Consider the following 72,089-nt stretch of genomic DNA (forward strand, 5'->3'; position numbering starts at 1 on the left):
ATATAATTTATGGCATCATCTCACCAGTAGGGTATAGAAATGCTGTTCTATCCATTAAACTTTGCAATTTGATGCCACAACTGGTTTTGGGAGCCCAAGTTTTGAAAATATCTTTTTTTTCTTTCTTTCTCTGTGAACACAGGGAATTCAGAGAGTCTACTGTTCATTAAAATCTTTGCTATCCTAGGACAGCGTATTCACATTTTTTGCAGATCTTATCTTTACCATTCATGTGACTGATTTGAGATATTTATGTGCTCCTTACTTTTGGCAGAGTGGGAAAGCTAAATTTCAGGATGGAGGAAATAGCATTGCTACTACAGAAGGTCACCAAATATAATCAGCTCTCAATTACCAGTAGGGGATTATCTGGGTTGTGGATTAACTGTGCCACCCTGAAAGGGAACCTGTTATATGATACATTCACTAAGTCTAGTATAGAGCTGAGCCTTCGTCCCTGTCATGTGGTCTCATACTTCTGACCCAGCAGTAAATTCAGCACAGAATATTTTCCCCCAACTTAATTTTCATATTTTCTTCTGTTAGTTGCACTTTTGTATTACTGAGTTATTCCACCCTCCACTGTCCTGGGCAATCAAAAACTGAGCGGCTATAGTACAAATTTTGGAGCAATCTGAATAACATCCTGACAAGAAAATGTGCCTAGGCAGAATCGCGAGTCACCATAAGCCTTCTACAGAATATTAGGAGGACTTTGCAAGGTTTTAGAAAAAACGTGGTTATAACCCTCTAGTAGGACACAAACACAGTTATCTATGTCAAATTAATTCTGTATTCAAAAGAACAGAATTGCTGTTAGGATCACAGTGAGTGCTAATATGGTTATAACCGTCTGTATGCCCCAAAGGTAAATAACGTTTGCATGTGGTGCACTGACACTTTCTTGAGGCATGTTCTTCCTTCTCTGTGCATAATTCTCACCACTTCAATTTTTCTTTGTAGCTTGCATCTGATTAAAAGATTTCATTTTGCCTAACAATGTGTGAGCAGATCCATAGGTATGACAAATCAGCATATTGACAGTGAAGGAACTCTTGCAATGTACAGCCAAAAAATGAGTTCTGAGGTTTTTTTTCCAAGAAAGAAGACTAAGCCATGTTACACTGAAAGTGAGATTTTTCTTAATATTTATTATTCTTTTTTCCTTAAGCATATAATTACAAAATGTATCTTCTGAATTTCAGATATCTAACTGTTAATATGAATTTCAGTCAGATTTCTCCTTAATCTACCAGAATAGATAGAAAGTGGAAATAATTAAGTCAAAATAGTGTGTTACATGTCGTCAGAACAATAAGAAACAAAAATGGGAGTAGTCTCTATCAGAAATGTATACCACCAGTACCTAATGCTTATCACTTTTTCAGCGCAAAAACTGGTTAAAGGAAAGAACCATACCTTTTAATGTTTTTTCTAAAACGTAGTCCGGATTCACCCATGAAACTGATATTTCACATATAAAGTTAAAAGGCAGATTTACGAAATCGTGTGAGTTACAGTTTTTAGTTTGACACTAATTGCATTAATGCTTAAAGCAAAATAAAATACCCCTAAAACTGGAAACACTACTACATAGAGACCACTTCTGCTTTAGTAGGGTTTTTTTTTTATGTTGTAAAGATTATATCAGACAGAAACATACTGATCTAATATCTAGTTTGAAGTGCCATAAAATGTTCTTGCAAGTGTGGACAAGGAAAAGTTTATACTGCGAACAATACTGAAAGTTCCTGAATAATCTATGGCTTAGATATGAGTGTTTAGACATTACAAGATGGCTAAAAAAAGAAAATAAATCAATAAAAGCTGTGTTCTCTGGCTCATGGTGATAAGATTTATTTACAGCCAAAGGAGGGACGATTCTTTACAAGAGAAGAGGGGACTCTTGTTTTTACTCACACTCTTCAGTTCAATCCAAGCAACTGAATATCACATAGTCATAAATTAATAAAAACTTTAAAGCGCATATCATTAATTTTTTCAGTTTAACAAGGAGTTTTAAGAACAACAGCCATTGGCAGTTTTATAGTTTTTCTCTTACTAAAAAGCAGGTTGCTTTAGGCTAGACGTAAGCTCTGACGCAAGACTGTTCTCAAGTATTATTAAGAAGAGGGATTTTTAAAAATTGTTATTTCTGGGCAGAAATATCGTTGTACATATATAGATATGTATGATATATATTTATAAACATATTCATCACATAACATAGAAAATATACCTCTAAAAATATGAGACAGTTCACATGTACATGTGCTTCATGTCCAGTCTTGCAATACTGAAGTCAAAGGAAAAATTTGATGGTTAGCGCATGAGATCTGTGGCTGCATATAGAAAAACAAAATCGCAGGAATTATGTCTACAGTATTTTGCCTGACAGCCACACTGTCACTAAGTGTACTTCAGAAAGATATTTAAATAAATGCTGTCTTCTACTTTGGAGCATATGTCAGGAGCTGAGAAGTGGTTTCCATCCAACCAGCAATATTCTGAACCTTGCCATATATGTACTCAGCAAGTGCCTCGCTGAATCAGGGGGTAGGCCAATAACAAAAGATTTATTAGGCAAGATCCTACTGATAACCACACTGGAACAGCAGATTTGTACCACTGTAAGAGTGCAAAATATGTCTAATTTTAAAATAATAACTTTAAATATAAGTAGAATTGTAATTTATGTTTACATTTTCTACGTTTGTATTTTATGGTATGCTTTTAAATTACAAGAGAGAATATGCTTTCTCATAACAAATAAAAATATGTTTTGTCTTGTTCCAACACCTCAATAATTAAAAGATAAACAAGTAAATTACAGTATACAAAAAGTTTTATTCTTACTTTTTGTTTAGTCAAGATTTATTGTTATAAAGTGCCATAGACCTCTGTCATATTATAACTACAAGAAAAGAAAGAAAGCTTTTTTTCAAAAGGCAAAGGTAGAAGCTAATCATATTTTTCCTTGGGTGCCTGGTGATCACTTTTTGTTGATATTGGTTAGCAGGAGGAAAACAGCAGAGAAAAAGGCTTTAATTTCATGCCAGCAGTGTTTATTTTGCAGTGGGGCTATAAGTTTTGTGAAGACTGAAAGTATAAAATGGAGTGGACTCAATGAACTGAAGAATGCAGTAGGAGGGGAGGTAAGACGAGCTGTAAAACTAATTGGTGTCCAACATGTTTTGGACTGCATTTAATTTTCTGGAGGGGAAGAGAGGTCAAGAATGGAATGAAGTCAATGAGAATAGGAATAAGAAAGTGGAAAGCAAAATGGCCAGCATTAAAAGGTCAGCGAATATCCCAGGGACAGGAAATGAACTTTAAACAAAAGTATAAGGTAGTATTTCTATCCACGTTTGGGAGTTGTTAAAATTAGTATTAAAAGAAGGAAGCTTAAATAACCAGATGTTTCTTGTATGAAAGCTTGTTTTAGTCTGCTTTCAATTTATTGGAGGCCTTAGCAAGACCAAGATTTTGTGTGCGACGCAATTAGGAAATGAGTATTTCAGCACAGTGCTAATGTTATTTAAATATTTTAAAAGACTTCGTATTTTACACTGACTTGCTTCCTGTTACACTTTTATAGTCTTTCTCTTGGAAGAAATCGCCATCCTGAATTGGGAAACTAAACTTCTCACAAGCTTTAATAGAGAATTTAGCCATGGCAGCCAACCTGCCAGCATCTAGCTAACACACAGACACTTTGCAGTCTACCTTAAGAGATCTAGGCTGTATGCCTAAATTCATACATGACCTGTACAGTTATCAGTTCAGTGTATTTTAAATTACCCTGTTTAGAGCATCAAATTTTTCAACAAAGAAACAGTGTTTCATTCAAAATCTTTTCTGCCACTAAAGTTTTGGCCAAAATTGAATCCAGGGGGGTTTATACCTCTTCCTGGTTCATTTGTGTGCACATCAGAAAGCAAGACTTTTTTCCCGATGTCTTTAGGTTTTCATCCAAAGCCCACTAGTTTTAGCAAGAATCTTTGCTTTGACTTAAATGGGCTTTGAATCAAGATCTTTGTGCTCTGACCTGGCTGGACAGCAAATATTCTTCTGCTCCAGAATATGTCTAATTCAAAATATCCACTATTTTTATCATTTGTGCAGCTCCACTTTTCTCTTTCCACCCCAGTGCAGCAAGTAATTAATAGATGCTGAAATCATATGAAGTAACTCCATTGAAGGCACTTTACTGGTAGCAGCAAAAATGGCAGTGAATGGGCCGCCGAGAAGCCCAGAAGAATGAGTAGGGGTCCTAGGGCATGAGGGACACACTACAGCTGGCATCTGAGAAGAAGTAGCACACCCAGGGAGAATATTTGTTTAATGAACAAATCTCCCTCTGCCATGCCTGTAAAATACAGGATGCTGCCAAAGCAGCCTCAGCTGTTGGAATTATAAATTTACTAAGAATACTTTATAGTACAACCACCCAATGTAGAAAACAGTAGTCTTTTAAAATCACTTCTAGACCATGTCTGCTTTTAGTCAGGCAAAATTTGAGAACATGATGTTAGTTATAAATACATCCCCATTTTCAAGTGAAATTTTGATTTATTTTCCTTTCAGTGAATATAAATCTCAAACCAATGGGTCTGAAACCATACAACAGTTTTGAAAACAAAATATCATGCTTCCTATAAAAATGTAAACTACATTAGCCCTAAAAACTGGGTGTCAGGCTTCTAAATTCTATTTCCTATGTAGTATGAGCTCATGGAGTGACCTCATAGGGTGAGCAGAGTAATTTGTTATCTTTTCTGTTTGAGACATTTCTGATAATACTTCAAAAAGGTGAAGATAACAACAAGTACCATATCCAAGGACTGTGTGGATTTATGTTTACATTCACATGACATCTTCTTTTGGAGATTTTCCTGGAATTTTACAAAAGGGTTTTTTGTGGAAATCTGGGGAAGCTTACCATGTAAGAATCAGTACCTTTTATTTACCATTGATGCCTTAGTAATTTTTTTTTTAATTGTGAAGGAATTATGAAGCATTTGAATGTGAATAGGCCTGCACCAGATTATCTCCTGTGTTTTGCAAGATAAAATTAAGGGAGGCTTACCCTTTAGTCAGATCTGAAGTAAATACTTTATAAAAGGGCAGAAGAGTAAGATATACAGTAAGAAACTGCCAAGGGATTTTGCTAAAAAGCATAAAATGATTACAGTTAGCTAAAAAAAAAGAAAGAAAACTTTGGAAAAATATTCCCTGCATAGACCTGAAGAACAAAATGGTATGTGTATTTATGGTTCTGAGTTAGTGGAATGTCATTTGATTCTCTTCCCTCTTCCCTCTTCCCTCTTCCCTCTTCCCTCTTCCCTCTTCCCTCTTCCCTCTTCCCTCTTCCTTTCTTTTTTTCCCTTTTTTTTTTTCCTCTTCTTTTGACCAAGTTAAAGGCTTGCAAAACTTCACACAAGTTGCCAAAATGCAAGTTGTCTTTTCCCTGCAACTGCTATAGCTCATGTCTTCCCTCAAATGTCCCCTGAAGTCTCTTCTCCAATGTAACTGTCTCATGTAAGTGTTTGGACCATTCCTACTGGTATCAAACACCCATATGGCACTGAAAATGAAAGCTGGACAGATCATTCTTCCTAAAGCCATAGTGGGAGGGAAAATGTCTAGATTTTATTTAATTTGTGTTGCGCTTAAGAACATCACAGATTTTTATTACTCTACTATATATTCAAATTTAAGCAAGAAGAAAAGTTAAGAGCAATTATTTTAAAAAACTAAATAGATACCTTGTTACCTAGCATATGCATCTCACTCAGTGAAGACTAAGAAACCTCAAGGACTAATCTCTCATTAATACACGAGATGTTCACAGAACGCCTGCCAGAACTGGGAAGTCAAGTTTAGATGGAAACTTGGCATGGAGTTACTGGCTTGTCCCTTTGAGGGTTGGGAAGGAAAGGAAAAGAAAAAACAGTGAATAAAACTGTGTTTGCATGCTTGCATGCATGTACATACGAGAAGACTTCTTAACTTCATTTTCTCATTAAAGTAGAGAACAGTGAAACTGTAAAGATTCCATGTGTGTTCTTATAAACTGTGCCTTTCACACATCTTTTGTTAGACACATGGAATGTTAACTGAAAGGGCTTATCTTAAAAATCAGCAGGGTAGCTGGAATGCAATTTTACAAAACCTGGCCATCTTTCAACAAGAGTGGGTGGATTTTCAATGCAGCAAATGTTTGTGTATTAAAAAGTATTTGCCATGGTGACAAAGCTTGGAGAAACATCCCATTAGCCACAGACGGGAAGCCGTTGCAGATTGTTCTGATTATCCATGCCCAAAACTTAGTCTGGCTCTGTTTATACGGCATTTCCCGATAAAAAAAAAAAATTCAACATACCCCTAAAACCTGAGCAAACTGTTTGCACTTACTTACACATGCCTTGTGCTGTATTTTCTGGCTCAGATTCAACACATGATTAGATTCTTACTTTCCTGGAACTTAAAACATGTGCTTACAGCTAAGCATATGCTTAAATGTTCTAATGCACTGGGACCTAAGAGGATGTTCCTATATTCCTGGTACAGCCAGGACTCCTTGTGAAACAAATAGGAATTTCAGAATAAAAAGGCCTCTAATCTACAGCTCAATAGAGAGATGAGTAAAACAAGTTGATAAGGGTTTGTGGTGAGGGATTGTATGAGGGAGCATGGGAGAGCATGTGGGCATACTTTATGTGTGTGTACAAACATCTGTATAAGTCTGGGACAGCTGCATTAATCAGGGTCCCAAGATGCTGTCAGTAAGAGTTCTTGTATTATATCATTGTGATTTTGGTATAGAAACCTCGAGCAAAGTAAGACAAGTAGCTGCTAGGGCACTGCCATTGTCTCACTATTCTTACAACATAGCTCTTCTGTGCATGCAACACTACACTTTTAAGATCAACAGTTTGGGATGTTATTCTTAAGAGTACTGCAACTCACTGGAAAGTCAGGAGTCTCCCTCACTAGAAACATGAAGTTCTCATTTCTGCTCCTCTTGAATAGCAAGATATGGAGCTTGCAGAAGTTAGAACTAACTGTCACCTGCCATGGTGAAAGGAAAGAAAAATCACCATGTCAAATGGTACCCACTGGAAAATGCTCAATTCTAGCTGTAATTAATATGTGCAAGCAGAGTGGTCAGGGCAGCACTATAAAGTGCATGTGAGATCATTAGAGATGAGAGGGAAAAAAATCACTAGGTCAAAACCAATCTGGAATACATATAAGTGCCCAAGCCAGAAGTGAACTCCACAGGTTTGATACCTCTGGCTCATATGTAATAATCAGAGATGGATTAAAACATTCCAAAAGAAGTGTGAAAACTTAGCAGTAAAATGGCTTTAAACACAATAGAAACTGCTTGAAGCCCAGTCTCTTGAAATACAACACAATGGACATTTTTTATATCATATATACAGAGGTTCTTCTGCTAATATTCCTGCAGGAATTAAATTAAATAATGGACTTAAATACTTGAAAGAGTGTGTGCCACCTCTTTTATTCCTTTTGGAACATTGACCCAGAGGCATAACATGGGAAGCTTAAAATGGACCCATTTTACTCCTATTTTCAGGAACAATGTTTATAGGCAAATGATCTTTTATGTGCTGGAATGAATGACTATGCTATAAAACTAAGTATCCTACAGAACACTGCTTTGAAGTTATACTTGGCTGCCCAAGGTAGATGACAGACAGTGTCAGGAAAAGGGATAAAAAAGCTTAAAGGTCATAGTAAGGTCAAAACAAATAGGTCACAGCAAATTAATCCTTATCATCTGACCAGCGTGGAGCAAGAAAAGGGCAGTGTTCAAGCTCAGATCTGCTAAAATTTAGTGGAAAGGTATAAAACAATTAGTCGCAACACTGACTTCTTTCTTCTCTTCAGTTGCTGGAAATACAAGTTCCCCTTGTGGATAAAAACAAATATAATTTTAAAATATTCTACTTAATGATTCATGTATCCAGAAAGTGTTTTTTCATCACAGATAAGCTCAGTTGGTCATTTGTTACTCCAGTGCAAGTTTGGTCTGAATAAGAAACACAAGACAATTTAAAATATTTTATTTTTTCAGTGCTAATTTTCATAGAAATTATTACTTATTTTCAAAATTTGGGTCAAAACTGTGCCATGCTAAGAATCAACTCGATATGATCACAGTTAACATTGGCTTTTGATAAGAAAAAATTTAAGAGATTATTAAACTTTTCAGAACTCCTTACAGCTTAAACCAATACTGATAAAATGTTACCATCGTTCAGAGTAAGGCTATCATTTTTAATCGAAAGGCACAGTAAATTCTTCATGTAGTTTTGAATAAATCTAATAGAATGTTTTATCAGAATATTAGAATACCTAGACACTATTTTGTAACCTTGCATGTCCATCTCTACTTGCTGTTATCAATGTACTTAGATGTACAAAGCTAACATGCATTCCCTAGGTTATATGTGATGCTCTTTAGAAACAGCATAAAGGAAATATTATTCCTAAAAATACTTGTACCTAACCTCAAACTACCCAAAACGGAAACTGCAAGTTGACAGGGCTGTTAAGCTTTCTGGAATTGGAGGGAATTGTCATCAGAGTCCTCCTTTCTGACCATACCATCCTCTAGTGCTCTCCCTGACTCTCTTTTCTGATAATGCCCACCAGCTGTGGAGGAAAGAGAAATTAATTTTTCCCACAACTTCCATCTCTCCTAGGTCTGTGGGAGACAGGCGGGACTCAGTCTAAGTAAGCTGGGGTGGAGCAACAGCTCTGGGTAAAGCTACTCATAGCTGAGAGCCCTACTATGTCAGAGCTTACTCTGCTCTGCTGCACATTCCCCCCTCCCCTGCTCTTAGCCTCAGAAGCACTGTGCACACAACCTCCTTCAAACTGTCCATGCTTCTCCTCTCATTTTTCCTTTGCTCCCTTTCAAGCAGCCCACTCAGTTTGTGGACAACTGTTCTCAACCATTTTCTTATCTGAGGTATATCTATGTCTGAGGAATACTTCAATGGCACGCCTACATCTCTTTATGCATCTTATAATGCCCACTTAACAGAATGTAATACCCAAAATCCCTCCTGTGCTGAACAAGTACAAAATGAAGTTCTTATTAGCCATTAAATTATTCATTATTACTAAAACCTTCATTAAGATTAACCAGAAGTGATTACCCGATGATCTCTTAAGACATGCCAAAGTCTGGAGGAACCAGTCTGGGTGCCCTGACATCTAGAAGATTTTGAATGCTTTCAAGATGGCTTCTACTATGCCTACTGCTACTCACTGCAGTTCTGAGTAAGACAGGAGTCCAGTTGAGACCAGTGAAAAGACAGTATAAGTTCCCAGGTTGTTTAGCTGAAATGGGCCAGCTAGAGGGAGAGTAAATAGAACAGCAGGCATATGTAGTTCATATTCTGAAGAAAAAAAGACAAATGTAAGCATGGGATAAGGATGCACAACTGAGAAAAGACATTAAAAAAAAAAAAGGCATTCATGTAGTAAACATGCCAATCGCCAATCTGATCATTTACTTATATGCTATAACTCTTCCTCCCCAACACTGAATTCCAGAATAGCATAACTATGCTTTTTGTTTAATGTATCTCCTAAAGCTTGTAGATATCCCATGAAAGAAGAGAGTTTACACTATTTGTATTACACATTCCTGTAATACAAATTATCAGCTGAAATCTACAGAAAAGCTCCCACTGGCTGAAGAGGGAGCAGACTAGGTCAAACTTTAAGTAAATGTGAAGGCAGATTACCTTTGGAAAAAAAACAACCACCCCCCAAAAAACGGCAATTCAATAAAATCAGAAATACTGCTTTAAGATTATAGCATTCCAAAGTGATATTAGAACTTAATTTGTTTTCTGAGAAGGCCTTTACATTTATCATGTCTCTGTGATATTTTATATCTGCCAAAATAAAACTGAGCATAAGAGGCTGCATACCGGGAAGTGATAACTTGTGGTGTCACATTTCAGTATATAGCGTCTTAAATATTTATGTGCAAAAGTCATTTAGCTATAAGCCTGTTTCCTGTTTTAAACCAGATGCTGTTGCATAAGCTAAAAATATTTAAGAAAAGGTCTAGAATGATGAAGGATTTCATTTGTAAATGTGCTCTGTACATGGTGTCAAAGGACAATCCTGTGGACTTTTGAAAAAGGAATTAGCTAGTCTTGTGTGTGCCTCAGCCCTGATGCATAGATGTATAACTAATTTCTGTGCATTTGCACAGTGGCATAAGAGCTTTAAATACGAAGAATTATTTGCATTTACTATAGATGGATTTCCCTGAAAAACAAGTATTCATACTTTCCCCTTGGAAAGTTTTGGGGCTTTTTTTTTTTGAAACTGTAATCAAAAAGGAAAGAAGAATGAGAAGCAGCAACACATTTAATCACAGATTAGAACATTCCTTGCAGCTCTCAACTCCTGGCAGGTGCTGCAGTAAAGAACAAAAAAAGAGATAATCATGACCATAAAATGGGCATGTTTTTAGAAGGCTGGAGTTTGCTATATATTAAATTGGAGCAGATTAAAGCTCATCCTAGAAAATATAGGTCTAATTTCAAATGCACAGAATTTAGTCTTAATAGTCAATTAAAACAATGCAAAATCTGTCACTAAACAAAATTAAAACCAGCTTTTTCAGCCTTCTGTATTTCAGTATGTCCCTTGAATTGGGACAAATAAATCTTAAAATCAAAACAACTATGAGGTAGGGCACAGAAGACATTTCACAACTCAAGTAAACTATCTACAATAAATAAAAGCCATCACATTTGATATTGCTGTATATACACTCTGATGATACTTCTATTTTCAACTACAATTAACTGCAATGGGTGTAAAGAGAGGCAACAAGCTGCACCTAGGGAACATGTAACATGGTAGTACGACACTATGATATTAAGGCACTGCCTGTATCAACACTTCCATTTATCTTATGAGCTACTTTTTTTTTTTTCCCCAAACACAAGTATTTGACCCTTACAGCTTCCTATTCTCTACATTCTGCAGCCAGTTCAGGAACTATGCATTTTTGACACGAGCAGGAAACTCCAGATACACTCCTTTCACCTGCCATCTATACAATCACAGGCAGTAAGACACTCTGCATACTGTGCTACTGGGGGAAAACAAAGTACTTGCTTGCCCTTGTTGGTACCATGAGATTTCCTCAGCCTGCTGCTGCTGCTGTCCACCTTACCAGTATGTCTCAAACCCATATTCATACACCTGCAATCCTGGGTGACCTACGAATGTTTCCTTCATAGGTGTCATACAGGCCACCCACCTGAAGGAGGGAAGTATGAGCGCAGTTTAATTTCATCCTACTGTATTTGTAAATCTTTCCTGAAATTAGATGTTATTTCTAGTACATTTTTAGAGGTACAGTATGCACTGGCCAGCTGTCAGTTCACAAACCATTACTACCACTGCCATACCCTGCCATGACTTGCTGAAACCAAACTGGTTTGCAATGCACCAACAGTGTCTGAAGCAGCCAGAGATGTGAGTGCAATCTCACCCCTTTGATACTGGTATTGGTTCCTGTGAAAGTTTGCTCTGAAATGGAAGATAGAATACGTTTCTCACATAGTTTCATGTAGAAACTCTGCAGCCAGTTCTGGTCATCCTGTATTTCTATGCAGTCCTAGAATGGCATGTTTGTTATCAACACAACTGTTCAGGCCTCCGGAAGTCAAGTGACCTTTGTGTCCTCCCATCTTCTGCAACAATTAATATCTCCGTACCATAAGTATCTCTAAACAACTCACTGAATGTCTATTCTTCTGTATAAACAATTTCTTTGAAAGCAGGAGCAATTAATTCAAAGGATCTGTGGCTTTCTCCTTCATTAGAATGAAGCAAGAAGGTACAGTGTAAGATCCGCTTCAAAAAAGTGTGTTGACAAGCTAAGCCACTTCTGCACATGCTTGTTTAGGCTGACAAGCTCTCCTCTAAATAAATTTTTAAGGCTGCTCCACTTGGCAAAGTGCTAAGAAAATCCCAGAAATCCTAAAGCCAAATATGCCTGGGTTCAGTACCACTGGACTTATGGGAAGAGGGAGGGGAGGGTTGCAATTTTTTTGCCTTTGTTTTTTTCATTGTATTTGGGGCATGCAATATGTGACACTCAGCAACCTGAAATCTTGGAAGCAAATTGAATAACATGTGCCTGCCAAGACACAGTACAGTGTAGTGTTTGTACATGTCATACAAATCTGATTTATATAATTAAACCAATAGAAGCTTCTGTACAAGGGCAAGCCTTAATAAGTTTTCTCTCCAGACATTTGGCCTTCCAAACGAACATTACAGTAAGGAGAGCTCCTATGTTTAGCACTTACAGAATATAGTACATAGAGCTTACTAGTGTTCAACGGAAGCGCAGAAAAACTTTAGTATTTTTATTCAACTACTTTACTATTTCACTGTCTACAAACACTGAAACAGCAGAAGGTCCAATACACTCAAAACCCAAAGGTAGCAATTCATATAAAATTTAATTTTAAAGCATTTTGAGACAGTATTCTTACTTTTGAAAATATTTTCATTATACACAGTGTGTGGAAGCCTCAAGAGATATTATTTCCTCATATTTCGCAATGAACAAATTCTCAATCAAAATAAGCAACAATACTTTTCTCCTAAAAAGAAACATTGTTATTCCCTTTTACAAATAGGAGACCAAAGCATGGAGGGATTCAGTCAGCTGCCCAAAATCACTGAGGAAATCTGAAGATACCTGAACCCTGATTTTGAGTCTGAGGAAAATGTTTTAACAACAACGACATCTCATTTTGAAGTTGTTGTGTCTTTTCAAACTAAGCACTCCATAACAATCAAGAAAAGGCCTGGTTAGTAGCAGATGTGGGAGAAAGGAAAAGGGGATTATGGAGAGCAGCAGCACAAACATTTGCTTTACTCAGAGCAGATGGGTAGAAGTTTAGAAAGATTTTTCAATTCTAAGGCCATAATGAAGGTCATAAAACAGTAAAACAGTACAGCTTTTCTTGAAATTTCCAAATTAGAATGCATTTGCCTTCCTTGGTCTATATTGTAGACTGTAATCTTGTAAGCAATAAGTCATTCCTGGTAAGCAAACTGCCCATTGCAAAAATAGACTGCATAGAACTTTTCTAAGAAGTTGTTAAAAATAATGCAAATAATCATATCCAGAGGGAAGAAAATAATGTGAAAAGCTCATACACCAGATTTGTTTTTGTTGATAGAGTATTTCTAAATTAAGAAATTCTTAGTGAAAATAAATCATATCTTTATCTAAGAGGTGGTGCTTCAGTACATACTGCTCCATGCCTCTTCACGTATAAGCAGAATTTAACAAGTTCACCATGATATGACTCTGTCTTGCACTTCAGTGAATTTCTGAGCATTGAGCCTGCTTCTAGAGAACTGCTGTTGAACCACGCAAATATTTAATCAGCCACTAAAGACTGTTAGAAAGTAATATTTAGAGGCAGTATTTTCATTTTGTTTCATAGCACTAAAGAATCAGGGAGGAACATGTTTCTGCAGCATCCTTCAGATTGATGCAATTTAAATTCTCAGTACTTATTCTTGCAAGTGAGGAAAGATTTAAGGACTAGACTCCAAGATTTTACAAGTTGTAATAAAAAGGATTTTATTTTTCTGTCTTTTATTCAGGCAAGGTCTATCAAAGGCAGTGGTGAGTATACTTTTTTCTGAATAACGATAGCAATAGCCATTTCAACTGTCTATACTTTGCTTTTATGCACATATGCATTTAAAACAGTAAAAAGAACTAATACAAAATAGAATAGCATATCATGAAGAGATTGAATGTTTTGAAAAAGGATCATGCATTTTAGTCATTATGTCAACAGTTCTCAATATACGCATTTGAACATCAGAACATCTTCATCATAGAACAGTAGATTGATTTTAATTTAAATTATACTCTTCTTAGTACATCTTAGATTTAAAACTGGACCTGTGTCAACTCAGATCTCAGTAAACTGTGAGCATTGTTTTAGTTTGTGAAGATCTGGGGAGAATGAAAAAAATAAAAAGATACACTAACTACACTCACATGAAGCTATTTTTAAGTATATTGTAAATAACTAAAGTGAACCTAACTGTTTATACTTGAATCAAGAACAAAAGGAAAATAGGAAGACTGCAGTGTAAAGAAATTTTGAATGTATGTCAGAACATTGCTTGAAAACCCTGAAAGATCCAAAAGATTTGATCTGTGAAAGGAAAAGAAAGAGGAAAAGTCAAAAGCCATTATCGACAGTTAAGATTCAAAAAATTAAAACAGAAGAAAAACACCAGGAGAAAAAATGAGTATGACTGATTAAAATAAACGGTGATTTTATATTAGCTTTTAATTGCTTCCAGACAAATGCCTTACAGTATATCCTTTAACGTAATCACAACTGTTGGAAAACATCTTTATACCAATTGATCTTTATATCACATAGCGAGAATTCCACCAACATTAGGGTTGCTACAGAATGAGAAAAATACCAGTAAAGCATACCAAATATTGTACAGTTAACCCTAAAAATAAGATGTTTTTCCAAAGATAATTATGATCACACAGAGTACAAAAAGATTCTGTCAACACAGAGGTTAAACTACAATAGTCCCAACATACCACTAATTTTGTCTGATTTGTAGCACTCGGAACAGCAGTATAAGGGCTGTGCTTACATCCACGATTCTCCTTTCTAGGTGGAGAACTGGGAGCACTCTATGCCCAGCAATGCTGGATAGACTTGCAGTAAGAAATAAGCATATGTCGTTATCCTGGTTTTGGCTGGGATAGAGTTAATTTTCTTCCTAGTAGCTGGTATAGTGCTGTGTTTTGGATATAGCATGAGAATAATGTTATAACACACTGATGTTTTAGTTGTTGCTAAGCAGTGTTTATATTAAGTCAAGCACTTTTCAGCTTCCCATGCTCTGCCAGCGAGGAGGTGCACAAGAAGCTGAGAGGGAGCACAGCCAGGACAGCCAAACTGGCCAAAGGGCTATTCCATACCATATGACGTCATGCTCAGTATAGAAACTTGGGGGAGTTGGCCGGGGAGCGGCGATCGCTGCTGGGAGGCAGGCTGGTTGTTTGTCAGTGGGTGGTGAGTGGTTGCATCACTTGTTTTTCTTGGGTTTTGTTCCTCTCTCTCTCTCTGTGTCATTGTTTTCCTTTTCATTACAATTTATTATCATTGTTATTGTTGTTGTTGTTTTATTTCAATTATTAAACTGTTCTTCTCTCAACCCACAAGTTTTCTTACTTTTGCTCTTCAGATTCTCTCCCCCATCCCACCGTGGGGGGAGGGTGAGCGATCAGCTGTATGGTGCTTGGTTGCCAACTGGGGTTAAACTACAACAGTCGTGCAAGAGGAAAACCCTAGGAGAATGTTTTAAAGAAGTATTCCTAAGGTATAATAGCTTTTTCTTGAAATTATATGCTTACATACCATGACATTCTTCAAGGGAGTTGTGACAAATTTACCACTGAAGAAAAAGTTTCCTGTGCTTAGCAAACATGACTGCAGGTTTGGTACCTAATGTCAATGTGAAAGTCCTTAATTTGTAGCAAGAGTGACTTACACAGGTGAAGTTCACACAAGAATGCATGCAGGATTTGGGGATTTAATATCTAGGGTTGGTGTGTCCTTTTAGATATGCTATTGAATGGTTCTGAAGGAGATAGGAAAAGAAGGTGCTTCAAGACCCTTTTGTAGACATGGTTTGTGCAAGGGAGAGAAATACTACCTGCTTGACTTCAACAAATATACAAAGCAAACAGCTATGTTGGATGAGAATTTCAGTCTTGTTCCCTTTCCACTTCTGCTGCCATTTGCTCTGGAAAGTTTCTTCTGGATTTATATAAAAGTGATGGAATTTGGTTTTTTTATGAACATGAGTTAAAATTCTAGAGCTGTTACAGGTGCTGACATGGACCTGTTTTAAGAACACTGACTCTATTAATTTTTTTTTTTACTGAAATATCTTCATTTTCCTTTGGCTTACTCATTCTTTCTAAAAAGAATGATTTCATTTTTGATTCGACGAGTGAGACTCTTAGGTACCACAGACATAGGGCTCAGAAGCTTTTTGGTCACTACGCTTATGAATAGGGACCTGAAATTCTTAATGGTAAGATAATCATTAGAAAAATAGATAATTGGAAGAGGTCAGGCCTGAGTACTACATTTTGAAAAGTCAAGGTCTTAACATTCTCCAGGCATTTTCTGAGAATAATAGTGTTTCGATGAAACTTGGCTATTTATAGTAAATTAAACTGTGGTACCATGTAGTGTTAGTGCTGTGTGCCATGAAAATACGGTCTCGTGTCAAGGCAGAGAATGCTACAAGGAACTCACTCAGAAGCTTTAGCTTTCTCAAACCATCTCAAAATGCAGGTTTCTGTGCAGTCTCAAGTTCCATACAACCTGCCCGCTGGTCAGATATAAAAGGCAATCAGTCAACATCACTCAATCAGAACTTGTATTTTGCAGAGATAATCCTTATGTAGACTGTTCTGTGGCATCATTAGTTCAGCAGATCTAAGTTGCTTTAGTTCTCCAAGTTCACCAGCTTAGCTTGTATAATTTTGGGGCTCAAAGTAGAAGCGTGTGAGACCAAACAGTCCAACACTAACAAGTTAGACTGAGTGTTTTAAAATATTTTTAAAGTGATGCTTTTAAGAAGCGCCTGGATTCCAAGGGTCAGGTAGATATGAAAACCTTCTGTTGAGAAGAAAAAGCAGCACTTTTCTCTCCATTAAAATCTTTCTTGAAATCAAACAGTGTTTGGACACTTTTAAAAACACAATATAGTCAATTATGTCTATTTAGTGCCCACTGAGTTCAGTAAATAGATTACCACTATCTTCAGCAGAATGTTTTTCTGGCTTTTTGTAACCGTTACTCACAGATTTTGAGAGAAAACTGGTCAAACTTTTTGAACTTTGCAGGACAACTAATGTGTATGTTTTAATTCAAGAACAAATCTAGAAATGGATTATAGAAGATTGTTAAATAGCTGGTCTATTAAAGCAACTTTGTGAGAACCTGTGTACTTCCTTTAACTACTTTAGTGTAAGCTGAGTTTTCATCCACTTAAGCTTACATGGTCTGTCCTTCAGAAAGTTACTCTATTTGCTTTTCTTAGATGTAATCAGAACTGTTCTGTGTTTTCCTAATTACAAACACATTTCTTTCTCCATGCAATATCCCTAAGTATGCAGCAACCATCCTCTTGCCAAAGCTTTCTGGCATTTTTATTCCAGTTAGAATCCAAATCTACATTTTTCTGTGAGAAAAGCTGTAGGAAAGACTGTAAACAGGATAATTATGTAGCAATACGGTTTTAAATGCAAGGTTTACTTGCACATTATTTTGAATGTATGGTTTTTTACTTCCTAATGAGTTGTGGAGATGCAATGCTATTGTTCCTGAAGCACATATGTGTTTTCATTAATGTAAATTGCAAGAATTCTGTAAGAGATTTTAAACAGAAGGTATGAGAAAGATAAAAAGACGTGCAGAATGTCACAAAAGTTACTCACAATCATTGTAATGGTCTAAAATCTCTAATCTGTGTCAATTTTGTGTGGCCTCCTTTATCTCACCCTGTAGAATAGCTCTGGAAAGGAACCAACGAACCAAAAACCCCATAAGGAATGTAGAGTTTTCTGTGTTCTTTACAGATGCCAGAAGCACCTCATGTTAGAAGATTATTTTCAGAGTTTTGGAAAATATTCATAAGCATATTTTCCAGAGGTGAGTTAAGTCAGAACTCGATCAAGAACTGTCACCAATTTCTGATATTTCAAATTAAAGCCTCCAGTGACATGCTAGAACAGGGGAAAATTTTTGCCACAAATTTCCTGGGAGAGTTTTGTAGTCCTCAAGAAAGCTCAAATGTAAGTTAGTGGAAAAGTAGTTGGAGGCTTCCATGTTCTCCTCTTTTGGAAGTTATTAAAATATTGATTCATAGGAAGAGAAGAAATCTTGATTGTTACAACATCCATTGCTCATAGAATAAAACTTACTCAGTGTTTTCATCCATGTATCATTTTAAACAACACTCATTTACCTATTAATTAGTGAGATTGAATTGAGTGAACTTCTCATTATCTGTTCCATTTGAAAGGAGAAAAATACAATAAAGCACACTTGAATGTGCATTGTTCAAAGGTGTAAACCAGCTGCTTAAAAGTGTTAGCTCAAATTTTGAAATAATACTCTTTCAAAACATTTAGACTGTTGACTAAACTTGATATATGAAATAAGAACACTCACTTTCAATGGCAAAACTTAAGAGAGGATTGTTCCCTTTCCTGGTTCTCAATGAAGAACACCTGCAAAATAATTTTAGGTGAAAAATTGTGAACAAAGTAGTTCCTCCTGTCCTGGTTTCGGCTGGCATAGAGTTAATTTTCTTCCTAGTAGCTGGTATAGTGCTGTGTTTTGGATATAGCATGAGAATAATGTTATAACACACTGATGTTTTAGTTGTTGCTAAGCAGTGTTTATATTAAGTCAAAGACTTTTCAGCTTCCCATGCTCTGCCAGGCGCACACGAAGCTGGGAGGGGGCACAGCCAGGACAGCTGACCCCAACTGCCCAAAGGGCTATTCCATACCATATGGCCTCATGCTCAGTGTATAAACTGGGGGCGTTGGCCGGGGGGGCAGCAATCGCTGCTCGGGGACTGGCTGGGTGTTGGTTGGCTGGTGGTGAGTGGTTGTATTATTTATTTTTTTTCCCTGGGTTTTTGTTCCTCTCTTGCTCCCTTGTTGTTTTCCTTCTCATTACAATTTTTGTTGTTGTTGTTGTTGCAATTATTTAACTGTTCTTATCTCAGCCCACAAGTTTTCTTACTTTTGCTCTTCCGATTCTCTCTCCCATCCCACCGTGGGGGAAGGGTGAGTGAGTGGCTGTGTGGTACCTAATTGCCGACTGAGGCTAAACCACAACACTCCTTACAGCTCACAGAACGAAAGCATAGGTGATTTTGAGCAAAATTTGTCATGTTCTCAGCTGTTCTAATGTCTGGCTGAGTCTCCTTGGATCTGTGCTGCTACCCACTAATAAACATCCTCCTTTTGTTCAAGTGGGTAAATGGCCTTTGCTTTTGAAGTGAAACGATCTGAATTACATTCCCACCCCAGGCATTAAGTGTCTGGAAGCTCTGGTGTATAACCTAATGATAAATACCATGTTACTGGATAGCCCTTGTGTTAACTAATAACTGAATGACTCTTGAAGGATCAAATTAATACTCTCATGTTTCCATTAAAGCATTTCCCAAGGGTAATGATCAGTTAGTTTACTTTTCCCTAAACAAGCCATGATTATAGCCAAAGTTATCTGTTTCTTCTTCTGGTAAATTCAGTTTTGCATACAGATTAACTACTATTTGTATTTTGTCAGAGAAGCACTCACAGGGCTATCTCTCATGCTGCCCAGATTAACTGCTTATGCACACATTTACAGCTTTAAAATTAATTTAGGTATTTATGTATTCTTATTAAATTATGCAGTCATTGCCCATCAGTGAAATGGATTGTTCATATCAGCATTAGCAGAAAGTAGTATCATATCAGCAAGTAGCAGAAAACTTATTAGTAAGTGACTGCATTCATATACAATTTTAAACAGCATTCATTCACCTTTCTGTTAATTATAGATGTTGACTAGGAGATCTTATATTTCTTTTTCTCTTCCACTTGAAGGAAGATAAATAGAATATTCTAACCTCCAAGAGAAAAAATTTAAAAATATTTATCTTGGTTTATCTTGATCCAAGACAGTAAATGCTGAAATACTGCAGGGAGAGATGTAGTTTTGTGTACAAAACTATGCAGGAACAGGTCTGGAGCCACTAGCATCTCTCCAACAATACATGTATAAATGTCGCAAGGATATTTTTCAAATGTTATTCAAATGTATTCTGTTCCTATACCTCAGAGAGGCAGACATGGGAATGAGGATTTGGCTCTATAGGCACAGCTGCTGGCCAGAGGTAGCCATGAGAGCAGAATTTTAAAGATGAACCTAGAACACAACTATATCCTGATTCTGTCACACTAGATAAACTTCTCCTCACCACTTTTCTATAAATGTAAATTCCTGTCTCACAGATAATTGGCAGGCAATTAGAGGGAAAGAATCAAGTGGAAACATAATCTGAATACAAAAGAAACCATCAAACAAATCCCTACCCAGGTGAAATATAAAAATATCACCTATATTCAGTTCAATGGATTTACATGGCACTTCCACAACAGAAACAGAAGCAGCTCTTTAAATGCCACAAAGTATATAAAACACAATAAAATGTTTCACAACACTTAGTATAGGTATTTTGCATTTAAAATGCTGTAGCTAACATGCAAGACTTACAAAGCAGTTAACAGACCCTTTCCAAATCTCATGTCATCAACTAGGTATCTACAAAACTGTTCTCTTAAATTGCAGGCGGCTAAACAGTAATTTGCAGAGAAGCCACTTACGTAAGCTGAAGAATGGAAAAGAGAACTCAAGAGATCCTAATTTCCAGTTCTTTCATCTGCCTGCCAGTATCACAATAAGAAATGTTAAAGGCAATCAGAAAAAAAGTATTCTAAGCATTACAAGAACTTATAGCTTAAGCTCAATGGTGAAAACAGCTATAGAGTATAATAAGTTTCAGTGGTTAAGTTGAATGTATGGAATGTCATATCAAAACAGATGGAGTTTTGTAGATGTAGTCACAGAGAGAAGCAGCCATTTAAGCCTCTTTAGATTCAGCATTTCCATTACAAATCAATTTTTTATATATCTTTAATACTTCAGCATGTAACTTGGTAACGTTGGTGCATAGATTTTTTTTTCCAATTAGTATGGTCTGTAGTACAAAAACCTGTACAAAACAAAAGCATTTTGTAACAATATACAAATACTCTTGACACAATCCACGTGGTATGTTAGCTGTACAGAAAGAATTCATGTATTGAATGAACAAGAGAGGTTGTTCTCAACTGGGGGTTAATTACACTGTGTATGAAGCCTGAGGAACCTGAAGTATGAAAAGACAACATCTTTAGAACTACTACAGACCTACTGAATGTACAGTTACATGTTTTCAGTGAACACAGTGAGTTTCAGAGCTTACCAAGTTTTCCGTTTTCTCAGTGATACTGAGAGACCTTTGCATAGCCAAGTTTAATGCAACCAGATGAATTAGAAGTACATAGAACAATTGCTTAATATTTGCAAATATTTGAACTTCTCCTACTAGAACATATTTAAACTGCTTTTAGTTTAGTCTCCTTTTCAGGTGTGGACTGATTTTTTGGGTGTGGATGCTTCAGGGAATGTCAAGTGTCTTCATAAGAATGATGCTTTTCTTGTTGTGCTTGATTCTTTTGTTTGTTAAGTTGTCTTTAAGGCTGTACTGGCAAGTGAATACATTCTTCGGCCCTGACCCAGAAAAGACTTCTGAACACAGTTAGGTTTACGTGCTGTGAGTGGCCTCATTGACTGGTGATTTAGTGCAATGTTTTGCAGACTTTTTTTTTACTTAAGTCCCTTGAGAGGATGTAATAATACAAAACTGGCTTACCATAACTTTTTGCTTTGAAAAGAACAGAAGCAAAAATGTATACTCTTAAAACTGATACAGATTGTATATTCTGAAGTGTAAAGTAGTTAGAAATACTTGTTATTAAAACGATTGAAGTAAGCACAAAATAACAAATAAATAATACATGCATCTTGTACTCTAGAAAATACAGTGCTTTGCCATCTGTAATGTATATTCACACACCCTGAGTGTAGATACACCCCCATTTCTAGGTTATCCTTTGAGGAAGGGATTATCATAACATCTGGCTAAATAAAGACCTAGAGGATATTGCTCATATGACAGTCAGGTTACTGTGCCTTTACATCTACTGGAGCTGGGTTTGCTTCCATCCTGGTAAAAATGATGACTCCATTGTCATACCTCTTACCTTTCTAACAAATGCCATTGTTAGCAGGCCCAGAAAATAACAACTCTTTACTGCAACACCTGCTTCCAAATGTCCTTGTTTGTTATGCTTCTGAAACATTATTTTGTGTTCACTCTTGTCTAGAGTGGAGGAGTCTAGAAGGATCAAAAGTCTTATCATCTGGCCAACCCTGAACGAGTCTTGTTGCATTTCCTGTACAAGCTTCACTTAAGTGCTTAGAAAGTGTTGGCAAGTGGCCTGAAAATGGGGGGGGGGGGGGGGGGGGGGTATGGTAAGTCCACAAGAGACTTCATTTCTATGTTAATGAATAAAGAAAGAGATTAAGGAGGCAAAAGCAAGTGCAGGAAAAAGAGGTGAGATTCTACTACAACTGCAACACCATTGCTGCAGTAATTTGACAGTATTCTGAAACTTATCAGATTCTTGCACTGCATAAAGGAAACGTTTGTCCTTGAATAATACATCACCACGTTTGTAGCTTTTTTTTAAACAAGTCTTTCTGTCATCATTATTTCCTTTTATTCTCTGCTTTGAGATGTAATAGATTTAAATTGCAAATGGAATAGTTTTACAATGTTTAAATAAAATGTATAAAAGATTTGATTCTTCAAGGTCCTGTACAGAAGGAAAAAGAAAAAGTTTACATGCAAACTAACACAGGAATAAGCAACTAACTGAAAAAATTATCTGCATAGCCCATTGATTGTGAGGCTTCCATTCTAGGTGGAATTACTGTACTGTAGTTCCTTTTGTTATGAAAACAAGTCTACAGAATTAACAATGTCTGTAGGGGCTGTATCTAGCAGTTAGTACTTGCTTTTTATTGAATCCTATCTCTTCCACAATACTTCAAGAATTTCCTTAAAATAGGAGAAAACTCAAGTTAGAGACTGTCAAGCTGCTAGAGCATTGCCACCACCACAGAGAAAGCAACTGGGGGGCAAAAGCACAAAGAATGGTATCTAATGAACAAATATGTGATTCAGTGAAGAGCAGAGTATGTATGGCCTCACTCATCTTCTCCTTTCTTTCTTTTCCTTCATCTTATTCCCCTCTAATCTGCCATAAACATAATTTAAACAACTTTAGTTTATCATCTAAGCACCAGTTAAAGGTAGGTGGAAGACGTGTAATGAATTAGCAGCATGATGCTAGTAAATAGCATAAGCATACTAATTTAAAGCTCACTGGACCTGCAAGTTCTTTACTGAGTGCAATGTCTGGTAAAGAGGATCTGATACCAAATGATTCTTAGGAGCTATTATATTAAAACTCATAAAAATCTGTCCCTACTATTGGTGGACAGCAAGGGTGCAACTTTTTTGCCAAAACAGATTTAGGGTGGTTTCTACAAATTTATTTCTTTATTTTGGGATCAAAACATTCTTATTTACCAAAAATCCAGAGTAAAAAATAAAAATTACCCTACTACTGACAAAAAGTACTGCATCTTTCACATGGGACAGAAAGCCATAGCTAAACACAGAAATAATAACAACTCACATTTGTTGACATTCCAGAGCTTGAAATATCAAAATATCATTCAGAACATTTTAAGTTTCAATTTGACTCTATCCTATTCCTGCTCCAACACCAGGTACGCCATCAGTCCTACGGCATGCTTCATAGCAAACATATTTCCTAACACCTCATGCTATTGTACCTCATGCTATAGAAAGAAATTACACAGACTTCCAAACTCTTTAATTTTAGAGGTTTGGAGGTGGAGTAGTAGAAACAGACTTCAACCCTCTAGCTTTCAATGCAGATACAACCTCAAAAATTTAAAGATTCCTTTTTTGTTTGGCTGTTTTTCATTAGGAGCAGTTTGATGGTATTTTCTGTTTTGTCTCCACTTCCCAGTCAGCTACAGTACAAAATTCAAAACAAACGTACTGAAAACTATTTATCACCTATATAGACTGATGACAACTTTCTTCAATACAAATGGAATATTATTGCTATATACAATCAGATGTAGTTTAGTTTCTAACTTGAAAGTAATAGGTATTCAAAAAAAAAAATCTTGTAACTACATTAAATAATTCAAAGTTCTCAAAATTTTTTAAGATCTCAGCTTGGCCCTTGTTTCTTTTTTAATTAAAGTTATTCATTTAATTTTGCCTTTATTTACGAAAAAGCAAAAGAATTAAAATTGTTATCTAGTACAATCCAATTTTCAGTAAAATCATAGGGCTTAATTGATTAAAAAATCTTTAAAAGCTTTTAAAATATTTTAATGGACTCAAAATGGCTATTCAAGAAAATTGACATTTTAGAGAAGAAAATTAATCATTATTGTAAAATCTTTAGAAAAGATCTGTAACAAACCCATAGGAGACCTTCTGCAATAAAAGACAACCACTCATATTTTTTTTACATACAAAAAAATTACATTATCTACTTTCTACTTACATGCACTTACAAACATGATGCCACAGAAGTCATTGCAATTTATATACGAGTTAGTAATCAATCATATGAACAAGGACTTCACAAATTCAGCTTGTAGTGTATGAAAGCAATAAGATCAGGTTACATTATGAAAGATTTTATGCTTTCAAGATTAGACAATTGTAAAAGTGCTGCCTAATCAAAAAGATCAAGACCATTTTGAACTCTTAAGGAACAACTCCACCCAGTGAAATGAGATACAAATGGTAAGGAAGTCAAATTTGTCAGATTCTAAATGTAAAGAAGGTAAATTTAGTTCCCTCAGTAGAATTGCTTTTATTTTGAAGAAAAACATATATCTTTCCCTTTTGAAATGTCAGACCTGATCTATCTGCTGAATAAAATCTACAATCTCAACATGGCAATGCTGTTTACTAGATTTTTCAAGGAGAATTCTAATATGTAGAGAAAGAACGCATCATTATTCAAGTTGACATGAACCCCCCAGATATCCTTTTTAATTAACCAGATAAGGCAGTGTAGGAGCAGTTTCATACTGATGCCATAGCTCTACCTGAGCTTCTCAGTGATCTGATGTGACAACTGACTTCCTAATTTTACCTGACACCCACATTTAAAAGTATACTGTAAAAAGTCAGCTTCTGTAACCCCTTAAATGGAGAGAACACAAAGTTTTCAAATTTTTGTTGAAAAATCAAAAATCAAGGTTTTGATAACCAACTAAATAAAATAGAACACAGACAAATTAAAATACTTGGATGTAGCTTACATATACTTCCGAAGGAGATGGATCAGGACTCAGGGAAGAAATTCCCAGTAGGACTTCTCTAAGGCTTTAAAACTGGAAACTAAACCTCAGTCTCAGTATTACTCTCTGTGCTGACTTTAACAGACTTGATAAGGTATTGTTGACCCCAAGACCACAAGTGAACCATGTAGCATTATAACAACTGCCTTCGTCCTCCAGAGGCCTACAAAGTGTATGGCCATCCTTTCTCCCCGCTCCCTTCCTCCCTTCCTTTCTCTAAATTTATAGATGAGCCATTAGGAATGGTGAAGACATGAAACACCTTCATTGCCAACAACGTGCAAATGACATGTCTCCAGTAGAAGAAATCAATGACATGAAATAAATGCCATTATATATTAATACTACCAGGACTGGAATGAATAGTAGCTGGTTCAAACTGAAACTGGAGCAAGACCTAAGGGAAGCTGTGAGATTAATCAAAAGGCTGTCCTTTTCTTTTACTGAAGGGATGGGCCCCTCTATTGTCAAATAAGCTTTGTGGTTCAGAGCAACACAGTGGATCAAGTTTGCTAAATGCTAAATATTTAGATTTGAAAAAGGGTTTGAAGGGTGAAAGAATGTCTTTTTTTGTCTTTGGGATGCCAAGAAATAATCTGTTTTCTCAGAAGAGTCACCTCACAATGACTCATGCAATACGTTCAGAGCAGACTAATGTTAGCTGGTAATTAAAATAGAAGAAATACAAAATCTCCACCTTCTACGAAGTAAGTCAGCAGCTTATCACCTTACCAGGACACCTGGGAAAACAATACATGTATTATTTCATACCTTTCACTGGCTTCCAGTTCACATTTAGTGCCAGTTCAAGGCCATGAACCTATTCCTTAGTATATTCACCTGTTTGATGCCTGCATTACTGACAGACTCCTGCTCTATTTTTGATCCAGCAAGACAACTGTGTTCCACTGGCACAACACAATACTGATTATAATTTACAGCCTGAAAATTTCGAGACATTGTTCACAGACACATTTGCTCTTTTACTTTCTTTCTCTATCATTAACAAAAAAACCCGAACCATCAATAAATAAAACCAGACAAACCAAGGGGTGATGAAGACTCTACTAAGATCATCTCATCAACATTCTTCATTACTTAATAAACACTTTTCTATTATAGCATGCAATCCTTCAGAAATGAGTCCGGCCATGTAACCTGCCTATATATGAATTTACACAAATAAGACTCACGTTGAAAACCAGAATATGAATAAGCCACAATTTTAGAACAATTTTTGTGTTTAATGTATAGGTATTTGCCTCTGAGGACACAGTTGCCTCTCTTATAAAGCAAACTCTTTGGACAGTGGCATCACAGTAGAGAGGAAAAGCACTTACTGTTTCTTAAGCAACCATGTAAATAGGATATAGCCTTTAGGAACAATTGTTAACTCTGATTCCACTGTAGTATCAAGGTATGTTTAGTCCATGACAACAGAAAAATTATTAGGAAGTCATTCAGTCAATTTTTCTTCAGGATTATTCTTTACAGCATACTGAAGGAATTTTATTACTTATTTTCATTTTATTTGTTTGTACTACCAGTGTGGCTTCAATCTTTTTTTTATTCAGAAACTATTTTACTAATTGTCAGATTCTCCCTGGTGCTCAGCCCAGCATTCCTCCTCTGAATCTATGTTAGGGTGACTCTCAAAACGTTGGTTTAAGGTAAACTAAGAGTCAGGAACTTGTCCAAGCATATTTGTGCAAAGCTTCTGTGGGGTTAGAAATGACCCATAGTCATTTGAAACTTACCGCCTTTCACATGAGGTTTCAGGATGTGCATCAATTTCAAGATTTGATGCACAGACATTGATGATTTTTTGTTTCAGCTGAAGATAGGAAGTGCACATGAACACAAATTTTAAAACAGATTGGTTACAATCTTTCTAAACTTGGATTTATATTTATTTCAAGCTGCGGTTTCTGTATTTAGCCCGAATTTTGATTGGAATTATGTAAATGTAAGCTCACCAGAGACAACTGAGACAAGGAAGACTATAAAAGGTTGCCATTCCCATTTGCAGAATCTTCCCCCACTAATTTGCTGTTTCCTGGAACTAGTAACCAAAATCTGAGCAAAACTCTTCCAGGCTGAATGCCAGCGGCTAGGTAGGTTGTGCACCACTGCCATCTTCGGTACAAAAGAGGAATCGCTTATATGACGGTCATTCAAATGAAACATGTTGAAATAACTCATTTAAATATAATCAGATGGTAGAAATTTGACAGCAGAATGGAACAGATTTTTCCACTGTTTGCAATGCTACAGAAATCAATAGACACAGCTTTTCTGTGCTGTATGCATATTTAAAAAAAATATTTGGAGATTGAAAATCCATGCACAATAAATAGGAAAATTAAAATATCTCATATTACATTGCCAACTGATGGGGTAATAGACACAAACATATTGTTCTGTAAAAAACTGCTTTAAGAAGAAAAAGTATGAATTGATTCATTTAGTCAAACACTGCTTGAACAGATGGTGTGATTAACAACTAGTATGTTAGCCATCTCAGGAGCTTACCAAAAAAGTAAACAAATGCCTTTAAAAGATATCACTTTATTCCTCAAAAGGTATTTTCATTCATTTATTAGGAAAATATGAAAATCTATATATTTATGATAGAGCTATGAATGTTTGGAAGATAGTAATCAGACATGCCTGGCAGTTAAAATGATTAAGTTCTGCTCTTAAATGCAGCCTTGAAATCTTGCAAGTTTTGGTTTTCAGGTGACCAACTGAACTTTCACACTGGTTACAATGCATCAATATCTGGAAAAAAAAGTGGAGGAATATTAATCACTCGCACCTTAATGAGTGGTCTAGTACAAATCAGTAAGTATTGTAGGAGAAGTTGTTCAAAATAGGCCTGATTTTCATGTAAGAAATGTGCTGCATCATTCTAACAGGGCAAAAGCCCTAAAGGCAGCCTGCAGAGTGAGGTTACACATGCACAGAAAATGCCGAAGTTTTTTTTTCACCACCAGCAGAAGGCAGAACCAAAAAAAGATGTTGGCTCATGCTGTCCTTCAACAATTCTCAGGTATTCATGACAGTCAGTATAAATGAGAACAAGCCTTTTGATCACTCAAATGGACAGGACTGGAAGAGTCTTTCTGCACTGTGTTTGTTAGAAGTGTCTTGGACAGTTGCTATATACGAGCTTTCTCCTTGGATCAGTTTTCAGCAAAGAGATTTTGAAATGGAATAAGAAAAAAAAAAAAGAATGATACTAGCAGCACTGAGGAATGATGCTAACAGCACTGGGGAATGATACTAACAGCATTGAGCAGGAGAATAGAAACAGAATTAGTTCTTTCATTATCATCTAGAAAATGCATCATATGTATCATTATTGTATTCCACAGCAAACCAGGAGTCAGGTCAGATCCAAAGGCCACGTGACCTTGTCAATGTGTTGCCAAGTCCAAGCTATGCACTGCCCCGTAGCTCAAACTCAGAGCTGTGCTACTGCCAGCACTCTGCTTTGTATAGAGCCTGAAGAACTTGTTACTTGTGCTTGCATTTGTCCTCAATCTACCATAAACAAGTTCAACCTAAAACCATGTACAAAATATTTGAGGAGAAAATTTAAATATGGTCCATAAAATCAATCTTAGAGCAACATATCTTTCCTTCAGGAATGAAGACTGAGTCATCCCTGGCTCAGAAAGGAAGATGGTCACATTCTTCTGATATCTCATTGGTTCATCAAGACACCTCTTCGTTATATTATTTAGTCATCCAGATAGAAAAAGGGAATGTCAGTGTAAATAATATACAAAGTAAGTTACTGCCAGTCAGTTCAGTTTATATAAATCTGCCAAAATCAGGGCCCATAAAGAATGATTCTGTTAGCAGAAAAAGACTAAACAATTCTGAAGTAGTTACTAAAAATATATTTGCTTGATTCTAACGTAGCTGGCATGTGAGAGGGAATGACATTATCAAAAACATTTGTAAGACCAGTGTCTGGTAATATTGCCTAATTCTGGCAATGCATAGCTTATTTCAGTATGTTCTCTGTTGAAAAAGGAGTGAATTCATTTAAGGTTTCCTTGCCCTCTCTCATGGTCTTTTCCTAACATTTGCATCAGCCAGATCCGTTTCAGAAATAAAAAGTTTGAAGCAATCTTTGTTGTTATTCTACCATGACTGAAAGTTTTTCAGAAAAGACCAAGAGACAAAAAATACAGATCAGTGCATTGGATTGAATTTTCATTGTTTTCATTTTCACAAATCAGTTGTAAAATAGCAATGTGCTTTATGCAGAAAACACAGTAGTGACAGGGATGATGCTTCTGATTATGTGTAAAATGAGAGTCATAACCACCAGAATGAAGTTCTAATTTAATAATAGATTATTATTTACTGACAGGAACACCTCACTAGCTTCACATCTTTCAAGCCTTCCTTTGTCTTGATGCCTATAAATAGAGCAACACTAGTGAACTGACAACTACCTCACTTATTAATATTGCCTTATTATTTCTTTGTTTTTCCCATTTTTTCCTTTCTCTCTGCTGATTTGAACTTTCAGCTTTGGGGGACAGGGACTATCTTCTTGATGTATGCTGATATGGCACAAAACCAGAGAGTATGTTTGTGTAACTCTGAGACTCTCAAGCACTTCAGCTATAAATTCATGTCTTAAAATACACAGATCTAGAATTGTACCCAAAATGTGAGTAGCACAGATGGTGATATCATGTCATAAGTCTAAAAACAATACACAGGGGAACTAGAGATGAAAAGCATTATCTGAATTCTGATCAGAACAGGCAGAAGACAGTCATTGTGAAGTGGTATTAAAGTTTCTCATACTTTATACAGATAATATTTTTTTGGTTTTCCACTGATGAATTTTTACTTGGTAGCACGGGATTTTTACTGCTGTGGGATATAAAAGTGCTTGCCTAAATCTCTGAGTGCCCTTGGTAGTCTTAAGAATACACTATTAAATAACTGACCCGTCAAATGTGAAGCCCCACACAATAGTTTACCTTTACTGCTCAACATTGCAGTGCAACAGTGATGTGCAAAGATGAGGGAAGAAAAAACCCAACATTTTCAATACATAGGCAAGCAAATGCGCATGGTTATAGCTCAAGAAGCATGTGAAGAAATCAAATATCAGAGATGCAAAATTCCCTACCAGCCATCAACTCCAAGAAAATTTCCAGTTAGGATGGTATCAGTGGATTACAACTGCAATAGCTCAAGTAAGGACATGAGCAGCAAATAATTGGCAGCTTTACACGTTAAAATACACAGTCCTGATAACTTGGTACAGGTGTAATACTCTGGTTCACAGGGCCAAAATTTATTACTTTTCACACTAAGGTAGTTTCCAAACCTCATTTATATATCAGGACCCTACTTTAAAATGAATCATGCAAACTGACATAAAATCTATTCTTCTTAGAGTATATCAGTTCCAAAGTGAAAATATCATGACCTTGTGGGCTTGGACACTGCCATAACTTTCTGAGGTTTTAAAAAGTGGGGAAAAGCTGAGATTCACAAAATTCCACATATTTACCTACTAAGGAAAGCCAGCAGGCAGTTCATATGCTCTTTTGTAAGATACGTGCCAGATATTGGAAGAAAAAAAAGAAGGAAAGTTATAGAAATGGGAAATTATAAAATCATTCACTTGCACTATAAAGAATCCTTGCTAGTCAGACCTTGCTAGTCAGATCTTCCTGGGCTTTCTTTTTAATCATCAGAAAATTAAAAACCTCCCTTAGAAGTGAAGCTCTTCGTCTGACTCTAGAGGAGCTTGTCTCTCCTCACTGTCTATATAGCAAAGCCAAAAGGATTAGGCTAGCAAGGGCTCCACACTTTGGTGCACACTTTACCATTGGAATGTTTGCTTCTTCTAGCACTTTTCTATCTTCCTTTGTCAAAAAACTTTTCCAGTTTTCCTTGTTGTGACACTTTCAAAGCATCACTTTGTCCCCCTGCCTCAGCTCCTTCATTTAGCAAAACAGGAAATAAAATTTTCATTTCTGAGAGCTGAAGCTGTGTTCTGCAAAGTAAATACAATGCAGATTTCAAGTATGTTTATACAGTAGTTCTCAACTCCTCTCTGACCAGGACTTTTTCTGATTTCTTACTATGATCCAAAACTCATACCTTGCTTGCAACCACCACAGTTTCCCTAAATAACACTTGGATTGGCAATCATAGCACAGGTAGGTCTGCCAAATGGTCATGGAACCCAACCTCCCTCCTTGAGATAAATGTTCTTCCCGTGAGAATTCTGAACCTCTGAATCTGAAGTGCACTTACAGCTTCCTATTCCTACCTGCATTCCAGGCTTATATCTAAGTGTTCTGCTGAATTGGGTAAATTAACTTCAAAATCTGAAGCATCATTTCATGAGTATGTGCTGCTGACAGAAAAGTTGAGCAATAAGCAACAATCTTTAGTATAATTTTATATTAAAGTGACTTTAAAAAGGAAAAGGTTTCAAAAATTATCTTGTTTGCTTGATGACTGTAGTTTTTCTACTTATTTTGACAATGAGCTAAACTTCATCTTTCTTTCCTCTTCCCTAGAAAAATGTTCTCTGTCTAAACAAACGTAAATTACTTTAAGATGAACGAAATAAAATAAAATCAACAACCTTGCTTTAAAATGCAGCTCTTGAAAAAGCCCGGAGTCAGAACAGTACTACTGCTAAAATCCAGAGAAGATTTCTTTGCCCCAGCTTTCTGTATCACTGTAGTTCACCACCACTCTCATGTGCAGGGTTTCTAATATCATGCCAGACCTTTTCATTCTTGTGCTTACCCAGGAGAGGCAGCGCTGGCCAAAGCGTTTCTGCAAGCACAAACCTTGCCTGAGAGGCCGCGCAGTGCATGGATGCCCCGGGCCAACCCCCGAGCGCCGCGGGCCAGCACAGCGCCTCACTAATCCAACGCATCAGTTATCGGCTGCCCCCTAGTGCAGGTTTTTACGCTACGCTCTCAGTCCTCAAACCCTAATTCATCTTCCACACCCAGTGCCTATCCTCTAAACTAAACTGACAATAAAGCACGTTTACTTGCTGGGAGCGATTCGTCCCAAACTCCCTTTGTCTTGCTTCATTCTAGCAAAAAAGTTCAATGCATGTTGTACGTATGAAATGGAAGAGCTGAGAAATCTCCCATGAATACAAGTATTTCTCTCCTTTCTCTACCTTTCTGCTTCCCTTACCTAAACCCAAAAGCCACTTAAAATTTAAAGACAATTTGTTTTTCACCAAAACAAAACAAAAAAGCAGAATACCAGTTGCCATATCATTTTAAAAATCAAACCATTCTGTATTATCCTTCTGAACATAGCGCAATCATGCTAGTTCCTTAGCTCAGGAGTCACCTGCAACCTGCCAAGGGAAACCAGATCCCTATCTCTACTCTTAAGCTTAAACTCTTCCAAAGTGCTGCTGTTGCAAATAGACACCTGCAGACAAGTGTGTAAGCTTGAGGTCAAATTAGATCCAGTTCTAACTTAGTGCAGGAAGTCTGTCATGCAGTTTAAGTATACACACTAGATCACTGACCCAGGTTTGTCAAATTCCACAGGAATTCTAGCCACACATTATAGCCAGTTTTACCTCACCTTCTTTGTCTCTATCTTGTGACTGAATCTGGATGAGTGATACTGCTATAGCATGTGTGTTTGGCATCGAAATCAAGTTGATCTACTGTTCTTTCAGACTTCTGAGGTGACAAAAAAACAGCAAAGCTGTAGGTATGGACTCAATAGCAGTTACAATTGCAAAATCTGCTCACATAAAATTCAGGATCACAGATGACTTTCCATCGGCTAGAAGCCATACTAGAGTTCAGTGACTCCCACACAACAGAGCACAGCAGATCAAACTCCTGCTCTGAAAGCAAAAGCAGTATGTCTGCATCACCATGGCACTGAGCTGGAGCCAGGGCTTACTACTGGGAGTCAAAGATTTTATTGAAGTGCAAAATCATGCTAACACAGCTGGTCAGTTTGTAGATGGGTCAGCACTAGTTCAGAGCTATCTGCACTGCATTTAATTGCACAGCGCAGACATTCCCTGAGGAACATCCCTTCCCTTTATTTTAAGTTCTTTAAATTTACATCTTTGAACAGGATCATACAGGCACTTACTGACATCCACATGATCCAATGTGATGAACTGCCCTGCCCAACAATGCAGTCACCAGATAGGAAATTCATATAACACTAAATGAAATTTTCCTTAAGAGGAAAGCAATTTTAAGGAAACTTCAATTAGCTATCTGTACTGTAGACCTGTAATTACTGAGGAAATACTGAAGAAACTGACAGTGGTTTCACTGTTACATCTCCAATGATCAATAAACTAGAGTGCCCAATGGCAAAAATGACTATACTTTACAGGATTGCTACTTTACAGGAAATGCTATGCCACTATCATTATTGACTAAATACTACTTAAACACAGCTAAATAAGAGATAACTTTTATGAAGACATGAAGCATATACATTCTCAGATACTAAAGATGAACATAATTATTATCCTGGTGGCATCAAAGCTTGTTTTGAGGAAAACTCAAGGCTGCTGGTATTATTGAAACATACAGTATGAAAAGTGCAAAACCAGTGACACATTCTTCCTAAATAAATATACTTAATATGATCACAGGCCTTCAGATTCCAAGTAAACCCAAATTCCCTAGACATATTCCCATTCTAAAAATTGGCAGTGATTGATTACACCACTTCCAGGGCAACATCAGCATCAGCCTATGGGAGGAGGATTCAAATGTCAAATTAACTGATCCATGGAAAGTCTAACACCCACATCAAACTAAGCAAAAGCTTTGGAATAAGATAAATTTCAATAATTTTAAAGTTAATACTGTAAAATTGTTGCTGTAAAACCATCACTTTGAAAATCAGTGGAAAGCCAGCTGGATACCACTACTGCAGCTTCCTGTGACATAAAAGCTGACTGGAAGTGATTCAAGGACATTGTCTGTGCAACTTTGTACACCCTGCACACCTTTGAAGCAGAATGGAAGTGCTTCAGTGACACTATTTACACAGCTTTGAACACTCTGGACATCTTTGAACACATTGGACTTAACACTCTGGAAACATCACGACTAAAGCAATGAAAATGTGGGAGAAACAAAGGAATGAGAAACACTGTCTAGACATCTAACTCGGACGATGCAAGGTGCTTTAGCAGAACCTGGCAGAGCAGGACCTGGTGCAAATAAAGACCATGGCTCCCCATCAAACGGCAACAGAAAATTTGCAGAATGGTGCTGCAGCTGCTGCAGGGAATGTCAGAGCTCTTCTGAGAGCAGGATCCTCCCCAGTATGTTCTCTACCGCTGTATGACTGGGATCTTCATAAAGATTATGTTTTCTCATCCTACTCTCCAGATACCACATGACTGATTTCAAAAAAGCATTTTAGTTCTCCTGTCTTATCAACTGGAAGAGAAGGAAGAAGACATTCAGTTTTGGCAGTTTTCCATACTTGCCATTCCCTCACATGGTAGCAGCCAAAAGTGTTGCAATGGAATAATCTGCATCTATGTATTAACCAGCGGTGGAATTCATTCCGTAAAAGAGGTTCACACAGGTTGTTTTCAAACCATGAACACTGTTTTTAAGTACCTTAATCTAGGTAGAATTACAGTTTAAATATCTTCTACCAACATTGATAGCATTGACTGCAACTGACAATCCTTCCTATCTCTAAATCTCTGTAGACATCACATTATAATGCTTCACTCTTGCCAACGTTTGCTCTTGCTACATTTTTTCAAGCTAGCAATCATCACACTCTGTTGGGATGAGAACCAAGGATATTTGATTTATTCAATAATTCATAAAGAAAAAACTTCTCATCCAAAGCAAACTTTAGGTTTTCTATATTTACCCCTTAATCTCTCACTTACACTGGCAGGAAATAGGTATATTTTTGCCATCAGAAAACAGCAATGTCAAAGCAGAGCTCAGATGATACAGTTGGTGCCTTTACAATTGCTTTTATACTGCTGTTTTAAAAGTTGGCTGATCCATTGTTTGTATCATTGCTTTGATGCAGCGAATGATCAAGACCTTGCTGTTATAGCCAAGGAATATACCCCACAGAAGCACAGTGTCATATTAGAGCTGTGTCAGTTTGCTCCCTTCCGGGGAGATGACCAAGCGGATTAAACTCTTCCATGGTATTTTACTATGGGCATGTTACAAAGACCAAACCATTTTTGTTGTGCACTGCAGCTCGTTAGGCACTTGAGAGATCTAAAAATATTTTTTTTACAGCAGCTGTTATATTTTACATATTTTTTAAAAGAATTGTGTGTGTAAGTAACATAGTCAAATGAAAAACATATGTCCACAGTTAATAGTATACAAAAAGAGCACTATGTATATCACCGAGAAATGAATAACATAAGCTTTGGTTATTGGCTTAAATGAATACTTTACAATCATTTTCCCCCATAAAAGGTGTGAACTCTGAGGGAGGGGGGGGAGTACTGCTGGGAATGGTGCCCTCTCTCATCTTAAAATGTGTGAGAATCCAAACAGATTATTTATATGCAGCTTCTTGTATTGATTACATTATGCTACATACTGTGCAATTCAATAGGACTCCTAAAAATATATTTTATAAGAGCTTATGGTTTGTAATGGTAGAATAGCAAAAGGTTTAGCTCGCACCATAATCTGAAGGCTCGGGATTTACACTCTAATTTTTGACAACTCGGAAGGGTTTGCAGCACACACAAGCGTACATGTACTTGGGGTTCTGCCCTGAAGGTCCTTTGCAAACCAAGACAAATGCTGCCAAGATTTAAGTCTCTGATCTCCCAGAGTTTGCAACTTTGCAAAATAGGAATTTAAATGATGAATAAAATGGACAGAGATGACTGAGGAAAGGAAAGCACTTTATTCTGGTTCTTTGTGCCACATCAAGTATTTGTGGAACTAACCCTGGCATCATGGGATGGAAAATGCTGGGTCCACTAGCTATGTAGAAAGGCCCCTTCACCTACCTCCACTGGTAGGGGGGAGGATCTCATCGTTTCTTCAGTGAAAGACAGGAAGAATCACTAGAGGGCTCCCAAACTATTTAAAGGGACATTCTCCTTCCTGTGATGTGCATAGGATAACATGAGTTAAAGAAAAGACTCCAAGGATTCTCTTTTTACTTCTCTCGTTGGCTCAAATATTCCGTCTTTGTGTTCAAATTCACTCTTTCTGGAGGAGAGGCTGCAAAAATCACTTTTAGGGTGATATAAAGTAGGAGGGGGGAAGCTTTCGGATAGATTTAACAACTGGGGGATTGGCACTGCTGTCATTGGCTGAGCAGAGAGACAGGAATGAGAAATGTGACAAGGAATCGAAGTTGGAAATGTAGCTGAAGGCTGAATTTATACAGCTTGCAAAGAAAGGACAACAGTCTGTGGGATGGGACCACCATAATTTGATAAACTGTCCTATTTCTAACCCACTTTCCGCCCACTAAATTCAAGCACCTTGGTTTTCTTCTGCAATTTTTGAGGAATCTCCAAGAAATACACATTTACTTGTACTTATATATGTGTGTATAAATACATATATACATGTATACACACATATATAAAAGTGGGCTTTAAGGGAGTCACTACATTGTGGAAAGGACAGAAAACTACTGATTTAAAAAGGAATCACCTAAGATTTTCACTTCACTAACATGGCCTGTCACCTATTCCCTGCCAACTCATTTGGGCAGGAGAGACCTTGCTTCCAGAAGAGCATCATCTCTTTCTCTCTGAGTTGGGTTATCAGCAAGAAAACATAAGTGGGATTTCTTCCAGTGCTCCAAATAACCAGTGCTTATTCTCTCCTTTATGTGCCATGTTGAGGTTGCTGCAGGACAGGTTCTTTTGACTTGACTTACAGGAATTTTGCCCAAACTATCAGTCGTTTTAAATGCAAGTTGAAAAACCACCTGTATCCTTGGACTCTGCCACCTGCTAAGAGAGTAAGGCAACCGGCTAACTGTAAAACAAGGAGTAGGAATAAGTTGTCTATCTCCTGCACATGAGCTAATTGAGTGGGAAGACTTTACCTGTTTTGATACATTACTATTGTTACAATTAGAGGAGATGAGGTGAGAGAATTGAATTTTTGTCTGTTACTACATAATTGTCACTGCTCCAAACATACCCATTCTGGAAAGCTAATACCCCACAGAGTTAATAAGTCTCAGCTTTCTGAGGCTGTGGTCTCTTCACCCTTGTCTCTCTAGGCTATAGCTGTGTGACATTCTTCCTTATCAGCAATCCAGTTTTTCTGGATTTTTTTTGGAAGTCTCAAACTAATTTCTAACTGGTACTCTTTGACATAAATATTTAAAGAGTTCCTTATAGGAAGATCAGAGAGGGGAAAGGGAAGTCTGAAGCTAGCAGACTTCTCTTGCAGTGGAAAAACAATATTATGACAAGCAGACATCAGCAATCAATGAGCTATTTAGCTAAAAGTCTAGGAATGAGATCTGAAAGCAGCAATTTTATGTTTGACTCTGAGATTGTCCCTTGTGCCTTTCTGCTTTCGGACATTCTGTGGGCTCCAGCAGTATTTTTCTAAGTAATCATTTAAGATGAATGAAACGTTAGCACATATCAAGCAAGCTCAACAGTAATGAAGTGGTGCTGTAATGGATATATCTGGTGTATGATTCAGAAATGGAACAGTTAACACTATTAGCATTAAAGTTGTCATAATTATGTTTTGCAGTTAGTCCTCCATTAAGATGAATGGGAAAATTCACATCTGTCTTTGATGCCACTGTTTCAGGCTATCTAAATGCAGACTAACCAAGATAATTACATTCTAATTTTCTTGTCCATTTCCTTGAAATTGTGCAACATCCTCCATTTACTTTGTATCAGCTTGACAACAGTAATTCACTTTCTTTTTTAATTTCTGCTGTCAGTATGTTTGTTCTACCAAAGACAGAATGGCTGACTTGAAGCATAGGGGAAGTAGACAGTTGCCTACCATAGTGAGAGGATAAGGGGCCGGAAAATAACAAATTCGACAACACTTTAACAGTTATTATTTGTTGTCAGGAATTGTTTATTTTTACAACTGGTATGCTGGTGAGAGTCATGTCTCTAATTTCCTTAGTATTCTACTGGGGATTGAAGAAGTCAGCAGAGGTAGCTGGTAAATAAAATATGCATCCAGTGCAGGTAAAAACCTAGAACTGATTGTGTACACATGCATGTCCTCTGCATCGCTGTGTACTCTTCAAATGTAGCCTCCTACCATATACACTGTTTATTTCTATGCTGCAATATCTATTTTGATTGTAAACTTCAAGTATCTTGGGGCATAGTTTTTGTGTCCTTTGTACAGTAATGAAGGACACTGACAATCTCAGTAATAATGCTCTGCTACTGGATATGTTCCTAAGTATTTAGGCTGTTTCATTCTCTTGCTTTATAGCTTGTGTTTCTTTTTTGCATTCTTTTAAAGGCAGCTAGGTCCAAGATTTTCTGGACTGACCATAATTCTGTATTAGCTCATAAATGCTAATTCAGAAGATTACATTCTTCCTCTGCAGTTCTTGTAGCTGTTACATCTTTGTGTCTGTTCTCACTTGAGGTATTTGCCTTCCAATTACAGTGTATCTCTATAACTTTTTGGTGATTTCAAGAGCAGTTTCATTGCCACTGAAAAGGAAATTATTGACAATTCATAACCTGTTATAGTTCCTGCTCCACCTGCCATTTTCTAACTCCCTAGACTATTGTGAACTTCAAGAAGATTGCTTTTTAAAAATCTTTTACCATCTGCTGTACACTGCTTAGTGCTTGATATCCTGTTAGGGTTTCTTGAACCAATTTTTGCAGTCTAGTTCTATTTGCATTTTCCAAGCTGAGCCAAGAGACAATTAGATAGCAGACAATTTGTGAGTCTCAGTCCTTCCCTACTGAGTTTGGAATGTCACGCTTAAGTATTCCAGGTAACCAGGGAGGCTTTAGTTCTTTCTAGTCATTGTCTACAGTTGTATGTCTTTGCTGCATGATTCTGACATTTTGCAAAACTATGTTTGTGCCATACTTAAAACTGACTGTGTCCGGTATGATTAATTCCTTTTTCTGTCAAACTATAACACTGTTCTCTGAGACAATGTGCTACTATTTTCCTTAATTTTGAAACTACAAGAACTCGGTTTTCCCTGTAATGTCAAATTTACTTTCCATTGGACTTTGAATCTCAGGCTAGCCATGTGCAATACCATTGTATGAAGATTAATAAATAGCTGTTTCTTCCAACTCCAATTCATCCAAGTAATAATAGAAAGTATTTCATACTGCACTATCTTTCATTCCAAAATGTCCTGCCGGATACACACCACAACAGTCAAGGCACTGTAGGGGTCTGATTCACAAGTGGGGATGGCTTAAGCTGAGGCAGTTACAGCATTTTGCATCCCTCTTTTTCTTGCTTCTCTTAGAGATTCCTACCCTGACTACAGAGCTGGCTCTGCTTCTCGGAAAGCAGTAGTTGAACTGCTAAAGTTTATTACACAAATGCCAAGCTCTTATTTGCAATTCTGTAGCTGCTACATCAGTGTCTGAACTGTTCCTGCAGTGTGGGTAGGGAACTACTGCAGCCATCCCAATATAAGACATCCTATCCTTGATCATGACTCAGTCCACAGGCATTTCTGGTGAAGAAGAGTGTCAGCTAACACATTTCAACCAGCAAGAGAGCATAAATTTTCTTGAGGAAAGGCCACATAGATAAAACAGAATTTGGCTTTTTATAGTACCTCATAAAGGATCACTGCTGAGTATACTGCATGGAATCTTTTGGCTTGGAAAAGTGAAAACTGACTTGATTATACTAGGATTTGATTATCCAGTGCCAGAAAACTTAAAAGGCTCTGAGGCATACATAAATTAACAGGACACTATTCAGTTTAACATCAAGACACAACCTTCCATACTTTCTAATACTGACCTGTGGTTTTTCCATGTGTAGATCTTCTATTTTAGCCCGAGTTCTGTTTGAGCACAGTAGAAACAGACCATCAGCTTGACTCTTCACCATCTTAGACTGACTCTCTGACTCACCAGAGTCTTTACAGGAACAGAGAACTTCATACGGGAAAGTTACTAATACATTTTCTGGTATGATGCTTTCATTCCTCACCTTCCCAGCTCGATGAACAATTACTGTAGGGACAGGAACTACAGTTTCCTTTCACTGAATGTATAGACCTTTGGGTATATTGGTGCATGCTGTACATTTTAGCATAAAGATCAGTCTAGTCTACAAATATAAACACCTATATAACACCTAAAGACAGGAGAAAGCAACCAAGAAAAAAACAAATAAATAAACTTACCATGGCAAACCAGCAACCAAGAAATAGGGTATCTTTTCAGGGAACGCTGTCTGGCTTGCAACTGGGAATATGAAAATTGTATCTTGTTTGCTCTGAGTGAATTCAAGGAAGATCTCTATGTAGTCATTGCAAATCAATGGGATTTTTTGAAAGAAAACATGATTCATATGGTCAGCTTCACATCCTAATAGGTACGTGCCAATGAGGTCCAGAATATTGGCTAGTCATTTTGGCTATAAGTGCATTACCTAGTTGAGAGCTGCATGAATAATGGAATTTTCAGATTGACAGATGAATCACATAATCAGAGAAATAATTAATTTTGTGTTGTCCTAAACAATTTCAATTGTCCTAAAACAAAACATTTTGCTCCCTTTCAGGATTCTTCCATTTTAATAATTTTTTATTAAAAATAGACCAATTTAAAAAGAAAAATACTAAGATCAAAAATCAATTTTTAAAATTTTGAATGTATTAAAAACCCCCTTCAATTTCCTCACTTTCCTCTTTGCCTTTTCCCCAACTGATTTTTTTCAAATGAATTTTCTTACTGAATTTGACTTACATTTATGAACAATGTTGTCATCCCCAAAATCATCTCGATGAGTTACATTCAGCCAGCTCCTCACCTGCTCTGAGCTGGGTTAGATTAAAATGCTGGAAGTCAGTTATAAAGCTCAACCATTGCTCAATGATGGAAATGTTTTTGGCAAGTGGTGATAGTGTAGACATCGCCAATAAGTGCTTCAAACTGGACGCTTTGTCTCTTAAACCCCCATTAACACTCATCAGTATTTGATACTTATTTAGCAGCATTTCTTTCCCTCCAAAGTACCCGATCCAAAGCAAAAGGAATCTTTGCTTGACTTCTGTGCACTTTGGATCAGGCCCCAACCTCCTGCTTCCTTTTGGAAAAACAGGAAGGCAATATGAAAATAGTGTAAACTTTCTTTTTTTTCCCTAGCCTTATCTTTGTTCTGTTTTTTTAAATGAAGCTAAATAATTTCTTCTCGAAGTCTGCCTTGTTTCTCTTCCATATGTTCCCTGCCTACGTAAATACCTTTAGCCTCTTTATTAATTCTTTGACAAATGTGTTTAGACCTCCTTCTCACTGTTCCTTTTTTTCTAGCAAGTTTTAATCTAATCTAATGGTATTTAGTAGCCAGTTGAGGTCCAGTGGAAGTTTGTGCCACTGTCCTGGCATTAGTGGAGCAATATAGCTTATTCTGGGTCTTGGTTTGACCCTCCCTTTCTCTACAGTTAACACTTTCTTTCTGCAGCTCTCCTCCCACCAAAGCTTGAATAATAAAACATGCTGCAAAGCAGTGGTGTTCCTGAGAGTTAGCATTTGGGGTAGCAGATGGGGTGATAAAGAAACTGTTTGTGGGGGCGGGGTATGGCCCCTATTACTCCACACCCACTACATGTATTTTTAGCCATTAAATATAACGTGGAAATGTAATGCATTTTAGAACTGTATTTTATCAATATATTATCCCCTTAAGTACAGTACTTTATAAATATTGATAAACTTGATTATAAACAAACTCATTGCTAATTCCTGGAGAGCAGTCATCATGATGTGGCAGTGTTTACTGAAGTGGCGATTGGCATGAAGCTGTGTTGCAAAGGATATATTTCTCTGGGTTAACGATTTGACAGAGGACGCATCTCTGTGCGTATATTCAGTTCAATGGGTCTGCACAAGTATATGCGAAAATAGTATTTGACAAACAAATGCTAATGTTTACATAATATCCCATGTAAGAAGCATGCTAGAAACACTTCTAATTCTCAGTATCTGTACTTACATCAAGTACTAGTTATGGGACTAATATGAGGAAAAATAACCTGACTGTCCCTCTCAAAAATATTTCTTAGTGAAAAAGTGCAATACCTATTTCTATAATTTTTATTCATATTAGATCCAATTCAGGACTAATGTAAATTACAATACACATTAACTAGAAAATGGGTGCAAGACACTACTGTTATGATTTGGTATTGCCTTACAGCCAGTTTTAGCACTTTACAGTGATAATGCAAGGTGAACAAAAAGCAGCCCTCAAAACGATTCCTCACGCCATAATGAGTCTCTCTGAGCAGAATGAGATTTCTCACCAAGCAAAATACAGGTCAGCATAGGAAAAACACAGAACATGATCTGATAGAAACAGTACTCTGAATAAGATAAAATGCTAGTCACAGGAAAAATCAGAATGCTGTAATAGTTCTCATTTTTACATTTGTTCCATTAAAAAAAATCACCAGAATTTCTTTCCTTTTTGCTTCTACATTACAGAAATTGACATCGTGGTATTTTGTTATTTCTAATAATTTTTCTGTATCACCACTTATACTCAAATATTTTTATTATCAAGGAAAAAAAAAGCCTTATGAAAACAAACCCCTTAATATTCTGTTTGTTCTTTATTTCTAAGTACACTTCAATTTCTTCTTCAGCTGAGGGAAATTATTTTCCTGAGAAGAAAACTGCTTGGAACTTAAGCAAAATGATCAATAAGCAGCTTACTGTTTTTTCCCTCTTTGTTTTGCTTTAAATTATATTTGAGATTAAAAGCAATATGATATATTTATATATTTTACTTTATGTTAAGTGGGGACCTTTCACTTAGAGACTAGTGAACCACTGAGATAATTTTTCTGAAAATTCAAAAAATGTATGTGACAAAGTAATAAGGTAATGTAATTATCTGCATTTCGTCTTAAGAAAACAGGTTGCAGTTTCATATGTATTATGTCTTTGTGTTTCTGCACGCAGTATGGGCACCGGAGAACCCCAATCTTCAGACATAAGCTATGAAAATGGTTAATGCATTTACGTAGCAACATTTTTTGTATCATAAGGGGCTATTTACTTCATTTTTTCACACATCCTCTGATTTTTGAGGGGAAAAAAAAAAGAAAAAAAGAGAAAAAAATAAAAGCTTTGCTATGTTGTGCAATTACTATTGTCCTATTGTTATCTTTAGAGATGGACAAAAAGCAGTAAGGACACTCTTCTGCACACACACAAATGAGGAAAACAGATTTGTTATGACAGGCTATTATACTACAAAAATATTTATGAATGTAAGCTGCAGCAAAGTGCATCAGTCTTAGAAAATGCAAACCCAGTATACTATATTCACTAGTGTTATAGGAAGGCATGGAGAAGTGAATATAAAATATTCTCTTTTTTTTTTAAATAGGCATGTAGCAGGATAGCCTAGCAATTTACTATTGAAAGGATTTCTTAAATGTCATAATTTTCACAAAATTATAATATTTCTTGCATACACTGTGAAGTGACCACCCTTTATTTTGCAATCAGAGAGCAGAGCTGGCAGAACTGAAGTGGTTTGGCAGCTGCAGAGATGAAACTGAACTGAACAAACAGTTTCTTAAGTGATGCTTGGATAGAAGAATTTGGAAACAGTTCAGCTTTTTTTTTTTTTAATTCATTTAAATGTGTGAATCCTTCTTGTTACATTCTTGGGAGTAATTTCTATATATATGGCACAGTAGTTATTATACCACTAAGGAAGGAAAAGTATAAAAGTATTAGAATAAATTCCTATTGCAGAAAAAGTACAGCTCTATTTACAGAGGTAACTATAGTTAACACGCACATGCAACAATATACAATTCTGGCAATATTTTTACATACCAAGTTACCAAGAACAATCACTTCTTGTTTCTTTTATTCCTACCCAGTGACACAGTTCTGCATAATAAAGAAATCTCTTTCTATGCTGGCTAGATTTTGGATCTCTAAACACCTGTATTCAACAAAGATGGCTAGGAAGGCATATTGAGAAATGCTTGCTTTGTGAGTTTTACATGAGTTATCCATCAAGGGCTACAAGTGACAACCTCATCAACTACTTTGCAGAGCAACCTCCTGAATAGCATAGAGCTCCTCCGATACAAAGAAATTTCATATTACTTTCTGCAATAGGAAATACCTAGTGTAGTTTTCAGTGAAGTCAGTATTTCATAGGGTCAAATGTCTCCACAGTTTCATAGCTTCAGTGCTCCAGTTTTATCAACTTCAGTTCTTCAAAGTATGCACATTCTGAGCTTTTCTGATCTCAGAGGGGCAGGCATACTTTATTGCTTAAATTTTCTTTTCTCTTGAGAGTCCAAAAAGAGGAAAATGAAAATGCTTGCAAAGAGTGAGTATCTTTATCTCAACAACAGCTTCTCATTCAGCATGAGGTCTTCAAAGCAAATGAAGATTTTGGCTTTGTTGGCATTTGGTCACCCTAACCAAGGCAGCCAACTGGCTCTGGTTTTAATACATAAAAGCTTCTGTGAGTTTTATCTTCTCCCTAGATCCACTATATTGTTTGAAATGGCTCTTCAGATGAGGTTAATTCATTTTTAGCAGCAGTGTTATGGATTTGATTCGTGTAATGGACTGGGGACAGTTTATCCGTCATCCGCTACTATGTACTCATGAATAGTGTGATTCTGTGATTCACAGAGATAGATGGCATATGTTTGCCTATCCAAAGACACCAGTAATTAACATAAAGTTGACATGAACCAAAGGTCACGGAAAATGCAGGGTATAAGTTTGCATTTTTTTACTTATGCAAGTCAATAAGTATTTGGATGCCTCAAAAATACAAGTGCAGGCCCAGCAAATGTACTTCATCATGTGCTGTCTAATATAAAGTCATTGTTCTTCAGTGAATAGATCTTTTTTCACTACCTCACTATTCATGGATTGTGGATCACCATGCTTTCTATCCCATCTTCTTCAATACAAATGATCCTAACTCTACATACATTCTTTTTTCATCAGCAGAACTCATAAGTGATTCCTTGTATTCCAGAATGTATTCTCTGGAAGTCTTCAGTAAAATTTAATTATTATTATTTCCCTCTGATATTTTAAATTTTGAATTTTAAGTAGCTCTGTGAATACTGCATCCCTTTTAAATTCAATAGCTGAAAGACAGCTATTTGATAATTTTGCTCAGGAAGAATGTGTTATAATCCAGACTCAACCCTATATATAAAAAATGCTTTAAAAGCATTCTTCCTCTCAGTTTGCTGGCCTTTGTACAATCACATACCAAAAGACACAATCAAGAAATTTATAGCACAAACAAACAAACAAAAACAAGCAGGCATAAAATGACTGATTTTGAGAAACTGCAGAAAAATGCACCAGGTTCCTGATAGTGTTAAGGCTTACATGTGTGCTTACTTTTAAAAGATACTTGTGTTTCTGCATGTCTGGGCTGTCGCATATCTTGTCTTTTCCATCTCAGTCAAGTACATGCTATATAGGGTTGGGATGAGAAGACTGGCAGATTTGTTGTCAAGGTTTTCTGATAATTCTGCCATACTGTGTATCTTTGCATGTGTACATCTATTGGTTTAGTGGAGGATAATAATTTTCAAAATGAATGTATTCATTTTCAATAGCATTGCATAAAATACACTATAGTGATATTATTAAGCAAAAAAAAGATATATCATAATGAATGATGCATAATGAAAAGTTACCACTAACCTTTTCTGATTCTCCTGGAATCAGAACTACTGCAAGTTGGGCCATGTGTTGCTTTATTATATCTAAGACTGTAAAGTAAAGAGGTTCCATACCCACGCTCTCTGCTGTGCCGTCAAAGACTACCAAGCACCTAAAGACAATGCTGCAGTACTAGGATAGCAAGGGCAAGTTGAACAAAATGTCCTCTATATGCGCCTACTTTAAGAAGGTGGTACTTCTCATAACTAAGAGTGATAACAGTTGAGGAAAGAGGGACACAACAGTAAATTAGAGCACAGCACAGCCCCAGAATATGAAACTGAATCCCTGATTACTTTTTTTTGCTAGAAAGCATTTGTACCTTGAGGATCTATTAGAGGTCGTTCAAAGAAACTTTGAGGAAAGGGAGTAGCACAAGGATCTCTGTTACATGTTAAAAGCTCACTGCTGTATTTCTTATAGTAAGGGGGAAATCGGGATTACTAAAACTGGAATGATGACAACAGAGCTATTTTTTAGAAGATGATGCATGGCATGGGATAAGCTTATCATTTATCTAGAAGCCATATAACTTCCAAGACCCCGTTTCATTCTTCTGAGCATGCGTGATCTAAAATGGCAACTGGTTAAGACTAAAACATGAACAACTCACAGAGCTTTCAAATTTTGAAATAACTATTTGAAACAAATATTAAAGGATCATAGGTTCATTGACCTGATGTTTCTCTTTGCAAATAGTCTCCTTTGTAACACAGTCACACCAGCGTGAGGATACAGGTTTATAATGTGGTTAGCATTAAAGCACTGCTCCAGACACAAGAGTTACAAATCCAAGTGGCTATATGTAGCAATAAAAATCTCTTCAGACCTCATTATTAGACTAACCTAATTTGTTTATAATGTCCCCTCTGCTCTGGAAACGACAGTGATACTTTTTTCTCTATTGGGGAAGGCTCTCCCTGAGTTCAGCATCCACTTCATGTTTGTTTGAATTTTCTTCTACTGCTGGCAAAATAAATTTACTCTTTAAGAGGAGCTTGACTGGTCACATTCCTGGGTAGGAAAAACCTCATTTGGTCCCATTTTTTGGTCCCCAAACTCTCCTATTCATTCTCTAGATCCTTTGTAAAGGCAATGCGATTCATTTACTCGGTGGAAAAGGTGTTGCTTTCTCCACTGGCCTTTTCTTTCTTGAAAGAGCATTAGAATCAATAATCATAAATGGGGCCTTGGTAGCCTTTCCTTTCTCTTTCATTCTACTTTGGCTGTAGTTTTTATTTTCATTAAACATGCATCTAACTGTGACCATACTATGCAATAGGATCTTCTGAGCAGGAAACAAAAAAATAAAAGTACTCAAAAAACTCCTGATGTTTACTTAGACACTTTGAAAAATGCCTCCATTCTGAACCCAGCATTAATTTTTTTCAAAGCTGTGCCAAGTTCTATATGATTCAGCACAGTAAATGTAGTTCTCAGAACTGGATATTCAAAATTCAAAATCCACACTCACCATTTGACAGTGGTTAAACAAATAAGGTACCAACTACTGTGAGTTAATATTAGTCTTTGAAAATAAGAAGGCAGTTCTTAAAGACTGTAATAATTAAATGTGTTCTAAAATGGCATAGGCAAATTTATTCCACCTAATCTCAAACTGTGCCTAATATTGGTGTGAACATAATGAGATCTGTATTCAGTTTAGGTGGTTTCCTAGAGAAAATACAAAGTGGGAGGAGAAATCAAGGAAAATACTATAGAAACCCAATACAAATCCGTATGTGATATTCAGGACGATGACCTATGTCAGTGTGACTTCATTATCTTCCTCTAGAACCACAGCTTTCTGGCTTTGTCTCTCATTTTTAAAAGTATAATAAGTAGCCAATAATCAAAGAAAATAGCTGTGGAAGGTTGGCACCATCTGCCACTGTCATGAATATGCTTGGCTTTTTGTTCTCACTTCTGTCCTCTTTGAATGAAATAAAGGAAACATGCATTTTACTTTTTTTACACGTGCAATGAGCTAGTCACCTTCTCCAGGCTGCTCCATTATCTCCTACTTGATGAAGGAAACCAGTGTAGACAGTAAAATACTGGATAATACATGGCTAGCAGAGTTTCTCGAAAGTTATTTTAACAATCACAAAGTTACACTAACAATGACACAGGCAGATTTACTATAATTACTGCTTTTCTGTACAATTTATGACTACGATTATGCAAAAACTCTCACTTTTGCTGTTATTGATAAACAATTATAGGAAAAAATATTTTGTACAAGGAAGACAGAACTAGTGATCTTCTGCTACATGTCATGCACGAATGACATGTGGGTGGATGCTGTAGTTCTAACATTGAAATATCTTTAATTAGAACTGTTGGGACTTTCCCTCTTGTGTTTCATTTACAGTTTCTCCTTTCTTTTCTCTTTTGTTGTTTTTTTTTTCTTTTTTCTTGCATGAGCTCTCAAACATCAGTTTATATTCATTTCAAATTACATAACTAGAGGGTTGCTTTCTTTTATCTTCTATTAGTAGTACTATAATGTATGATATAATTCACATTATATAAATGTATAAGCATTGTTTATTATCCAAATACAGTTATCAAGGTAAAAACATGATTAAATAATTGTACTAAATGTTCTGAAAAGTAATATCCATTTCACCTTTAATTTAATATTAGTGGAGTCAGTGCTGCACTAATCATGAAACAAATACTGCAATATTAACAGAAGAACTATGTCTAAAATTACAAAGATATTAATGAATTAAGATTATTTCTATTATATCACTGCAGTATGCACAGCAAATTTTTAAAATGACATTCAAGGCTCCTAAAATATACATCAGTTCTACCTGCTAACTGCTTTTCCTTAGAATGTTTTACAGTAATTCAATACATTGATGTTAGCGCTATCGTGAGCATTTATTAACCACCAAGCAGCACAGTTTCAGGCAAAGATTTTAAAGGTCTGGCACTATTCATATCAATTGCATTACTTTGTAGAAAGTACTGTTTAGTAGCTGTTAAAGATAAAAATTCGAGACTAAATTTGGTTTTGATTTTGTGACCCCTTTAGTTCAGGTTCTGCAAAACTCAACACAGTCATTTAAAATTTGAATCCTTGCATTTCCTAGGTTAGAGTGTGAAAGGTAAAATAATTCACATGCTTCTCTTTGCACTATCAAAGTGATGAACTGAATACTTCAAAATTTTAATAAGAACCGTTTATCCATCCTAACGATGGAGTATCCTTAAAAAGACAACAGCATTTTGCAAAACAATTCATTTAGGAAACAGTCACATGACCTTTTTAACTGCCTTTAAGATAGCAATAAAATTGGCTCAGTCAGCCAGCCCTAATGAGGAAGAGAGAGAAAACATCAACCTTTTCCCTTTCCTCTATCTAATTATAAACAGCATTGTCAACTGACTCCAAGATCAGCTGAATCCTAATTGACCTCAGACACTGTACGATGAAAGATAGTGAGAACTGCCAAACTAAATGTTAAAAAAACAAAAAATAAACTGTAATTAGTGTCTTAACTCTTCATTTTTCATTTAATTTTTTCTGCTCTGCATAATCACAACTTTTTCCTTAAGAGTTGTTTTCAGGCTGAAATTTTCCAAAATTGGGCACATTTTAGCAAGTCTATATTATGTGTCCCTGAAAATGAGCAGTCAGTGGGATGGTGAAATTCAGTGGGAGATAAACAATGATGACTGTGGAGCACATAATTTAATAACTCTTCCAGTGATCTATGGAAGTATTAACTTTTCTTTGAAAATGGCATCTTCTTATCCGACTAGATAATTTTTAGCAATATTTTCAAGAGCTGCTTCAAAGACTGTAATCCTGCAAATATTTAAATGAATGCCTTCATTTAATTCCATATTGCTCTCCTGTGCTTACATAAACTAATGGAACTCTTAATATCACTAAGAATTGTAATTATTTTCATGACTTGCTTCTAAATCTTTTCAAGTTTTACAGCCGTAATATTTTTATTATTAATTAATGGAATTGCCATACACAGAATTTATACTGGCAAATAGGTTAGCTAGATTTCTAGCTATCTAGATGGGGCACACAGCTTCATATTTTTTATTACAAAACTATCTGCCACGGCTATTCCATGGACAAACTTATAAAAGCTGAAACCTTTTTCAAATCTTGCCTTACAGATGAAATCCTTAGTGCTGGCTTTATTCTGCATGACCAATTCTCTGTATTTACTTTAACCTATGTATTTATATCTAGTACAAATATCTGTATCATACAAAATCAATCTTAACAAAAGACAGCAATTAGAAATGTTTAAAAAATGTACTTATCGCCTTCCAACAACATTTTACTTTATCACTTGTACTTAGCATCTATCTTAATGTAACATCCAATCAATCCAAGTAGAGCTGCCACATTTGCAAGAAAAGCATTGCATTAAGACATAGCTCAGTTTTGAAAAATAGGCTTCTTGTTTATAACTCCAGATCTAAAAAGAATGGCTTGTTCTAGTTCTGATCATTAACTGACTAGCCCTATCAAATTTAGAAATAGGTTGCTGCAACTCCATATGGTTTAATCTCGTAACCCCCATTACTTACTATTACTGTAATGATTTCTAACTTTAGATTGCCATCCTCCTACAGTTTCATTTGCTGTGTTTTTCATCTATTACTACCTGAATCTCATTACATACTTTCCTACGTGGCACTTCAGTAATGCAAATCATCCTCCGGCAGGGGTGATACTTCTAATTTCAATTTTCATGATTATGCAGATAATGTAGCATGATGATGAATCTAGAAAACTATGCTAAAGTGGTCACTGTTCTCTAGCCCTTGGAAGACTGAAATGAAGGCGATTACTTGAGGGAAAAATTACGTTAATAAAGAGGAAGACTACATTTTCAAAGTTATTACCACTTCAAAGTCTCCCTGACAGAGTCATCTTCTCTGTATCTGTCATTTCAGAGTCCATTTAATTGTTTTCAGATTTGCTACTGACTCCCAGCAGACCTAATTTGTATGTAGGTTATATTTTCACAGCAAAATGAGACCACAGTTTGAAAACACATTATATTCAGCAGCATTATTGGCTTAACACATCCACTTGCTAAAACAGGCAAATTTGCCGTATAACATAATCCACAATCAACTGCCTTGGCACAACTGAGAGATTGGTATGTAGCACAGGAGCAGGAGCAGGAGCAAGTGATGGGAATTGGTGGGGTCAGAAATCGAGCAAGTATTGGTGCCTAAGGCAACCGATGCTCAAGTCACAGTCTCAGCTGCCATGGTAATATTCACTACTGTAATCTGCTTTTGTTATCCATGTTACCTAACAGAAATGCAATGGCAAGGGTCCTATCCTCCAGCAGAAAATGGATTACAAAATCTATGGGGATTTTGGGTGGCTAACACACTAACACTTGTTCTGCTGTGTTTTCACCAGTATTGTTACCTCTGCAAACTAGCATCTAGGGTAACAAGTACTACCTTCATTTCACTGCATAAACATGCCCCCATCTTTGTTTTCCATCAAGCTCATAAATTGGTTGGGATTTCTAAATTCAAAAAAATACAGAAAGAGTGGTAATAATTATTACTTCAGGCAAAAAATGATCACTGGCTATTCTTGTGTTTCTTACTGCTCAGCATGTCTTGGTTTGTAACAAATAAATAATAGCGTAAGGAAAGAGAATGAATTCACAGTGAAATCATAAAATGTACGTTTCTTACATGAATTTATGTAAGACAGAAGTTCCTTTAAAAAAATGCAGATATAAGCATTTTTTAAATTAAGCACACTTTTTAAATTGTGCATTTTATATGGATCAAAATGTGTCTTGGTATTTTTAATCTTAGACCAAATGATTAAAGATATTTTGACAGGAATGTTCCAAGTGTGAAATCCTCCACATAATATCTCAACAATCTCTACTGAGTTAAAAAACTGGTTTCTGTAATTTAAGATGTGCAATATTAAACTTTATAGCAACAAAATCATTATAGATGCAAAGATCTGTAGATGAATACCGGCAGCAGGTACTTGCGTCAGTATTACAGACACAACTAGTAAAATCATTTTTATATGAAAATTAAACTATTTATAAATTAAATTCTTAATTTACACCGCAGGACAGTTTGCACAAAAATCTTATGTAAGCCATTGCTTTGTTCCTTTATTCTCCCCCCTGTAATGTGACTTATTCTTTGGCTTTTTAAACTAACATTATAATACAAATGAATTTATATGGCATTATTTTCATGTTACATGCTATAGTCATGCATTTATATGAATTTCTAAAATCATATAAAATATGATTAATCAATCATATTGATTGTAAAATCAAAACATTTTAAATTATTTTGGTTTGATTTTACAGTTTATTGCATTGTCTCTTCTAAAAATTCTTGTGATGTGCTTAATAATGGAAGAAGCATAGCTGGAAGTGAAGAAAAGACACTTTGTAGTTAAAACCGAGAGATTCAGAGCAGAGAATTTCTTTACTGTGTGCCTTCTCTTAGTTCTATAATGCCAAGTAAAATCACAGCTAAGTATCAGGTAAATCGAATTTTCTAAATGCTTACTTCCAAAGAAGAGAATATACGTTATTCAACACTTTTTTTTAGTATGATGATTCTTTTCAGGTAGGATATATTGTAAGAGGAACGAATACAAGGATCAAATCCTAGCATCAGATAGAAAGGAATTTTAAGATAACAACCAAAAGAATGACTATGGGTATGTGAAACATTTGTTTGCAAGATACAATGATGTTTTAAGCACATACCTAGTGCTTTCTCCACATGCTGAGTAACCAGGCTAATTAAAAAGCCCATACAGCTCTTGTTAAAATCTGTTCAAATTTTTGGAGCACCTGTTATAACAGAATGCCCACAGACTTGATAGTTTAGAGCCAAGACACCTGCTACCTTATGTCTCACAGTATGTTCAGTTTTATACTGATAGTAAAAAAAAATCCACTTTCTGACATTTAACAATCTCATAAATTATAAGAAATAAATTGCAAAATTTCGTAATTTAACCCTTGACTGTCACTTCTCTTTACCTATAGCTTCTTGTGAGCAGGCAATACAATGTTACTTTTGGAACGATCTAATTTCTTTGTTGCTGAATTTATTGTATGTTTTACTACACTGAGCACAGTGCATAATTCTTCCTATGCTTTGTTCCATAAATTTTAAAGGTATGACTAATATATAAGTAAATATAGTTTATCTGGAAAAGGGAATGTGCTTCATACCTGCAATAAAATTCAGCTAGTCTGTATTTCTGTCTCCTTGAACTGGACTTTCTTCTCCACTACTGATCAATAACTAAAATACACTGACAAAACAATTACATTTTATTCCAAAACTTTGTTTAAATATGATTTGGCAATATTAATAGAAATGTACCTCAGCACACAGTTTTGTTAATAAACATGCATAAGCACTGATCTCTCTAGAGAGGAAATATGTTCCAAAAAAGAGAATGTTATTAACAAGCAGTTACCAACAGGTGTAAAAAGTAGGGAAAGATTTGGTAAAAAGAAATAAATAATTAGCACAACAATAGCCTTGTGACAGTGGCTCAAACCTTGCCAACATTTATGTATATGGCTAATTTTACACATACGTAAATACAGCCTATGAATATCTGCAGGATCATGGCAATCACCTTTTGTAGGTATCTGAGTCATGCTGGAATCACTTTATGTAACTGATTTCATTGGGAACAGGATTTCATCTACGGATTCTATAAGAAAATATTGTACTTATGTAGCCATAGCTACTGGTTCAATCAGAATTTAGTATTTAGAAAGACACTGGGAACTGGGTTTGGTGAAGAGACTCTACAAGCGCATCTTGAAGTCACCTTACTTTGGTATACTTTTGGTATCTACAAAAATATGTATTTATATACTTTTTCATATAATAATGCTTTAGGTATATTGATGAACAGAAATACAAACCTCTCAGGTGCAGAGCTACCTTTTCTTAGATGAATGTTTGAGACCTCACAAACTGAATACTCTACGAGACATCAAGTTATTGCCATATTAGAATATACTACAAACTTGGAGAGAAACAGGAAAAGTGGGCAGCACTTTGTATACCTCTACTTTTGTTAGTTAACATTTCTACTGCAGTACAAGTAATAGTGAATGAAAACCTGGGCCTCAAAGCACAACATAAGAAAAAAAATATAAAAGAACAGAATTCACGTGTCCAAAGAAGGGCAACGAAGCTGGTGAAGGGTCTAGAGCAGAAGTCTGATGAGGAGTGGCTGAGGGAACTGGGGTTGTTTAGCCTGGAGAAAAGGAGGCTCAGGGGAGACCTTATCGCTCTCTACAACTCCCTGAAAGGAGGTTGTAGAGAGGTGGGGGTCGGTCTCTTCTCCCAGGTAACAAGTGATAGGACAAGAGGAAATGGCCTCAAGTTGCACCAGGGGAGGTTTAGCCTGGATATTAGGAAATTTTACTTCACTGAAAGGGTTGTCAAGCATTGGAACAGGCTGCCGAGGGAAGTGGTTGAGTCACCATGCCTGGAAGTGTTTAAAAGACATTTGGATGAGGTGCTTAGGGACATGGTGTAGTGGTGGTCTTGGTAGTGTTAGGTTTACGGTTGGACTTGATGATCTTAAAGGTCTTTTCCAACCTATACGATTCTGTGATTCTGTGATTCTGAGAATGTGAAGCAGAAATGACAGAGTAATAAAAACAATAGCATCAGCACAGTTCTCCAACAGGCAGATTTAAGCCATCCACAACACTGTACAAGTACTGCACAGTGAATATTTTGCCAGGAATAATAGCCTAATACTTAAACAATTATTTACATTCTTTAAATATTTCTTTGTATTTCAAATTTCCTTTTCACATAGCTTTTCTATGTATTAGAAGTAGAAATGCTGATGTTTTAACACATCCCATTTTCATTTAGAATTTATTTTAGTTTAAGTCAGGAAAACTAATTGGTAACAGATATTAAAAGTTCTTGCAAGTTCTGTAAACTGTTAGTTGTGGGAATGGCATTTTTTCTGTACTCTGCCTATTGATTTGCCTTTGAGATAAAACACAACAAAAAAGCAGGTGATAAGCCTTTGTTAATGCCTCTGGGATTAAATGCTGGAGCTACAGACTACTGTTGATAAACAGATTTTGAATTACTTAGTTCTGCATAATTATCTGAGTTACCAAGTCTTAAAATTGAATGCAACTGGTCTTCATACATTTCTTTATGCACCTCCTGCCAGCCATGAAAAATGTTTTTATTTGCTAAAAAATCATCAATTTAAAAACCTAATTTTAAACAAGGTAATAATAAAATATTCTTCTACTGTAAGATGGCATATGGCAGAAGAAATATTAATTGCAGTTATTTTTGTTGAATTCCAGAGGCACATAGGACAGCTCTGCAAAATTCAGGTCAATCTGTTGGCAAACGAAGAGATGGGCTCTGTGCTGATAATTTTTTCAGTATATGTAGTAAATTCTCTTTGCCTTTTGGGCTTTACATTGATAAAGCTGGGCAACTAGACCTCAAAATTGAAGGGAATTAAGAGAGAGGCGCTCTGTACTTTCCTGTGTCCACTTGAAAGTCATGGATTTGAACCACCTCAGAGGGAAGCAATTTTAAAATATTGAAACATTACAGCTATATCCCTCATATTGCTTTGAAATATTAGGTGCGTGGGGATCTTTTGGATTTATTTATTTTTCTGCTAAAACCTGACTTCAAATCTCAGGATGACTCTTGTCAAAGCTTAGAAGGCTGTTAATATACAAAACAAGAACAAAAAGCTGTATTTAACTATAATCTGCATTTTAAATGGCTTTTTTTCTGTTTTTCTTTTTTTGTGTGTCAAAGACAAAAAGTTGAGAAAAACATATCCTTGTGTTTCTACTTCCTGATCTTTGATTTTGCTGGAGGACTTCTTACAAAATTTGCTTACTCCCTACACTGTTCAAGTGACATCCTCTCCCTCTGGCCAAAAAGTACACGTTGCAACTAAAAATTCCTTCATTTAATTGTTCCAGTGTCACTATCCTATGATATCAACATTTCGCCAGTTCTCCAATTCCTAACAAGTCCTTGGGGGAAGACAAGACTGATGTTCTTAATATAAAACAAACTTTCAGGCTTTTAGGCTCTAAAGGGCAGTAACACATGCAAACTTGATTACATTTGCCTTTGCGGCTTACTGTAGGTAAAGCTCTTGCATCATTTATTCTTGGGGGAAGTGCCTGGGACATGAAGTCCTGGCAGATATAAGCAAATGACATTATTTTAAATATTTAAATTTTAAAATTTATATTTTAATATATACAAATTAGATGTCCGCTAATAATTAGGATTTAAATCCTGTATGTTGGAACAGCATTTCAGTCCAACTTCTTTGATATGCCAGAGAAGCAAAGTCTTTACTCGAGCCTCAGCAATCTCAAAAATTTCAAGGAACAAATGATACTAATAACCACAACAAGACAGCAACTTGCATTTAATTTAATCAGTAAGCTCTGAACTTCTCTTCAACACTTCATACAGAATTTGACTAATACCCATGTACAGCATATCAAGAAAGAGGAAGCACTGTTACTTTCACCCCTCAAATAAATGCAAAGAACAAAATCATGTGATTTGTGATTAAAAATTTTGACAGAACATTAAGTCCATTAAGTAAGAAACACAGAGTTAGATGTACAACTTTTCTGTGGACCACTTCCCACCCCATCTCTTACTCTCAGCTTTCCTTTTCTTCTAATCTCATTACATTTCCTTTCCAGTCCACAATTCTCCTGCTTACTCCAGTTGTTGCTTCCTTTTTCATTCAATTTTTCATCCAGTATTTTCTCCCCTGTTTTTCATGAGGACAGTAGGTGTTATATCTGAACCGAAAACATCATAAAAGGAAGCTGGCTGCAGTCAGTACAAAGAAAGTGTGCTCATCTCAGTCCAGAGTGTACTGGCTTGCAACATAAATAGTCATTTTGTGTGGATGGTAGTCTGGTCATCACAAAGAGACATGATGCCAGAATCAGTACAGATTTAGTTGATTTCTAGATTTAAAAAATTTATTTCTAGATTAAGATGTATTCAAATATTTAAACCTGCCAGAATGCTTCAAGGGCTTACAACTAAACCAGAGTCAGGAGGATTTTCAGAGGGATGACAAAAGCTTATCTATGTCAAAAAGTATAGTTTCAGTCAAATTCTCAGTCCTTGCCTTAATTCATGGTTCATTTCAGCATCTCAAATAAAGGTTATTCCATTCAATTTAGAAGGATAAAATTATGTACTTTTCCCCTTGATTTATTCTAAGAAATTACTGCTGTTTGGAATTTTTTTCTGAACAGTTGTGGAAATCTAGGATACATGCTCACTAGTTAAGTGACTAATAGTTAAATCACTAACAGTTAAGATTATGAAAAATTATAAGCAGCTAGAAATGGATCATATACGGAAAGGTTTTGGGGGAAGTGATTATTAGGCCAGTACTGTCAGCCCCATATATTTGAAGAAAATAATGATTTTGGTCTCTCCAGTGTAGAGGCTTCACAAAATAAAGAACTTAATGAGAGCTATAGATTTGCCCAAAGAGAGAGAGAGATTCAGAGAGCTGGTCACATCCCACTCCATCTAGCCTTGTGTAGCACTCATTCGTAGAACTCCCCTGCTCTGCGACCAAATGTACCAGATGTAAGTGACCCACCTTGTCTATGATCCCTTAATTTCTAATCTTTCTAGAGAAGCTGTGGTACCTCACTAAACTACAGAAGAGTTTGTGCTACTTAGCAGGACCCTGTGCTCAATGAAGTCATACTAGAAGGTACATCGTACAGCAGAAGCTTAGTATTAGAGCTTTTCTCCCCCTTGGTGACTTGCTCAGGTACAAGTGAGCGAGCAGCTGTGTGGGGCTTAGTTGCCAGCTGGGGTTAAACCACGGCAGATATGCAGACACAAACCACACACAACACTCAGAGTGAATCAAAGCTAAGAACTGGAGAGAACAAGGGAAGCAGCAGTTCAAAGCAAAGAATGGTCAAAGAGAAATATAAGGCCCAGTTTGGGTGCTAGAGAGTCCACATTCATTGATCTAAATGGAAAAAGCAAAAAGATACACAGAAGTCAGTCAAGTCAACCAGAAGAGTCCAAGGTGAGGAGCAGGCAGAAATGGAATAGATCTAGGCAGGATGATTACCAGTAGGAATCAAGGCTAAAAGATGAGAAGGTCAGAGCCCGGATTCCAGGATCAGGGCTGAAGAGAAATCAGAAATGGCCCAAGATGGTGGGTCTTCCCCTCCAGGACTATTTCTTCAGACCAATTTCATTTCCACTGAATAGCTGTGAGGTTTGAGCACAGAGGCTTGAGCTACTGCATGATTCCTGCTGAATACAAGTTTCTAGGAGCCAGTAAAGAAACTTACAAGCAAGAACCTGACTTGACAATAGTGATAAGAGCACTTCTCTGGGAGATGGGAGACCTGCACTCAGGTCCCTAATCTGCAGGACTGCTGCTTTTTCCAGTGTTTGCACATAGTAAAACACAGAAGTAGAGCATAAGTTCTTGGGGAGACATAAAGAGTGGGAGAAAGGAAGGTTTCTTTGAGGAACTTTGGAATTTAGGAACTTTTATTATCTAAGCTTCTAACATGGTGTGGGAGGGAAACACCTAAAATGTAAAGACGCACAGATTTTTAGACAACCTTTCTCCTTTGGCACTTTTACTTATGTAAGTGTGCTGTCCCCTTCTTCATTATTTTGCTTTCCAAGTGTAGAGTGTCCCAGCTATTGTGATTGTCATTGTGGGATCTGTGTACGGTAAAAACAGTTTCCCCCAACTTCCAGTTATTAGAGCTCTCTGAGAATTGAGCTAGCTAGTAGATATGTAGTAATGTATCAAGTCCTGAGGACTCAATATTGCTGTTAGGAGCTAGATCCTGGGCAAAGACACACTCCAGTACGCAGCACGCGATGGCAGTAGCTTGCTCGCACAACACTTCTGTGCAGAGGCAAACCAAGTGGGAGGGCAGGGGTTTCCGGGGACACTGTGTGTTAGGCAAGGCCTCAGCACTTCCCTTCACATCTTCTGTGAGTCAGAACAAGGCAAGTGGTAAAAATAGGTATGTGGGAGGTGGGGAAAATGCATTATAGTTCTACTTTAATTACGAATGGATCATTCAAGTCATGGTGCCTTTACAAATATGCAGTTTTGTATTGTGCAGAAAATAGCAATGGGAGGCTTTATGTCCTGCAGAAACAAGCAGTGTTACTAAATGTGGGGCAATCCTAAAATGGGTGGGTGTCAAGGGCATCTGCATGATGTCAAGGGATTATAATTTTTTAACAGAGAACGTGGTGGTCACCAAGCTGACCTGATCTGCTGGGATTTTTCCTCCCTGGAGTTTCCTCTCACAGACAAATAAAATAAAACAAACAAAATAACCCCAACAAATTGATTAATTAATTAGAGTTCAACCTTCTCTTGAGCTTCTATCTGTCTGAAGCTCATCTGAACTACCTCTGAAATATATGTGTTTCTTAAATTATGTTTTGAAGGGAGATTGTAATTTTGGATTCTCCAAAGTGGGGGAAAAGATAAATCAATTCTTCTGAAGTATACTGATCTCCCACCATTCAAAGCTATAGTCAAGGATTTGCTCACAGTAGCTGGAGCCAAGCCAGAACATTTTATGTTCTAGAGCTATTGCAGGTGCAGGAGGTTTCTCTCTTTACTTTGTAAAGTACCTATTTAAAAGTCTATTTTTCCCCTTCGATTTTAATATAAACTCTAGATAAATGCTGATTTGTACTGTGTATACAAATTAGAAGTCTGCTGTTCACTGAAAGATGATGGTATTATTCATCATTTGTATGTGCTGTAGATGTGTAAGGAACATTGCAGTAGAGTGAATTATTTGGTACTGAAGAATTATCTATCTAAATTAAATTGAGAGCTTAAGCATGAAACATTGGCCAAAGGAAAAACAGGAGAAGGGGAAGATGAGGATGAAAAAAGAATTTTTACAGGGTCACATGGAAAGTTAATCCTGGTGCTGGATAGCAATGAAGACTTTTCCTATTCTAAAAAAAGAGATTATTTATAGCCTGTGGTGACAGTATGACTATTTAAGCTCTTGGTTTCTCAAAATTACATCTGTAGCATGTCTAACTATAAAAATTACCCACAAAACTCTGTTGGACTACCTAACTGAATCTTGTTGAAGACAGCTTGGTTTTTTCTTCCAAAAAGCTTGCTGAAGTAAGAGCTACTGAGTAACAAACTCAACATTTGAACCTTGCAATGCATAAAAGCAGTGTGAGACTTCCATGCTGTTTTCTGAATGAAACTTGCATTAGAGAGGAAGACTAGTGCAAGATGAATATGCAACTTATATCTATTCAATACCTAATTCTCACAGTTTAGTGCCCGGGTTCCAGCTGGCATTCAGCACAGTGCTAAATTTCTCCTGAGGGTCAGTTACACATACTGGATTCAGTTCTCATTTACTCTGTCCCCAGGGGTATTCTCACCTTGATTTCTAATACATGACTGTTCCTCAGCCATACCTCTGAAAAGACCCTTGCTCACTTGCTATACTGACACTGAAAGTGGAGCCCGTGTGAATCTTTATCCCATGACAGACTGATCGGGGAAGCCTTTGTATTGGTTGCACTTTCAGAAAACTGTTTTGCCCAACTTGAGCTTGTCTGAGTACACACCTACAGCTGAACGTGAGGTATAACTGAATGCCTGTGACAAAATTTTCAAAGCAAATTCTAATCATTGGTATTGTCATAGGTAATGTTAGAATATGAATGTCACTGAAATGGCTATCATATAAAAATAATATATCTATATGAAATTGCAGCTCAGTTCAGAACTCAGCAATAAAAAGGGCATCTTAGGGTATGTTTACAAGTATGCCTACCATATGCTGCACTTAGCAAAAATCATGCTAATTACTTAGCAAAGACATAGAATTGTTTCAGACCTCTGGGTACATGAAATACCTGCTTTTTGCAATAGGACTAGCTTTGCTCGATTCAGAAACTAAAATAGTTTCAGGTGTTTAACCTCACAGGCTTAAAGACATAACAATACAACAAATCAGAGTTGAACCGTCTAGCAATAGAAACAAGATCATTGCATGTCTCTGATAGCCAAAGTCTGAGGGACATTTCTATTTTAGAACTCATTGTTTCTTTAGGCCAAAGAATATGTTTAGTGCTTTACAAAATGGAAAATATAAAAGTTCCTACTTCAAAATAAGCAACACATAAACCTTGGCAGCTGTAAAACAAAAGAGCTGACACAGATAAGATTTGAAGTACCACCCGCCTAATCCTGTATTCATCACTTTTTGGCAGAACTTACTTCAGAATCAATGTGAATTACACTTATGTAAAAATTACAGAATTACCCCCCTATTTGTTAGCATGATTACTACTTCAGTTCTTATTTCTGTTATGACAGCACACTAGAGGTCTCAGACTTTGAGAGTTCACATACTGTACAAATACACAGAAAACAATACTGGTTGTCCTGAAAATCTTAATTTGATTTGAAGAAATTGTGAAGAGAGGAAGATAATAAGACAGCGAGGGTCGTTTATTTATACAGACAGAGGGGGAGTACTAGTATACATAAAGGTATCAGTATGTGGCTTCTATTTTCATATGACCATAATTTCTATGCAGAATGTACTTCTGTTTCATGTAATTAATTTCATGTGAGGAATCCATTTTTTGACAGGTTTTGGGGAGGTTTTTTGCTTGGGTTTGTTTTTTTTTTTAGCTGCAATTATTCTTCGAATTCTTACTGATGTAATGAGGTATGTTACTTCTCTCTGCTTTTTATGCCATATACATGTACATTTCTAAATGTTTTGTACACAAGGATAGCCTCCATTTTTGAGGGAAAGTTAATACAGCATATTACAGAAGAGATATACAGGGATTTCATTAATTCTTTTGTTTTCTGTTTAGGTTTTTTTCTCTTAATTTAAAGGAAAATTAATTCAGACAGAATGTCTAGAGTTGATCTTTGGGTAGGGAAAAACATGATTATTATTCATGCAGCAGTGTTTATTTCCATCTGTCACCATAGCAGTTCTTTTAATAACTTATTATGCAATTAGTTCAGTAGCCTTTCTGCTCCTTTTCTACCACTGCAATGTGGAACTCTCCTATTCCTATAATGTTTTCACTGTCCCCATTTTACTGTCTGTAAGTAAATATATTTTGAAGGTTTTAGTGGTATGCTGATTATATTTCCTATGTAGTTTCTATGATGAATCTTTTAGAAGCTACATATACAAAATACATACAAGGTGAATTGTGAGAGAAGAAGGACCCCTTCTAGAATGTAATGAAATAGTTCTTATATCTCAAATTAAAAATTATTTTTACACCTGCAGAACTTTTATGTATTTCTTCATGAGGACATGAAGGCTCCCATTTCATCTTCAGGAAGGTGGTTGAGCTCTTTCAGATCAGCAGCTTTTGGAGGATTCACCAAGGAAAAACAAAATGCATAGGCCTTGCAGTCCTTCACAGCCCCACAGGCTTAAGTGGAAGTTTCATAGCAGAGACAGGACATACATGATAATTTTATATTTATAGAACCAGCAGACAGTCCCTTACCAGAAAAACTCAAAAAACAACGGAGTGGAATGTTATGGGGAAAGGAAGGGAGAAGTTTGGAGTGGAGGGGAGAAAGAACAGGAGACCAACTGGCTAGATAGCATCTATGCAGAAAAGGACCTGCGGTCCTGGTAAGCAAGTTGAACATGAGTCAGCAGTCATGCATTTGTGGTGATGAAGGATGTAGTAGCAAGGGTATAGCTAGGAGGTTTAGAGAAATGATTTATCACTGGAACAGGCTGCTCAGAGAAGTTGTGGAATTGTCTTTTTTTTAAGATTTTTGAAACTCAACTGCATGAGTTCCTCAGGAACCGGATCTAACTTTGAAGTTGACCCAGCTTTGAGCATGAGTGTTGGCTAAATGATCTTCAGAGGCCTCTTCCAACCTAAATTACTCTGTGATTGTAAGTACAATGCTACAGAGGTGCATCCTTTTTCTTCATCATATCTCATCTTTTTGGCTAGGTCTGCTTGATTAATATTCCCACCCGTAGAGGAGAAAATATGAACCTGAGAGTTGACTTGATCAGTTCTGTTCTTAATTTCCAGCCCATGTATCTCTGAAGATCTGATATCCAGAGGATAATTTCCTGAAAAATCTATCCCACAGAATTACTGAGAAAAAGATATAAGAATGTATTAGCTAAGGAAGAACGTTTTATTTCTATTTGTTTAAAACATGAGGCAAAAATGGTTTTGATGTAAATGTTTTAAATGATCACACTAGGCCATGAGATCCATTTAAAAATCTGTTTGAAATATATAAATACAGAACAAGTGGACGAAAGAGCAGTTGTGACTGCCATCTGGTAAAAAAAATAAAGAGGCCAAGGACATCTATGGCCTGTGGAGATGCAGATGAACAAATCCAATGAATAGATACTGATATTTCAATAGTTGTTATTTCAGTAAAAAAATACAGAAACCTGTTAGTGAGTGTTGTACTGCTGCTTATGACTTCTCATTGTAAGGCTAAAAAAGCACCCATCTGCCAACATTAAACAGTCTCTGAACGGGAAATGTAACTAAAAATTTTATATCTGATAGCACAAACGATAGCATCACAGTACCAAAGAACACAAAGCTTTACAGTTTTATATCTGCAGTAAGTTGTACACAGATTTCTGCAGTTCTGGAAGAATGACAATGTATTAGTATTATCCATTCTGTTAGATACATTCTAGAAATGGTAACAGGCTTCTAAGTGACTCTATGGACGGTCATCACTGAAAAAGTCAGAGAAGAACCACATTAGCAAGAAACAGCAAAAACCTTGCTGGAATTTTAAATCTCTCATGGTTATCTGGCTTTAAAGCATTGTGCAAATAGTAGTAGTAACCAGTATTCCTCAGCTTCTTCCAATACTTCTGGTCAGCCAGCTTTTCCTGAACTTACCCCATCCTCACTCAGTGTTTGAGAAAAATCCCTTAGTTAGTTGCCTCAGATGAATGCTATGGGATAGGTATGATGTTCTCCCCCTCTCTCTCTCATAGGTTAGAACATGACATCTTCTTAAGCTGCAGCATACCGCTGCAAAGACATTTCTGTTTGTTTAGTTCAAAACAATTCAAAACTCATGATCTAAAATCTAAATATGTTGAGAGATAAGAGAAAAACTCAAATAAAAATAGGCATGCTGATAGAATATATATATATATATATAAATAATGCTTAACTAAAAAGGTTTTCTTCCTACTGTAAAATGAAGATAACCAGTGTTTTATAGGCAGCTGGTAGCCCATATGCCAGATCTACCAGATCTGAGTAGAGGAGTTTGGACTAATCTAGTAAGTGTGCTATGGGAGAAACGGGAGGAGATCCTGCAGCATTTTATTGTATCAAGTGAAATTTCCAAGAAATGTAGCTGTTTTGGCCTGACCTGAACACATCACTGGGAAAAAAGGGACCCTGACCATAAGAAACTTGGCCACCACCAAACCACATACCATTTTTTTCTCTTCAGTCCTTTTGTCAGGCATGGAACCTTTTCTTTCTTGTATCGTACAGGACCTCAGTTCTTTTTGCTCTTTCTGTTTGGTTTTTTAAATTTTTTTGTGTTCAAGATGTTAGCTTTTTTTTCCATTCGAAGTATAGATACAAAGGTACTTAGAGACATGCCATTTCTGAAGAAATAGGACAGCTTCTTATGAAAATCCATGGTTTGTAATAGCACCTTTCTCTATTAATTATTGCCTTTGTGCAAACACATTTAGATGATAGGTTTTCTTTCTATCGCACCTCTTCCTGTAGAAGTTCCTTTCAGCATATACCCACACATCTGACTTCCCACTGTAGTCACCCACCCTCTGTGTTACTTGTGCTGACAAAAGGTACTTTTGCAATGCTAGTAACATTCTTTCAAATACTCACTGCCCCTAAACCACAGTGTTAGACTGAGGAAAAAAATATATATTAAAAAAAACTGTTAAAAGACAGCTTAGGTATTTCTATATTGTATCAGTTAGGAATTTTTGACAGCTAAACTTTATTGGCCATATTTACTAAATTCAAATCTGAAAACTCTCCTTATCCTTCCCAACAAACTTTCAGATTTGTGACCAATCCAATAAATTGCCTATTAGCTGTTTCATTCAGAGTTTATCATAATGCAGTGTACAGTGAATGGTTCTTCCTATTTCCAGTTATAAAATAATATAGAAAGACAACTTGAATCTCGACAGTACTTTCCTAATAATACTTTTTCACCTGAAAAATAGATATTGCTACAGCTGGACAGAAGCTTCAGCAAAGGAAAATTCATGGAAGCAGTATAACTTCAAATAAGAATATGTTCAATCTCTGAAATACTGATACATGTCAGAGTTCCCTGAGTTAGAACACACAAATGTAGTTGTAAAACATCCTTCGCAACTATTCTAATACAGAGGGCCTTAAAAATCCCTAGTTCATTGAAGCTGAAGAAAAACTGATACATAAAGTTTTAACATTACAAGCACAATCTAGTGAATGACAGATGAGGAAAGAATACCATATGTTTTGTGATCCATGTGTTTTTCTCTTTTAAAAGAAATATACATGTGTGTATTGCTCACAGCTTTGTAAATGTAGTATCCTTTCTTTACATTTAGCTTAACCATATAGATAAGAATTACTCACCTGGGAAAGACCACAGGATCAAACACTTTGATAGAACTAGACTGTTTAATATTTTAATTAATATCACAATCCCTGTGGCTTCTAAATAACTGATTTGGCTTCAAGAGTAGGTAGCGGAAGAAGAAGCAGTATCCAAGGGTGTGTCGTGAATAATCAGCAAGAGCCTGTATTATAATGTGCATAGAAAGGTATTTGCAAATAACAAAAAAGTTCTCTAAATGTCAAAATATAAAATGATATGATGAATTGCTGTACTGAGGAGAAATTATAAATTGACATGTATGATTCTCTCTACAGTATAATTCATATTTAACAGATAAATCTGAGGCTTGATGAGTGTAAAGGAAATGTTTTCAAAAGCACCTTAATTAGTCAGCAAGAGATTGGACATAGCAGGCAAACGTACCATACAATAAATTTATAACAACATTATCACCTATCTTGTGAAGTCAATCATTCTTTCTTGGACACTTATTTATAGCACTATTTTGATGAGGAGTCTTTTGAGTAGGCTTCACTGGTACAGGGGAAAAAGACCTGAGCAAATCAGAAAGCCATCTGCCTGAAGGCTTCCCTGCTAGTACCAAAGGTGCAGGTCAGTTGATAGTGATGATGGGGGAACTTGGTAAAAACTGTCTATTTTTTAGAGGGCCAAAAAGTCGATGACAAATAGTGAACAGAATGTTCAGAATGTTTTGATTCCCTTGTGAATAAACCCCCGACCTTTCTTTCACAGTGTGCCCAGGAGAAGAAGTTATCATCATCAATATTGGTACACTGGGCATAGGCAAAGAAAGCAGAGAATGCAGCAAGCACCAAGACAGAGTATGGTACAAAGCAGGGATTATACCAACCTACTGTTGCATATTAAATTACAAGAGTAGAAAAAAAGAGAAAAAGCAAAGAGGAATAGAGAAATTCTATGTTAGTTGTGAGGAAGTGGAATCTATGTACATTTCTGTGTGCTAGAAATGTTTAGGATATACTTATACTGGAAATCATAAAGCCATCAAGCCTGTGTTTGATCTGCAAGCAAACAGAAACCTAATTAGAGTCAGGTAGTTCTTGATTATCCAAATTGGAAGAAGCATTTTAATGAGACAGTTAGAAACTATCATAGAAACAAATGTCACTAGATTGTAGACAGATGAACAGTGATGCTATAAGCCAAGGCTCCTCTTTGGAGTGGCTGCAAATTTTAAAAAGATAAAAAAAAGGGCCAGCAAAGCCAGGACAGTCATGTGCTAGAGCTTAGAAAGGAGTCAAGGCAGCTACTTTGGGAAGCACAAGTAACTGAGAAGTCAGACACAGAAATTGTTAGCAAAGAACTGTCTGTTGTTGTTTATTCATAAGGTATTCACTGAAAAAAAGACTTTGTATTACCTGACCAGAAAACAAAACAAAGAACCCCAAAACATTTTCAACCCTTAATTAACTCATTCATATAACAACCAATCATACAAGGTCTCAAATGCTGGCTCACTGCTCGGGCCAGGGAGCAATAGTAGAGCCTTTTGGTAAGAACTACCTAGTTTTGACAAGTCTAGAATACCAATTCAAAGAAAGAATTTAAAAGAAAACATTAAGATGTCATCAAACTCAATAATATGAAGCTCACCATAAAGCACCTTAGCAAGCCCAAGGCTGTCTTAGCTCTGAAGAAAAACCACACAGACTGTTGCCAAAAGAAAGGGAAGCTAAACTGAGGTTGCAGATGCTGCTCTACCCATCCGTGGTTGATGAAAAAGAGGAATGCAGAAAAGGAGACAAAGTAAACCAGGGTCTATCACCTCTTAAGTAGAAGGAAAAATATAACTCTTTTTAAATCAAAATAGAACCTGCTCTCTCTCCTTGCTAGCTCTGCTTTGTAACATTAAGCCAAATTCCAAAATTAAATTGTATAACTTTCTTCTAGACTGGGCAAATGATTTACTGAACAATGCCAGGAGTTGAATCCATAGTTCCAAGGGCAAGTTATATCCAAGCTGATGCCCACCTAATAGTCCTCATTTTGTAGTCCCTGACCATCAATATTCTGTGGAAAAGACAGACTCAGTGTGGAAGTCAGCTGTTGTGTAGACATTTTCAAAAGAATCTTTGCAGGAAGTATGATAGAAAGAAAATCAAGAGCCCAAACCTATTTATTAAAATGCAATAATAGACATTTATGAAAATCTATGGTTTAGAACAAATCATCCTATCTCTTTAGAAATGACATGTTTATAAATACCTTGTTCCTATACTTTGGGTAGGAATACGGGTCTGTAGTTCACCAGATCCTCCTCCTTGCCTTTTCAGAACATGGGCATAATATTTGTATTTTTGCTAGTCATCAGGAACTTTCCCTAATCATCACAACTTTTCAAAAGATTTTTAGAGAGGCCTTACACTGGCAGCTACCAACTCCTTTAGTAACACCAGATAAATCCCATCTATCCCATGGACTTATATATGCCCAGTTTACTCAAGCTGACTCTGATTCAACTCTCTATTGTGGACAGTAACTTTCTCCCCCAAACTTTGCTGCTAGGAACAGAGACCTGCGAGGCCTGAGAGCAGACCTTGCCAATAAAGACAGAAACAAAGACAGCATTGGTGTCAGCCTTCATCCTCATTATTAGACTGCTTGCCGCATTCATCAAGGGGCAACATTTTCCCAGGTCTTCCTTCTGCTGCCAGTGTACCCACACAATTTTGTTTGGCATTTTTTTTGCTGTTCACATCCCTCTCAGTTTCAGCTCTAGCTCAGGTCTTGGTCTTGCTAATTCCATCCTTGCATGCCCAAGCAATGCTTCAATATTCCTCCTTGATAGCCTGTCCATGCTCACACCTCCTATACACTTTCTTTTCGTGCTTGAGTTGCCAAAAGGAAGTTATGGCATTGTGAATGGGTAGGGATAATCTGTGAAATTATGAATGGACAAGAGACAATCCAAGTTACAAGACTGCATTGATGCAAAATTTGATTAATTTGAGAATACCTTCCACAGAGAAAATTTACAGATCTCTATGTTATCCTTACCATTAAATAACTCTGGGTTTCATCTGGAAGCTCACCATTGCCTCAATGACTTGACACAAAGTCTTGAAATCTGTTAGATAACTTAAGAGATTTGGAAAACTACAAACCTGAAATTTTGTGAGCAACCAAGGAGCACTATCTGTAATGTTCTGTTCAAAGTGTGTTATAAGGAAAAACTGTTGAGGTGGAATCTCTATTGTTTTTACATTCAAAAACATATGGTGAACCCAAATGCCAAACTATGTATTTAATGAATCATTCTGTTTTATTATACACATGTATAAAGAATATGAAAATGAAGGTCATAAGAGGACAGAGCATTTTTAATAATTTCCCAAAACAACTTTTGTATTTGACAGCATTTCAAATCTTTTAGTGTTTTTGTATTTTCCAGTAACCTATTTTTATTCTTTGTATTATTTATGTAGCTGCTAGCTGAGACATGCTTACTAGCAATGTATGCATGCTCATCTTCAAGCGTTAGCAAGAGAAAAGTTAAAAATAATAGGGAAATGGTACCTGCAGCACAGATGAGAAAAATCCCAAAAGAGCTGGATAAGCTTCAGGTAAATGCCATATTTTTTAATTAAAAAAAAAAAGTTCAAGTCAGTTCTTGTTTTCTCAGCAGCAGTTCAATCAATCTTAGCCAAGCTGTTTGTTGGGGGAGGGGGTTAACATTACCCTAATGCCAAACACATTCAGATGTCAAAATGAAATAGGGGTGGAGATAAGGAAGAGAAATAAATCTGATAAAATAAATAAATCTGGTAATATAATCATTGTATATTCATTACCCTTGCTGCCAGGCTGACATTTGTAGGGCCTTCAGACATCCAAAGAATGTAGATAGATGTTTGCTTTCAAGTCAATTTGTTTTGAAAACTTACAGGTTTAAACAACAAGAACAACAATTTGGTTAAAAACCCAATCTAATATATTCTGAATGCTGAGTGGATTTAAAGATTCAGTCTGAACATTACCCTGAATGTTGTGGAGGGGATGAGATCAGACAGACAGTGAAAAATTTGCATGACAGGGAAAAGGATGGCTGGAGATGTGACTAGCACTATGCAGGCTAGAACCCAAGTAGTCCTCTCTTTTACTATCACTGCTAGAATTTGCTTCAAGACTTCTCTTTTAATTTTCCATAATCCAGTGTCCTTTGTTATTCTTCAAGTCATGAGCAAGCACGCATCTTGGTAAACAGGATTTGTCTTTTTACAACTGCAGCCACTCTTTAGAAATAACTCAAAGCTGACAACAGTCATGGCTCCTTCCAGGTTGTGTGTTGAAAAATCAGATTCATCATCTAGGTACAGATGATCTCACCACATATATCTCAGTCTGTACCTATGAATCTCTTGTTACAGCAATGTTTTCTTCATCTCATCATTTTTCTTCCTCTCTGGTCATCTCTTTAAAGGCAGGTGAATTCCTGCTTTCCATACTACTTTTTCCACTACTTTTCCATTTCATGTATTTTTCTGCTGAAGTATTAAGGCAGCAAAAGAATAAAATCTTTTTTCCTTATCTCAAGCACCAGGGAAGCTTCTTTATGCTGCCAGTCTATGGGGATGGTGTTTGTCATGCCAGAATACATATGCTAGAAACATGTGCAAAAGTATCTAACTGGGAAAAGTCGTGGTGGCCATAGAATTCAAAGGCTGGGAGGTTCCTGAGGTATAAGAAGCAGAATAGGAAGGAGTAGCTGAGTTAGAGTTGGTGGAGTCTGGGCAAAGGCAGAGCAAAAACAGAGAAACTCTTACAAGCCATGCAGAAGCAGCAGAGGATGAAGACAGGAGGATCTAGAAGGAATGGAAACGATTCTGTGGGAGAAAGAACAAACAGAAAGACCAATGCATGCTGAAAGACAGACAATGTCTGGCTGAAAGAAAGGAAGCTTTACATAGCATTCCTCAGTTTTGTTGGCAAAAAAATCCCAATATCTAGGACCATTCCTAAGATGCTTTCCATATTAGTTGGCCACCAAAGGTAGGAATAGGAGTGAAAGCTGTATTTATAATGTAACAGAACACTACTATTATAGATTAAATAATTGGTGTCCGACATCTCTCTATAATCAACTTTTTTCATTATACTGTATACCCATCTTAACCTCTTGTCAACTACTGTTTTTTTTCCTGTAGTGTGAGACATTACGCTCTCATTTCTTGCAATATAAAAGAGGCCAAGAGATTCATTATCACTGTTTATTATCATTATTCCTAATGATATAATGAGGTATTACCCATGGCATTTTACTGTATGTCTGCTCAAGTAGATTGGAATTTGCAGCAAGGTCCTGTTTAGACATTGAATGAACCCAACAGTCATGTTTAATAAATCTTATGTTCTGTCAGAAAAAGCAGCTTATTACTAATGAGATGTATTATGTTATTCAATACCCAAATAAAACTGTATTTCTCAAGTATGCATGCCTGGGGCACAAATCTGACAAACACTTAGGGAAGCAAAATGCTGTCCAAAGAGACAGTGATTAATAAAGACCAGTTGGGGGGAGATTGTTTCCATGTTCTAAAATACTGGCTTTGCTATACTTATTTCTTGGAGTGAATCCAGTCTGAGAGAACAGTTTAAGTACGCTAGGGAGAGCTTCAGGGAACCAAGGAATATTCACAAGGTCTCTGCCTACTGGCTGAAATGCCGACACCTTATATGACTATGTTGCTGGAAGCAAGAAGAAAGATTTGCTCAGTTACTAAAGTGATGCCTGGGCTTCTTCAGTTTCTTCTTTAGCTGGGGTTGAAGCATAAATAAGAATTATGGTGAACTAGCATTACATTTTGCATTACATTTGCATAACATTTTAGCCTGGCTGCACCCTATGGACATGTCCTTTACTGAAAGAGAATTCATATCATTCAATTAGCACAAAACACTTTTCACAAGCTACACTGTGGAAGAAAAATCATAATGGCTTTCATCTTCTGCTGGGCTACTAGTGGTAAAACCTAAAACCTGATATGTCTATACAGTGACCTTACCCAGCTTTCTCACACCTCGGAACAATCACATCTACAGAACCAATGGTACCCAGTGCTAAGCCACGATCACCTAGTCTTCCCTTGCTTACTTCCACATAAGTAGAAGTTCCTGCATAAGAATGCCC

General features: G+C 36.5%; 1 long non-coding RNA gene across 1 annotated transcript; it reads right to left on the reverse strand.

Annotated features, from left to right (window-relative positions):
• Positions 1–18,369: 18,369 nt before the first annotated feature.
• On the reverse strand, positions 18,370–40,346 carry LOC140657664 (uncharacterized). Its single transcript, XR_012044426.1, has 3 exons — positions 40,262–40,346; positions 20,558–20,617; positions 18,370–18,400 (listed from the first exon to the last, which is right to left on the reverse strand). It is a non-coding gene; the product is annotated as an uncharacterized lncRNA (long non-coding RNA).
• Positions 40,347–72,089: the final 31,743 nt, after the last annotated feature.

The sequence above is a fragment of the Ciconia boyciana genome, chromosome 10 (genome assembly GCF_034638445.1).
Source record: "Ciconia boyciana chromosome 10, ASM3463844v1, whole genome shotgun sequence".
Classification (NCBI taxonomy): domain Eukaryota; kingdom Metazoa; phylum Chordata; class Aves; order Ciconiiformes; family Ciconiidae; genus Ciconia; species Ciconia boyciana.